At 34.9% G+C, this 60,948-nt stretch overlaps 4 protein-coding genes, 2 long non-coding RNA genes and 1 pseudogene across 8 annotated transcripts; 1 reads left to right on the top strand and 6 right to left on the bottom strand.

Moving 5' to 3' along the window:
* Nucleotides 1-3,435: 3,435 nt before the first annotated feature.
* Nucleotides 3,436-4,325, bottom strand: LOC147491925 (uncharacterized). The gene is made up of 2 exons (XR_015198497.1): nucleotides 3,746-4,325; nucleotides 3,436-3,674 (listed from the first exon to the last, which is right to left on the bottom strand). It is a non-coding gene; the product is annotated as an uncharacterized LOC147491925 (long non-coding RNA).
* A 4,579-nt stretch (nucleotides 4,326-8,904) lies between these two features.
* LOC147491924 (uncharacterized) lies at nucleotides 8,905-17,195 on the bottom strand. Of its 2 annotated transcripts, none has more exons than XM_086566240.1 (11): nucleotides 16,183-17,195; nucleotides 15,827-16,079; nucleotides 15,241-15,387; nucleotides 14,989-15,104; nucleotides 12,907-13,076; nucleotides 12,570-12,640; nucleotides 12,242-12,464; nucleotides 10,988-11,297; nucleotides 10,525-10,804; nucleotides 9,586-9,745; nucleotides 8,905-9,229 (listed from the first exon to the last, which is right to left on the bottom strand). In XM_086566240.1, the coding sequence occupies exons 3-6, from the start codon at nucleotides 15,289-15,291 to the stop codon at nucleotides 12,591-12,593; spliced, it is 387 nt and encodes a 128-aa protein (XP_086422366.1). In that variant the 5' UTR covers nucleotides 15,292-15,387; nucleotides 15,827-16,079; nucleotides 16,183-17,195; the 3' UTR covers nucleotides 8,905-9,229; nucleotides 9,586-9,745; nucleotides 10,525-10,804; nucleotides 10,988-11,297; nucleotides 12,242-12,464; nucleotides 12,570-12,590. The 2 variants fall into 2 exon arrangements, with proteins under 2 accessions (XP_086422366.1, XP_086422367.1); XM_086566241.1 differs by having other exon boundaries at nucleotides 9,586-9,736; nucleotides 16,183-16,537.
* Nucleotides 17,196-19,760: 2,565 nt separating this feature from the next.
* On the bottom strand, nucleotides 19,761-24,377 carry LOC147491923 (cyclin-A3-4-like). 2 transcript variants are annotated; one of them, XM_086565742.1, is made up of 7 exons: nucleotides 22,040-24,377; nucleotides 21,189-21,421; nucleotides 21,005-21,095; nucleotides 20,775-20,885; nucleotides 20,523-20,679; nucleotides 20,312-20,445; nucleotides 19,761-20,206 (listed from the first exon to the last, which is right to left on the bottom strand). In XM_086565742.1, the coding sequence occupies exons 1-6, from the start codon at nucleotides 22,346-22,348 to the stop codon at nucleotides 20,414-20,416; spliced, it is 933 nt and encodes a 310-aa protein (XP_086421868.1). In that variant the 5' UTR covers nucleotides 22,349-24,377; the 3' UTR covers nucleotides 19,761-20,206; nucleotides 20,312-20,413. The 2 variants fall into 2 exon arrangements, with proteins under 2 accessions (XP_086421868.1, XP_086421869.1); XM_086565743.1 differs by having other exon boundaries at nucleotides 20,526-20,679.
* A 140-nt stretch (nucleotides 24,378-24,517) lies between these two features.
* LOC147491922 (early-responsive to dehydration stress protein (ERD4)) lies at nucleotides 24,518-27,298 on the bottom strand. The gene has a single exon (XM_086565741.1). It carries the CDS (start codon nucleotides 27,164-27,166, stop codon nucleotides 24,731-24,733), a length of 2,436 nt encoding a protein of 811 aa, XP_086421867.1. The 5' UTR covers nucleotides 27,167-27,298; the 3' UTR covers nucleotides 24,518-24,730.
* A 23,432-nt stretch (nucleotides 27,299-50,730) lies between these two features.
* On the bottom strand, nucleotides 50,731-52,216 carry LOC147491921 (F-box protein PP2-B13-like; annotated as a pseudogene).
* A 2,068-nt stretch (nucleotides 52,217-54,284) lies between these two features.
* On the bottom strand, nucleotides 54,285-56,389 carry LOC147491920 (uncharacterized). Its single transcript, XR_015198027.1, has 2 exons — nucleotides 56,214-56,389; nucleotides 54,285-54,516 (listed from the first exon to the last, which is right to left on the bottom strand). It is a non-coding gene; the product is annotated as an uncharacterized LOC147491920 (long non-coding RNA).
* Nucleotides 56,390-58,751: 2,362 nt separating this feature from the next.
* On the top strand, nucleotides 58,752-60,655 carry LOC147491919 (uncharacterized). The gene is made up of 2 exons (XM_086567360.1): nucleotides 58,752-58,799; nucleotides 59,615-60,655. The coding sequence occupies exons 1-2, from the start codon at nucleotides 58,752-58,754 to the stop codon at nucleotides 60,653-60,655; spliced, it is 1,089 nt and encodes a 362-aa protein (XP_086423486.1).
* The last annotated feature ends 293 nt before the right edge of the window (nucleotides 60,656-60,948 follow it).

The following is a 60,948-nucleotide window of genomic DNA, read 5'->3' as shown; positions in this document are numbered from 1 at the left end:
GGTTAATTCAATGTATTTGCATCCAGGTTCCAATTTCCCCACAATTATTTTTTGATGTTAGTTCGATGTATTTGCATCCAAGTTTTGATTTCATGTTAGTTTTGATAACCAAACGTTAATTATTCTTTGAGGGTAGTTTAATGCAGTTCTATCTATATTCTGACTGTCCATTAATTACTTTTTAAGATTAGTTTAATGCTTGCATGTGCATCCAATTTTCGATTTCCCGTTAAATACTATTTGAGGTTAGTTCGATGTATTTGCATATAGTTTTATGTTTCTAGTTAATTGTTTTTTGACGTTAGTTTCATGTAGTATTATATATATTTTAAAATATTTGTCATTATTGGTTTGCCGTTATTTATTTATTTATTTTTTATTATATATTTTGTGATGTTATTTTTTGTATAATTTAATTTTCCACATTTATAGTAATTTGTTTTGGTTTGGTATATAATTTATTTAAGCCCAACTTCCACTTTAACTAAATCCATAGTTATATAATTTATTTAAGCCAACGTCCGCTTTAACTAAATCTCGTTATTCCGCTAAAATTGGAAATTATAAAATTCATAAATTTAATTAGAATATGTCGCAATTATTGTGGCCGAAATTGTGGTTTTTGAAATTCTTAACTACGACTAAATGTCTAAATCCCACAATGGATGACACATTAAATTGATCCAACTTTATTTTTTAGGGCAATATATATAGTGCATACAATATAATTTTATTTGTTTTGGGTGTACACTATTACTTATTTTATGATTGGTTGACTTTTTTCTTTTTTTCTAGTCACATGTGTGGTAAATGTTCAAGCAACTTAATTCATTTTTCCTTTTGTTCTTTCATAGATTCATTATCATTTTCTAGAAAGAAACTTTGTTATGTTAAACTTCATATGAGATTAGTGTGGAAGCTATTCTTTGTAGCGTAACGGTTTTAGAAAAATCGTTTTTTGTTGAAACTACTGTTTTTAGCAATTTAGTTTTCTGTCTCAATTTTTTTTTCCGTAATTAGCTATATTATTTAGGAAAAGTTGGAAACTCTGTGAAACTTTAGATGAGATTGTTTTTTTTTTTATTTATTTATATCATACTTTTTCGTAATTAATAATAGAGTTTAGAAAAAACTGGAGTCTCGATCTGTGAGTGCTCCAAAAAATAGATTGGTGACGGTATAACTATCTATATCTTAATATTAAAGCTCCCACAAGGGGTATTTTTCAAGCTCTATTAAAATTCCACGTCATCTCTTATTAAAACGAGAATTTCTCTTCTATTAAAACAAATTATATCACTTCTAATTAAAGCGGGAATCATTCCCCTATTAAAATGGGAATTCCTCCCCTATTGAAAAGGAAAAATCTAGCATATTTAATTAAAGCGGGAATTATTCTCCTATTAAAACATGATCTCTCTCTCAATTGAAAAAAAAAACGTGTTTTTAAAACTTAATTAAAACAATTTGTTAGAAAATTAAATCAGGTTAGCGACTAAAACGGTAATTCTAATTTTCTAAAAAAAAATCTAAATATTTTCAAAATAGCTAGTACGTATGCACGGGCCTACAAACTAGTAATATATATATAAAGATTTGGAATTCTTTTTTTTTTGGTAATTAGTGTTAGAATTTATAAAAAATTGGAGACTCTGTGAAGCTTTGAAAAATATAGCCAAAAGGGTATAACTATAATATATATCTAAGAGCATCTCTAGGTGGACGCATTCGTGGTCGCATTCTTCAAATTTGAAGAAATGCGTCGGAATTTCCCGGAATTCCAACTCTAGGTGGACGCATTCGTGGTCGCATCACCTGCTTGTTCGCATTCTTGTTCGCAAATTTGGCAATTTGGATGCGGATGCGGATGCGGCGCGACATTGGTAATGTCGCGCGCCATTGCAAATGTCGCCCCACAACTTTTTTGACTTTGACCAGCACCACACGCGCCAGTTGCATTGTCGCGCGCCACTCCTAATGTCGCGTAGGGGTTTTTTTTTTTTTGCGCGCCACTCCTAATGTCGCATGGGTTGTTTTCAAATTATACATGGGCGACATTACAACTGTCGCGCGACAGTGCTAATGTCGCGTGGGTTATTTTTTGGTAATCGAATTTGCGACCACCTAGAGTTGGTCGAAATTTGCGACCAACTTCTTCATTCGCATTCTTCAAATATGAAGAGTATGCTACCACCACCTAGAGATGCTGTAAGGATATAGATAGATAGGCTATTAGTGACACTCTTATTTTGCCACTCTTATCTTACACCCCTCCTGGTCCTCAGATCTCATAATGAGATCATGAGATCTAATTCTCATAAAAATTGCGAAATTTAAAAAAATTCATAAACCAAAAAACGCGAATTCCATCATTAAAACCCAATTTCATCACTCGAGAGAGAGCTTGCTTGAGGCCATTAACGACCACCTAAGCTATAGTGACAGCACTCAACCAACGACCAAACCCCACCGAAACCGCTCGGTTTTAGCCCCCAACAAAAACCCAACATTATGTTATATCCAAAACTCGATTTCCCCACTCCTCACAAATTGCGATTTGACTCCATTACTGCCTTTCAAAGCTTCGACGTACCCAATCAAATACCAATCAAACACAGGAAATGTACGTGCTCCTGCTATCTTATCAATTAATCTAGGTAGAAAAACACGTATATTGGGTTGGGAGCACGAATGGCCGATCACTGAAGAATTTAGTGGAAATTGTGACTTTGATGTGGATGATGCAGTCCAAAAGTTAGAGAAGATGGGTGTTGTTGCTCGGGTAAGCTTTTCATATATATTATTTTCATATCACTTTTCAGAGGACGACTCCAAGGAATGCAGGTCTGCCCAACTAGAGGTAGGCATCCTTCATCCCAACTGGCTCGACGGTGCAAACTATCTTGGACAGAAATATGTTAATGGCTTCCTCTGCAATGTCTGGGAGAAGATTGACTTCATTTGGTATTATGAAGACGTTGTTACTAAGAGGCTTGTTCACTGGCTCTTCTATACATGTATTTTATAATATTCTATATAGAGTTGCATGTAATGAATTTGTCCAAGTTTATTACACCTGATCCTACATTTTAATCTTTGTAGGGAGAGCTGCAGATGTGATGACATTTGAGGTGGGAGCGGTGCTTGAAGATGAAAAGTGGCAAGCCCCTGTGTACTGTTTTGAGAAGAAAGACAGATTTCAGAGGAGTACACTGAAAGGAGTTTTGGGAGGTTCTTTCTTAAAGAATTCAATGTAATTCATTATCACTGAAAGTCTAAAAGGATGTTTCCGAGGTTCACTCCTTTCTTAAAGAGTTCAATGTAACTTCATCTCTGTTTGGACTGATGATGAGAAATAAACTAGGGTTTACTTAATCAATTTGTTCTCAGTGACAATGCTGCTTACTTGCATTGCTTTCTGTTTGAAAGAAAATAAAACAGTCAATTTTAACATCTTTTATTTCGTCTTTCTAGCAATACGTTCAATAACATTTGTAGTGCATGTAACACCAATACAAATCATTTCTGCCACAAGGTCTCGTTCCAAGGTTATACACACGCGATAGCTTCTTGATGCTTCAGAGACTAAAAATTCATTCCAAAAATTATATAACTCTGCATGATGGAAAGCCTATTATCTCTCTGCTTGACGAGCTGGAAGATGCAGCGTACGACTTGTAGCTACCCTTAACAGTTAAATTACTCCAAAATGCTCGAGTACAGACATAGAAAACAAGTTTGTTACCTTTTAGGATGGCATCAAGTACTCATAGTACCCTGTGCTGCCTTCAGCACTAGTTCATCAGTGGTGGTGCCAATGGTCTCATTAGCACGCTTCAAACTCTGGCAGGTAGTATCTCCCAATAGAATCCTAAGTGAAAGATTAGTGAATCAGAAATATGGAAATCAAGCAGCCAAATGTTCAACTAACACTCTTAACAGACAAACTAGAGATATGGATATAAAATTTGAAACTGCGTAAAGTTTCTCACTTCACAGGTTTTCTTTTGACTATGTTTTGAGTATACATGCTGAAATGCATCTATCTTTCACTTAATAATGTCTATTCTTCTATGTACAACTATCAGAGCCATCTTTTCTGTTTTGCCTTGTGCTAGATATATCTCGGATTGGCTGAATTTTCTTCCCCCAATTGTGTCCACTACCATAGTTTCATAATTAAAGTTTGCCGAAAGCTGCCTAACCAACCAAAATCCTTGTTATCTCTGATCTACTTCTGGCTCTATCTTTCTTTTGATCAATAAACATGGTAATCTTATGAAGCTGAACTTGTAAACTTCTTTTATTTGGGGTAATTGGTTGTCTATGCTGTACATGGCCAACTCATCTCAATTTGAGGTCACCTATTGCCTATTGGGACAAGAACAGTGCATTTGATTCATACAACTACTATGCTAAATTAAGACAAATAATACTGAGTGTTTTATTATAACATTGTAAGTCAAGTACATTTTGAAAATCAACTCAATGAAGTACATATAACAAGAAAAGGTAGGAGAGAGATGGATTTAAATAGTTTGGGAGGAGTTCTAGGGACATATTTTAACTTAACACGTAAACAAACTCAAAATCGTTAGGACATTTATAAGTTTTGGATTAGGCTAATTTTTTGTAGATATGATCTCCTAACTATTCTAAACATTGTCACAAATAATAAAAAAAATCAAAAAATTTCAAACGTGCCAAATGTAGTTAACAATTTACAAAATTTGGCTAATTGTAGACCGTCATTTTCACCATTTTTTGATACTATATTTGGCAAGTTTATTTTTTTTTTGATTTTTATTATTATTTGTGACAATGTTTAGAATAGTTAGGAAATCATATTTACAGAAAATTAGCCTAATCCAAAATTTATAAATGTCCTAATGATTTTGAGTTTGTTTATGTGTTAAGATAAGATATGTCCCTAGAACCACTCCCTTAAATTATTTAGTATTCCTAATATGTGATGTAAATTAGATGCTATTATTAACTGAATTAACTAGATCATAATTCTACCTTGTTGTGTTGTATTATATATACTAGCAAGATGCACGTGCTATGCACGCGATACCAAAAAAAACTTACCGAAGAGTGTAAACATAATTTGGGTGAGCACACTTACAAAGACACACTGTCAACCATTTAAAATTTGAATTGAATGGAACTCCATTCCTATTTGATTTACAGACATATGTAAGCAATAAACTTTTAAGTATAGTTCCAAATCACATGTACTTTAAGCTTCTCATTCTAGCAAGTGCACGTTGCAAACGACAAAGATAAAAAGTTAGTGCATCAAAAACATCTATGTAACTTTATTCACTGAGATCAGTATCCAAACCTTAGGTAAATAGGTAATATGTAACCGTGTGTATTGAATTGGAAGAATGGGACATACCCTCCATAGCTGAGTCATTTGGTTTGCTAATCAATCATCCAAAATGGAATTAGAATGGCATGTACAACACAACGGCATACTCAGTCTACCTAGGATATTACATTAATATAATAATTAAAGTACACCGATAACAAAAAGAAGTAGGTCGCTCTGACTTGTCCTCCACTATAATAGCTGATATGTTGTAACCATCTACTCACAAGCAGCTACTCGCAAGTAGAGTGAGACGGGTGGGGAATCTATAGAAGTACGTTCTTCTTATGAGTGTTCATGCATTGGGCGTTGGCTTGAAACTGGGTCCCATATACGACCATAAACTTAGCAATTGTCAAAGGGAATGATTCTCATATAGTAAATGCATTATGAAATGGAATGCATCATACTCACATATATGCAAGAAATCATCAAGAATTCAACCCGTTGAATCCATTGATACTCCAATATTAACCGAGTATCTTTGGGATGAACTTAATTCAGTTAGAAAATATTTCTTTACTTATTTAAAGAAATAAAATTTCAGATTGTTATAGTTATCTAGAATTATAATTGGATGGTCTTTTTATAATCTATTGAATTAGATATTTCCTATTCTAACATGGATATTTTAGGCGTTGGATTTATCGCCAACTTTCTCCAATAAGCACCACCAAATATAGTAATATACCATAATTGTTTTTTTTTATTGTACATTATTCATGAACATTATAGATGAAGATCAGTTAAGGGAGGTGAAAAACGATATATACAAAAGAGTTAATTAAACAATATATATATACATATATATATATATATATATATATATATATATATATATATATATATATATATATATATATAACAAAACAGTGTGCAAAGAACACATAAATTTACTCCAAAAATTTATAAGTTTATTTGAGAAATATTCTTGACATAATCATATTGCTATACAAACATCATTTCTGACCTCTTCCCCAAGACATATTTTACCAGCTACCAACTTGGTTTATAACTGATTTAATCTTAATTCTCATTCCAAACGAACTAAAGAAGAAAAATATCAGAAAATTGGAACTGCCAAAGTAGTTCCAAAATGACCCCTATAATTGCATAAAGGATGGACTCTCACAGGGTTAAACCCTTTACTTGCTTTACCAAAAAAAAAAACCCCCTTTGCTTGTCATTAAGTCTCTTAGCTTGGATCCACTTTTTTTCACGTATATTGCAAACCTTTATTTCAGTAGGAAGGTTAATAACAACCCTTGCCCTGAGGATAAACAAATTTTGGGCTAAACTTGGGGCTTAATAAAAACACCTTTACAAAATTCGCACCTAATTAGTGGAAGTCGTCATTCATTGATCTTGGTTCGAATAAACTCAATGGTCCCCTTCCTGATAGTCTCTCCTCTTGTCTAGCACTGAGAGCTATTAATTTTGCAGTCCCTCTCTTATCTCTTGCTTTCTAACACCAGCATTCACAATATTTTAGCTGCTCTTGCTGGTTTGCAGCAATGCGAGAACCTAAAAACCCTTGTGCTCACCCAGAACTTCCAATCTGAAGTGATGCCAGCGGTTGACGATCTAAAGTTTGAGAACCTTACAGCTCTTGTAATTGCATATTGTGGCCTAACCAGATCTATTCCACAATGTGTGGCTGAGAAATTCCACCAAATTGCAGTTGTTGGATATATCGTTGAATCACTTGAGTGGAACCATTCCAAATTGGTTAGGCGGGATGCAATCCCTATTTTACTTAGATTTGTCGAACAATTCTCTTTCTGGAGAAATCCCAAGTAGCTTGACCAAATTGGAAACCCAGATTCTTGAAAGTCCTTAATGACTTCCATAAAATCATGTCTCAAGAAGTTCCAGCATTTTCTATACACAATCATGGGAAAGCGTCAATCCCTGGGGCCTTTTCTCCATCGAGATCCTTGATAGCAGCCATAACTTCATCTTCTTCAACCATGCATGTCTTCCAACTTCACTTTATGTTCACTAATAACATTTCAAATTCCATCCCATACATAATTGGTTTGGTGAGTCCATCGTATGAGTACAAAGAGGAGTAGTATTCTAATGTGTGGTCTCTAATTCTTCCTTTATTTCCCGTCATTCTGCCATCTATGATCATCTTATTCCTCCGGCTGAATCCATTTCGGATGCAAGCCATCCAATGGAAATACTTTGTGTTTTTGTCCCCCTTCTCTCTATGTATACCCCTAGATATTTGCCTCCATTTGATCTCCTCCAACCTGTCAGATTTACGGTTCACTCGTTCCTTTAGTTCGTCTTCCAGCAATTCTGTAGTTTCCTCTTTTTTTATCCAGATTATCGATCGCATTCACCTTTTTTTCGATTTGCTTGTCCACCCTACTCAAAATATTGCTTACCTTCTCTTCTATCTTTCTGCCGTATATCCTCTAGAATACTATAAGAATCTATTGTCGAATAACCAATTGCTCACTTGGTCCAACGAATTTTTCCAATCTTGATCAGTGACACTAAACTCGACTATTGAATGTAGATTGTAAGTTGTAGCTATTTAAACTTGATATTTTCTTCACAGTTTCTTTCTTTTCACTGTTCCTTCTTCAAATTCTAACTTGACATCTTTGGATTTAAGAAATGCCAAGTCTGGGTTAGATTCTGCTTCCCACATAGATGGATCGGATCACTACACACTCCAATTCGGGATAAAGCATGCAACAAAACTTATACACCAAATACCAATAATACTCTTGGCAAACATTACCATTACCTTCTTAAATTAGTAAGATCCTATCATTGAAAATTTACAGTAATAAGCCCTTGTAATTTTATGGAAAATACACATACCTTCGCCTGGTCCCTCTTTGATCCAAACCTACCCGTAAGCACAACTCTCTTTTTGTGATCCTTCTCTGCAGGAGAAAGGTCTTCTTCCTTTGACTCCTTGGGAAATGTCTTTTCATCTAATGTTAAACCTTTAACTCTTGGTTCCAATCCCAGGATATGCAATCATAAACATCCTGTTACTAAGATCACAAGATAGTTGAGAGTCGCAATTCCAGTAGCTGAACTCCAAAGCCTAAAATGGCAATGCAATTTAAAACCTACCATAGCATGTAATTTTGATACCTTTAACTATAAAATTAGTAAAATATCCGTTAAGCATATATATAATGATCAATTTCATTAAAGCACCACAGGATGAATGTGAAGTGTGAACCACGACTTTTTATTATTATTACTTCAGTCTAGAAACAATACCTATGCAATTCACATTCTAGTGAACTTAGATTTATTTTTTCTTTCCATATAACTTGTACATATATGATCAGTCATCCGCGACAAACTCAAGATTCATTTATACAGTGTGCGACTTGTAGTAACATGTTTAACTTAAAACGCATTAGCACTCCTATACAAAATCTGTGTTTCTTATATTCAGTATGAAATAAAATTATTACATACTACTTCTAATTACACAATAAAGTACAAATTTCTAAAAAATGCATAAGAAATAAAAGTACACCTTGTTAGAAGCAATAGAAACAATTTTAAGAGTGTATGAGTATCTCTATCAAGAACACCAAGAGCATAAGTACAAATGAAAGTACCACTGATCCGTCGTCCGAACAACTTTGTACAAATAAACCTTGAAACTAATCAGATTCATACATCTTCCATCGTTAATTTAATCTATAAAAGCACAAATTTCAAACATGGCGTAGCATGGAAAATTAAAACCAACAAACCAAAAATGTAAAGAAGTCCTGATAAGCCTGAAATCGTTCATAAAGCGTGAGGTAGCCAACCTTCACCAACCAAAGTGACTCACCTACTCAAGACACAGATTTCTCAAACCTGATCAATGGCCAAAGGACATCACCTATTAGAAATCTGTTGAAAATGAAAAGAATGCATTCCAGCAAGCAACAGAAAGTGAAACACATCCTCCAAGTTGAAGATTCCATTAAAAGAAAAACAAATAGGAAACACCAAAAAAAAAAAAAAACATAGTTTAATTTCAAATTTAACCCAATTGAGAATTGAATCCCGAAAACTTATGTAATTTTGTCATTAATTTTTTATTCAAGTACACTACACTCGAAGAACATAGATCCAAATATAGTGTTATTCGCTTCAAAAATTCATACAAACTTTAACAACCTTGCAATCGTCCAATCTCTTTAAGAAAATCCAAGGGAACAAAAGCTAACCTTTTTTCGTGCTGCGGCTATCTCGGCATTGTCACAGGGCACCTCTGCTGATTCCGCAATGATTGCCAAACTTGCACAGAAGTTTTTCATATAAGCAAGTGTTACAGGACCAAGGAGGAAGCACTTTCTGATCCAACTTTTCACCCTGGAACTGTGGCAACTGAAGACAATAAATATCGTATGCACAGGAGAAAGCACTGTAAGCATGCTATCACAGGTTAATTTTTCCTATTTGCTTATGTGATTTGTTACATTATGAATATGCATAATTAAGTATTCATCATAAACCTTGATGTGTAATAAGGGCTGAGAATTGCTACCAAAGAATCTCAAGTAACTTGAGAAACAAAAGGTTCTTATGAAAAGGCCTTCTGCAGGGAGCTATGAAAAGGATCAAGCGATCCATTCTCTGGAAACAGCTGACTCTATAGAACAACTGAATGCCTCCATTAAAACCCCATACCCCACCCTCTCTAGCTCAAGATGCATTGCACATGCTCTCTTCTAAGCTGAGAATGTTTGACTTGAGGAGGATTCTTTTTTGTGTGTACATTTCATAAGGTGGTTTTATATAGTTTAATGTATTACGCCCTTTTATGGGTGCACTTAATGTACTCTTCATAAGTATAATGAATCTACAACCCTAACGTGCAATGGTGGTAGATTATTTTCCACTTTTTATCCCTTCTCCTTCTCTCCTGTTAGAAACCCTAAACCTAAAACTTGGATTCAATGCATATCAGGTCAACCATAAGATTTTGCTGAATGAGATGTTCCAATTGACCTAGTCCACGCCTGAGACTTCGCTTGTAAATGTAATCCCATACAATGTATTTTACTATCCAGATAATATAAGGATGGTAGAATTTTACAAAATGCAAAGATGTAGCTACACTCTAATAATTAATATCATCAAAGGAACGAATTAAGCAATCATACCGGCAACAAAGAACATCCTTGGCCTCGAAGAGAACACCCGATATTGCTTTGGGAACTCCTAAAAATGGTCCACCAATGTTCATCACCGCCTTTATATGTTTTGCACACGGTCCGATCCACCACCACCGCCCATTGGAGCTGGTGCCTCGACCCACTTCATAAAATGCAAGAAGTATAAGACTCCCATCGAATGTGGAAGGACAACCACTTTATTCCCGTTGTTTGTTGCCACCATGAGTTCTATATTACTTTTAATTATGCTTAGAGTCTGGTCCCGCACCTGTGTCAATTGGGTTTTGGCAATAACGTATGAGCTGATATAATAATATTTATTTACAAAGCGTGATAGTTACATGTTACAACACGAAATCTTCCATGCATGTTTACATACTTTTAACAACTAATTATTTATATTTCAGTATTTCACATACCACAAATGACGTTGAATCCTCAATATGATTACCTCAGTGTGCTGAAATGATACTCTCCAGTCATAGGCAACCATGTACATGGTTTTCTCCTCATATCCAATGCGCGCCAAATTAGCAATCGAAACAGCCCACACAAAGTAGCGGTGCAAAATAATCACGCTGCCACAAGTCCAATTGGATGGCCTAACTCTTATACCAAGAGGATCAAGTCCATATTAAGTTATCGAGGGACATGTGTTCAACCCAACATCATTCTTTGGTACAGATGATGTTGCCCGCCTATGTGAGAATCTAGCGCTGGCGCCCTAGGGCAACGCGTCTCCTAGCCTAGCAAAGCATCAACTGGAGATCCTCCAGAGATGTATATTCCAGGCTTTGTTATTCATATTGTAACACAAAAGGCGAGCTTTCTTCCTTAATGGAAAAGCTGGAGTACTAATGAAAGGGAGCATAATTATAGATCCTATATAGCAAAACAGAGAACTTCAAGAATATCATTGTTTCGCCATGTATGTTCCTTGATCATCTCCCTTGGAGCTAATGATGAAATAGTATTATATTCCTATAGTTTCAGTTTCATCATTTCATCCGCCTATGTAAAATGCCAACTGGTGAGGAACTTGGAGAGAACTAATCTCAACTACTAACATAATTTTTATTTGCACGTTGATATTTGCATATGCCACTATGCCATGCCATGCCATGCAGAAAGCACTGGAAACCAGAAGAGCTCAAGTTGAAGCCAGTGAGCCTGATAAAGTCTGAATTATCTTTACTTCTTCAGTGAAGCCAATTGCTATTGCTGTTTGCAGACAGTTTCTATTACTCCTCTCCCTTGTATGGTCAGTCACCTATGTCATGTAAATGTTACGACCTACTGAGGCCATGAATATGGGGACTCTAAGAGAGGGGATATAGAGAGACGGAGTTGGGGAGCAAAATTTGTGCGATCATTTTTCATGGCTAATCTTTGCTACTTCATTCAATATCATTTAAAACAAAGATAATCAATATTCACTCTTGTAACTATTTTCAAACAGAATCAATCGTTAGGTGAACCAATGAATCACACAAAGTTCTAATCATACTAATAGACATTTGCAAATTTGAAATAGCAAATTGAACTGATCTATACAGAGATAATTTCAAACATTTCCACAATGAAAACAACAAAACTCAAAACCCCATTCTAAATAAACCAAAAATAAACAACATTTACCTCAAGAGCAAGAAAATAATAAACTCAAAGATTAACAAAAAAAAAAGTTATATGAGAAATTACATACCTCTTTCTAAACTCTCTTTCTCCAATAATCATGTCTGAAGAAAACGATATCTTCAATAGCAAGTGCACACCGCTTTTAACGAAGTCAGGAAAAGAGGGTCATATGTTTGTGTAATACGGAACCACTTCAAATTCAGTGCTTCTCAATAACAATTCTCTCTTGTAAAAGAACCTCTGCTAGGTTCAAGTACTGCACAAAACAAAATTTGATACGGACAGCAGACCTACAGAAGGAAAGAGGTGTGTATAATTAGCAATAGCAATAAGGTTTACATGTCAGTATTAAGGAAAAAAATGGGCTGAAAAAAATGCATGAACATGAATTGTACCTTCAAATTCAAAAGGTTATATCAGCAGATCAACTTTGTAGCACTGTAGATGATATGCGAGCGGCAAACTTCTGGACCATGTGGATGTTTTAGTTTGTCAAGGGAAAACCAAGTTCACACCTTACAAAAAATGACAAAAAAACAACAAAAACAAAAACAAATACTGTATATAACTATATACTACATGTGAAGCTTTAAATGGTCAAAGCGGGACAATACTGTATATCTCAACATCCCATTCCGAGTTAAGTGCACCAGTTTCATGATCCACTAAGAGGATAGCCAATCGTAGCCACAACTTACAATTTATAAATGTCAGAAGAAAATAGCAGCTAACCTTTAATCTTCTTCTTCTTTACAGTGAGAACCCCCGATGTGGATTGCTGAGTTTGGGAGTCTGGCTGCCCAACCTGTTCCTCGGGCAACCGTTTGAAGTCTTTCATATGCTTGCTGGCTATATTTAGTGATTTCTGCTTGTTCACCAAGAGCTGCTTGTAACCTCCACACCTGAGATGGAAATTCTTATTAAAACAATATTATCAGCTATAGTACCATGAAACTCTAAAAATCTCATCGAGATGATCATTCGTTACATGGAACACGATTAACAGTAAAAAAACAATCGTCAGATCATATGAATGAGAGCCCAACATTTATCCCAAACAATTCAAGAAATGGTAGAAAAGAATGACATGCACCTCTTCAAATGGTATCCTTTTTGGCATCTTCTTCACAATCTCGGTGGATAACCACGAAAAAGTATTATACCCGTGTTAACATCCAAATAACAAAACCAGAAAACGAGAAATAGGCATGTGTATATCGGACAATACAAAAGACCACCACGATGTGATCCGAGTACTTAATTCAAAATTTCAAACCATAAGTTTCACACGACTACAAAACCATGTAGCACACAAGACCAAAGGCAAGATGTTCTAATAATAATATAACCTAACAGCGGTAGCATTACACACACCACCACCACTACCACCCACACACACACCACCACCACGGTCACACACCACCACCACCACACAGCGGTCACCACCGGTTGACACACACACCACCACCGACCACCCGGTCCACCCACACACACCACCACCACACACACGCAGTCACCACCAGTTGACACACACACCACACACACGCCAGTCGTCACCACACACACACACCATCACCACCACACACGACACCACCACCACCACCACCACACAACACACACCAAGACACCACACACACACACCACCACCACCAGTCCACATACACACACACACACACCAGTCACTACACGTCTACACACACGCACACCATTCACCACATACACACACCAGTCCACACAACACCCACAAGAGTCCACAGTCCACACAACACCCACAAGAGTCCACAGTCCACACTCCCATAATCATGCAAAATGCAGAACCACATGCACGCATACAACCATACACAATCACACTACCATAAACAAACCTATGATAAGAAAGAAAAAGGATCCCGGTGGATTTGAACCACCATCACCTGGGATGCATGAAGATGGCACTCCAACTCCCAAGAGCTCTCCCATTTTAGCTAAAGATCCATTATGTATTTTCTAAGTTAAGTACAAAAACACACAGACTAACCCAACAATTGTTATTAGATAAATCCATAACTGCATCTCACAACACGGTATGTCTACCTCCTCCCACCATTATGTTCACAAATCACACCCCTTTCTTCTTTAAACCACGAGGCGACCATTTAAGTTATTTACACCAGAGTAGTACCAAACCATACAATTTCTATGATCAAATTTAGCGACAAATAAACTCAACGAATGTGAATCAAATAAAATTGAAGAAAAACATAATAAAAGAAAGGTCCGGGAAGTCAAAGCAATATAATCGAGAACAATTACCGGATATGTTTTGATACATCCCATATATGTCTCTACAATTTTTTACACAATTGATCGAGGAAAGCCCCGTCGAGATATGATGACCATTGTAACTTGAATTTTGTGGACTTAAGTGGGCGGTGGGTGTTCTTTTTGGTTCTTGAGCAAAAGTAGAAGAGAGGAATAAGCTTCAAAACAGATCAATTAGGTGGGAAGACAAAGGTGAATGCTTGGTTGCATATCTAACATATCATAACGTGATAGTTTACGACAGGAAAGTCAGCATCACCAAATACCATAATGGTACGTTTGATTATCTTTTAATTAGAAAGATGAACATAACATAACCATCCTTATCATCAGAATATATATATATCCTTTGTAGAAAATATTCAGCTAAAAAAACATGAATCAATCGTATCACTATTAAAAACTTCATATAACATCTTCACCACCTTAAATTTCCCATAGAAATATAAAACAGAGTATATTATACCGCTGAGTTAGCAAACTATCTATTTTCACACACATAAATGTACTTACAACTCCAATAACTGAAGGAAGCCAGCCTTTATAAAGTGCCCTCGGGCCTTCTTCCCGGAGAACAGTTGATAGAGCATGGAACATGCCCCTATACTGGTAAGGGGATTTCTCTCAATCTGCGTACAAAAGAGGGAAATGAATGTAAACATTAAAGTTTATGATGAAATCTGAAAAAAGAAAAAATAGTTAAAATTTTCATACACAAAGGGACATAGAAATTCCAATAGATGCATGAAAGTCATAATTCATTACCTGTACAGTGAGTCTACCCCGCACCATGTCCATTGGGTAAATAGCTGACATGGCAATGATTCCAGCACATTGCTCCAGCTCCAAGACGTAACAGAGGAGTTAAGGATGCATCTTCTGCAAAATTCAATTACATGATGCTCTTGCTATCTGCACAACAATAAACAGTTACCCATTTAAACTGCAGAGTGACTGTATAGCAGAAGAATATAGGAAAACTATGATAACACATTAAGGAACTGGTTACGTGGACTAATCAAGCAACTATTAAGCCGGTATCTGATTTCAGGGCAAAAATCAAATTAAGTTTCTACATATAACTGTTCAAGATTAAAATGACATATTCATATATAGTTACTTTCGGTTTGGGTAAAGATTAGCGGAAACCCCGATCGTAAGCCCTCATCCGACCGGAAAAAATGAGGATAATCTATTGGCTAAAATCATTAATCATTAAACAACATCTCGAATATATTGGGTAGAACGACATCCGTGGGAACTAGTAACACTAATAGCACATTAATGGTCTTATTAAACAGGTCCAACCAAGTGTTAACCATGAATTAACATGAAACTTTGTAAATTGTACCTCGGTGTTGATTTTCAACCTATGCGGTCTTTGACCATCTTCCAAAATTAAACAAAGAAAGTGCATCCCGAACCCGATTCTATTGATCTTGTATCAATTTCACCCATAACCGATATTTGAAGTTCAAGATGAACCTTGCTATGCACGCCGATGTAATAATAGACAAATCTTTCATTCTTTGCATCTAAACCTTAAGAATTAAATGCGGCTTCTCCAATCCCACGTTCACTACAATTTTCTCCACTTTAGGAACCTATATATACACAAAATTCAACAAAACAATCTTCAAATCGACCAATGCCACAAAAACAACTAAAGTGTGAAAATTTACAAAAAGAAGGAAAAGGGTGTCTTACCTCGAGCATATTAGTGTAAGCATAATATGATAGAAGGAAAAGGGTGTCTTTAAGCAAGGGGACAATTTTTTCCAAGTAAGTAGTCTTGAGACGTTGAACCTTTTCTGCTTCAGATTTTTCCAAACGGTCAATCACCTATTCTTTCATCTCCAATTTCAACACGATTTCCAACACCAAGTTCAAGAAACCAATGTGGGTTTTCAAGAAAAGCTTCAAATATTGTTCTAGAGAGCCAAACAATATGCAATAGTCTATGTCCGTTGCTTACCTTTTCTTTGATTCCCCGGTTTCATTTCTCTGAGTCAAGCTTCCACTCATTGCTCTAACAGGCCTTAACTCATTCTCAGAGGACATCGAAGATCATAAGTCGCTTTTTGCCGGTTTAAACTTCAAGCTCCTTTGTGCGGTCAATATCACGCATAAGTTCCTTTATTTTTTCTTTCTGGTTTTCTCCATGGTGGATGTGAACTTGGTTTCTTTGGCTTCCCTTTCCGCTTCAATGGCTTCAAACTCTTTAACAGCCCTCCATCCTAGCTAATTTGACTAGTACTTGCTCTTCATTGGCTTCCTCGATCTCTGCTTTAGACCCTCAATGGAATTTGAATGAGACCTCGGTCTCGAAGTTGAAGCTTCGGTTTCTTTCTCAACCCGCGATTTATTTTCTAAAAGACACGCCATATCAAGCTTAAGCTTACTCAAATCTGTTTCACGATTCCAATTCTCTCATAACTTGAGCATACCGATAATTTTCCCTTCCTTTCTGACCAATGCTCGTCCACCTTCAATTCTTTTTCTCGGTCTTTTAAGTGTTTCAAGCTCCTTTTTTTAGTGTTCTAGCTCAAATTTTGATTCTTCTATTCTACGATTCAGATCTTTCATCGCCTTATTTGCACTAAAGAGCTCGACTCTGCACTGGAATCTCATGTCTTCTACGCAACTTTAATGTCCTCACTTTATCTTGTCGATGTCTTTCTTAGCCATATGGAGTTCTCTTGCCCTTGAAGATGGCTTCTACAAGTTCAACTTAGTGCAGAAATAATTAGCTTGCAATAGCAAAATAAATTTGGAAAATAAAACAAACAATAATAGTATGTCGATTTGGATTTGAAATATGCTTATATATTGAACTTGTTAACTTCTCAATAATAAGATTACATTGGACTTGGATTTGAGGAATATGTTTTGCTACGTGACTCAATTTACATAAGATGTCACCTGAATTAGCACTTTAAAAAATAAAATTAACAATGTTAAGCCTCAATGAGCCAAAATTAGTTAGTTGGGATTTTGAACCAAATAATACAAAATGTATATATACCATCACCCTTTTATTTACCTTGCTTTAATTATAAATATAAATTTAATAGAAAAAATATTCTTGAATTACACATGCAATAGTTCTATGATTTAGTTAAATTATATTTAAGCGTTCTCAGATATATGCTACATGAACTTTTCGCATTCAAGAAAACATACCCAACATCTCTATATAGCACAATCAAATGCCGGATCAATTGCATAAAAAAGGACTGTTTTAGAACTTAGATATAGGCCTAAATTGATGTTAGGCCTAAAGTATTTGTATCTCAAGACGCCACACTTAATATGATAGAAAAAATCGATTGTTCAAAGAATTAAAAGAATTCTAAATGGCCAAAGAACAGACCATAGGATCGACTCGAAGCGATTCGCATAGATGATCGACATTGTCAAAATACATAAAACCAAAATGAAATAGGAAAAATTACCTTGAGCTAGCCCGCAGATCGTTAATGGAAAAAATTTGTCAAAGAAAAGATAAGAAGTTCGATGGGATAAACACGGATTAATATTAATCATAATTGAGAGATGAGGAGTTGCATCTAACCAAGATCTTGGAAAGAGTTAATGAAGAAAGGAGGGAAGTTGAAAGAACTTCAATTATTAATTGGAAGTTAAGTGGGTATTAATGGTATTTAAGTGGGTATGAATGGGAAGACAACACCGCGTACATGTCAATATAGGCGTGGATTTGGGTTTTTGCCCTAAATTGACATAAAACTCCTTTGTCTGTGTGTTGTAATTGAAGGGTATAAATAGAAACAAAATATTAAATGACGAAATAGTCCTTTTTAAAGACATTGAATAATATTTTTTATATTTAATCAGGGGTATTAGGTGGTAGAAAAAAGGCTGGTCTAATTTAAAAGGCCAGGTTAATTATGGTGTATTTTACTAATAGAGATGGGTGATTTTCAACTTACAGCCTCATGATTGCAACTTAGTAAACATCATAACGTTATTAGTGTGAAAAATTAATACTTAATAGTCATAGAAGCATTGTTTGTGTATATCATTCATGACTTTTTTTAATAAAATATTGTGTAAATCATTCATGAATCATGACTTAGTAACTCATTATCAGTCCGTTCACTCCGTTGTAAGCATTCAGTCCCTTCTGTTAAATATTTGGTTCAATGGTTTCCACATATAATAAGGTAACAATGTCAACCAGTCTGTAAAGTAGATGCATATAGCGAAATGGCTGCTGCTCCAATTCCTTTTCCTCTTTTTAGTTACTTTTTTTATGTGTAAGAGATGTTGGGATCCAACGTATTATCTTTCCATTTTCTAAGCTAAGTATAAGTGTATAACGATATCAACTGACAATTTCGGAAAATTTAGGTAAAAGTGATAGAAAATAATATATATGAAAAGCTTACCCGAGCAACAACACACATCTTCTCTAACTTTTGGACTGCATCATCCACATCAAAGTAACAGTTTCCACCAAATTCTTTAGTGATCTAGGTAGAAAAATACGTATATTGAGTTGGGAGCATGTACATTTCCTGTGTTTGATTATTGGTATTTGATTGGGTACTGCAAAGATTAAGGCAGTAATGGAGTCAAATCGCGATTTGTGGGGCATCTCCAATAGGGGTATAAACCGTATAAAGTGAAATTTTTACCTCCCAAATGTTAAAAAAAACTCTTTCCAATGGAGGTGTTATACCGTAGGTAATAGAGTATTAGTTGATAGACAGTGTGAAAAATTTTCCTCTCGCTATCAGCTAATAAAAAGCCCGGGCGACACTCGAACAGACGTCTGAATAAAAAAAAAATTCAGACGTCACTTTAAGTAACGTCCCTTTCTAATTCTAAAGTAATTTTTTAACTCGGACGTCACTTTAAATAACGTCCAGTTTAAATTAAAAAGGGACGTTAAGTGATGTCCGAGTTTAAAATCTAATTTTTTTTACACTTCTCCATTAGAGAGTATAGAGTGTGGATATTTATAGGTTATACAATACTATACAATTAGAGATATAAAATCCTAATGGCACCTACGTGGAGGTGTAATTTTACACCCCCCATTGGAGATGCCCGAGTGAGGAAATCAAATTTTGGCTATACCATAATGTTGGGTAATGGCGTCAAGCGAGCTCTCTCTCTCGTGATAGAATTGGGTTTTAGTGATGAAATTTCAAAATTTTGCGATTTTTATCAAAATTAGATCTGATGATCTCAGGATGAGATCTGAGAGACTAGGAGGGCCGGAGGGGTGTGAGATAAGAGTAGCAAAATAAAGGTGTCACTATAGCCTAACCGATATATATAGATTGGAAATATTTTAATGTCTAGGTTACAGACTTCTTTGATCCAATCCTTTTCGAGGATGTCCATTAGCCAAGGCGGAGGAATTTCTAACCATTCCATATCCCTAGCTATAGATTTTCCAAAACTTGCAATCTGGTGTGCTGCTGCTACATAACCACTTCTATGCACCCAGTTGCATGACACTATCCCAACAGTGGATAATAAACTTTTTACATCATCTAATATTAACATTGAGTTCCAAGATAAACTGGTTTTATGTTGCTTTAGATAGTCAACAGCAGTTTTACAATCCACTTCTACTTCTAGTTCTCGGCATTCGAACTTCTTGCTCCATTCCAAAATCATAGCTCAGTCATCTTTTAATATCTTCAAAGTACTCCTTAGGGATTTCTGAAGGAGATGTCATTGTTGCCACACATTTGAACTGTTTTCAGAAAGCACTCAGTTAGAATTGGATTGAGTTCTTATTGCAACAAAAAGAATCAGCAAGTAAAACAGCAAAAAAAAACACGCATCCAGAAATTCACACCTTATGCTGCTTGTATTTATCTCTTATTGATGCCCGTGTGCTCCTTTTCTATTCAACTGCAAGTCATGAATCGCAAGGACACAGTCCTTCAGATCAGACGGTCTATAACCCAATTGGAGCTGCAGGATCGCTTTCTGTAAAGTGTTGAATAACATTACTCAGTACTCTTTTTAAACATAAACACTATTTTAAGTATCAAAGTAAAATTAACTACTTATCCAAGGGTGCATCTTTGGTAGAAGTGTAAAGTTGGTAAGAAAAATCACTGAGCAAGCAACCAGTAAGGGTAGGAACCGTAGGCAACCATAGTCCAATAAACTTAGCTCTGCAAGGTAACAGCCTAGGAACTCTAATCGCAAATTGGGGGACTGCAAAAGCCACATAACTCACTTATTAGTTCAAATATCTACAAGGACTACAAGGGAGCATAACAAGTAGAAATTCAAAAGGGTGGGCTACTCACTTCACAATCCCCTTGTGCAGTTCTCGTAAACCTCCGCAGGAAAGTCTTTATCGTGGGGTTTCCCATCTCAAAGTTCAGGAACTTAAGTATGTCCATCTCCATCTTCATTACCTGTAAACGGAACACAAGACATTTGCACATTCTGATGACATTGTAACAAGAATAACAAGTGACCATAGGAGGCTGATCTCTTTAAAGAGGTTGAAATTGCCAAGTGCAAATAGATTTACCTCTTGCTTGGTGTAGGTATTTTCTGTTATAGAGACAAAACGCTCAACACAAGGGGGGCTGGTCTCTTTGTATTTGGTCTCTTCGTATTTTCTGTATCAACAATAACAAAAATCATATATGACTATACAAGTCAATCATTAGTACAATCAAGAGAGCACTAAGGTAGTGAATTATCATTCTTACGAAGCAATAAGCATGCAAGAAACACCAAGAAGCTGAAGTTTCTGCCGGTTAAGAGCATTCGAAGAGAGATATCTATCCAGGTAGGAGATGGTGAGATAAAGGGTATCAGACACGAGTTTGTATTCCTCGGCAACTTCAACTAGCCAATCAACCAGAATACTCCGCATGTGAGAATTAATGTCCTTCTGAACCTTCTCAACGTAATCAGGCTTTGGCCTCCTTTTTTCCTCAGCCTATTCATCAATTAACATCAAAGTCAGGACTCAAGTACCTAACTTACACAAATAACACCAAAACCAAGCTAGACCTCAAAATCAAACGGATCAGAACTAAACCAGAATGGAGAGAATAAACATAGCCCTTAAAACCAACACGGCAACACCAACAACAACCAACAGTTGCATAACCCTCAACCAAAACCAAGTTGACAGAACCCAAAACTAAATAACCCCTCCCTCCCTTTAACAAAGTATATACGAAAATGAAGCTACAAAAATCCCCACTACGACAAATTACTTCCAGATCCCATACTAAAGAATAAATGAATCTAAATACGTATGAAAAAGCTTGAAATCCACCACATAAGCACAAACACAGAACCCCCAAAGCCAATTACGAGTAAAAGGAAGCAAAAATCACAAACCCAAATTTCCCTAAATTACACCAGAATCAAACCAATCCCCAGATCTAAGCCTAATCTGAAAATCAACATAGAATGAACAATTAAGCAGCTAAATATCAACGAAACAAAATCCCTAACCCAATTACACAACCATTCAAACACCCAAATCTCAATTTACAAAAAGGTTTACAACATATAAAAGTTAACAAATAAAAGTTGGAAATTATACCTCCATAGAGTGTAAATAGTCATAAATATCAGAAGCATAAGCAACACACATCTGTGGATCATCAGAAAGAACCTCCTCCTTCTTCTCTTCCTCTTCATCTTCATCAATCACAATAACAACACTACTAGCCTTTTCCTCTTTTTTCTTCTTACCAATTTCTTCACTACTACTACTACATACTCCCCCAACATTAGTAGAACAGTTCTTTAAGTTTGTTATTTCACCTAACACAACTCTCTTCTTATTCAGTGGCAGTTGCTGTTGTAAGGAAGTTTCAGATGCAGCTCTTTTCTTTGCTGCTCTTGTCATTCTTACACTGTTGGGCTTTTGGGGATTTAGAGTGAAGGAATGAGGAAATGTGAAGAGAGAAAAGAAGCGGGGTTTTTTTTGTTGGCTTTAATTCAAAATGCTCAGGGAATCTTTTGACTATGGGCATGAATGCCATGATTATTTTCTGTTCATCGAGTTGCTGGCATAATCCTCAATATTAATTAACAAGTAATCATCAACCAATAACCAAGTTTAACTTCTGATAAAATCCTGATTACTGTAACTGACAGAATGCAGGAGTGAGACCCAACTACTTTAAAAAGAATACCAAAAGTAGACGTCAAATTGGTCCTAAATTGGTTAAAGGAGGCAATGATACATAATTTGAAAGTTGAAAGCTCTTCATCATTAACTTTAGAGCTCTCGACGAATTTGATATGTATACCAGTCACGCAACTCAAACACCTCACAGGTTCATCCAGAATCATCAATGGTTTGCATGGCTTCCAGGAGAGTAGTGCAGGACTACATTGACTATCCCATCCTGAGCTCCAGAGAGCAATGATTGAAGCAAAGGAAGAACTACAGTCTAGAGAGTAACAACATCAAAAGAAGCGTATTATGGGACACAATATGCACTTTCAACCAAACCTTATAAACACAAATGAAAACAGTATTCCCAAAATGAAGCTCCATAACATAGAACATACCAAATGGCATCTTCTTCCTAGCATGAAATATCAAGCCGACTATATAGATTTACATCATATACATCCCAGAAACCAAAAAGATGCAATACCAGCAGCCTGTGCTCTGCCTTCTTTATGACCAGCCACTTAGTCTCCCCTTTGAAGAAACGTATTCCCCACAACCAAACTTACTTCCATTATCTAACAACGTGTGACTTGATTCACGCAACAAACCAAGAAAACCATGCCTCAACTACACTAATCCATTTGCACAGACCACATAAACAAACCTTTCAGAATATTTATGTCGACAATTATGCCCCTATAACGAGGCATCTTATTTATTCAAATCAATCACTCCAAACTCAAGACCCCTGACACTTTGAGGAGGCTACAAGGGAGTTTGGAATAATCCACATGGGTGGTGAATATCAGATGTAGAAATACCACCATAATGAGGTTGAATAGTCTTGCTATCCAAATCAAACACCCCCATATCACGACCCCCAAAAGTCTCATTTCCCCGGTAGCCATAGGTGTAATTGTCCGAAAAGTATATGCAATTCTTTCTTACTAATCAATCAGTCCAATACAGAGACTGAACTACTAAAACCCAAAAACAGAGAATATTCGCCTAGGTTATCGTCGTAACAACATTTCCAATTGCGTCATAATCATCACCATATTCATAATCAACCAAATTTTTTAAAACCATTAACAACTCCCCCATCCATTCTACCAAATAGAACTGATCAACCTCAGTAAAGGATCAATAACAACACGAGCTTTCGGCAACTCATCACCAACAACCGTCCCAAAGTGATTGACAGCGTAGAATCGTTCCTTATAAAACACAACATCCTGAAACGCGGGTATCTCAAATTCCACCTTATTCCAAGTAGAACCACCTATTCCAGTATATGCCAACTTTCTATGACAGTAGCAAATAGCCATAGCAATACAAGTAGACAGTAAAGGACTAGAAGACAAGACTACTTTCTGGACACAACAATTGCGAAAAAGATGGGCATCCGTGTCATCGTGGAAGTTCAACTTGGGCTCTAGACAATGGATTGAATAAACAAACTACTCTATTCAAATAGACACGGCCGATTGGTCTGGTCTTCCACATGATATTGTTTTGTACATTGGCAACAAACTTGATCTTCCAGCAGATCGATTAAAGAACGACTATTCACTATCAATTCTAAGGCTATCAAACTATACGATCAGCAAAGACGACAGAATTTGGCTGCTTTTCAAATGTAATAGTAAATCAGTAGCAAGCTAATGCCAATACAGATTTGCAAATTGATGATTGATATATATTCTACTTGCAGTGAAAATAAAAGAGGCACCGGAAGTAGGAATAACCCACCAGCTTCCCACATCATTTTTTTAGTTTGTTTTGCAAAAACAGCACAAAACTGCAGAAACCAAGTATGCAGCGGAACTACAAGAAGAAAGTATGTTGCAGAGCAACTGTAGTAAAGCAAAGCCTTCTAAACTAGTAGACATGTAAGTAAAAATGGTCCTAATAAGTTTTGGGAAATGATGGTTCACAACAAAGTCATAGAAAAAGGCACACTTCCATTGCATATACCCATCTACTGTACAAGTATCTTAAAAGAAGTAAAACCAAAATTTATAAACAACGAAACTGAACAAATTAAAGAGGTAGTGCTACATTACAATTTCATACTGGTAAACTATTGAATAGTGTTTTGAGCTCTCATCGTATCTGATATGTATCCCAGTCAAATGTTGGCTGTGCGAACAACTCGTAATCAGTGGTGGGGCCATCCACAAAACCATCAACAGTTTGTATGCCTTCCAGCAATGAGGGTTGAAATCGATCACTTTTCGAAGGTAATAGTTTATACAACAATAACAAGCCAAATGTGAATATAGCCTGCAACTTAGTAGAGTCACCTTGAACTGCAAAGAAAAGGAGCATTGAAAGGAGGAACAAGTCAACACAGAATCGCATGATGCCCAATACACTATCCATCAACTTCCCATCATTACCTGCAGGGAACCCACGGACTCTGTACACGAATAAAAAGTTGTACTTGTCAACGACATATCTATACCCAAAATATAAGGTACCAACTGGGACCACAAGTGGAGCGAACGAAGCATAGATCATTGTCAAGGCAAATATAGTCAGATTGAACGCATAATACTGTGCAAAATCAAATGTCTGCTTTGGGACAGGGGAGCTTCTGTTGATTGGATATACAAGAAGATCTTGTCCCTGTAAATCAATTCCGTGCAGCCCCGGAACACTAGAAGTATTGTTATTCCTCATCCCCGACTCAAAATCTCTCTCGGAAATAAGAGGGCTCTGGAGGCTATCTATTTCACGGTTTTCAATAGGGTAGTCTTCACTCTGTTCTGGTACCAGTTGAAGCATGTCGTTCTTCCGAAATCTCTGAAGCTTCTTTTTTATCCAAGGAACTGGAGCCAACAGATCGTACGATATGCCCAAAAAAGTACTTGTGATTAGAAAGGCAAGGGAAGAAAGGCATGATCTCGACAAGAATGATGCACTCATGTACTGCTCAATCCTTTTGCAATCTTCTCCATCCAAATAACATCGGCCCATTTGCAGGATTGCGCCCTCCAAGGTTGACTCAACCAAGGCACGCAGGAGAATCAGATTCACCAAGAAGAAGCAAACCATCTTCAACAATGCAGCTCGCTGCTCTCCAGATACAGTGAGATGCCGCTCAAACTTGGAGAGATAGGAAAGTGTTGATGGGATAATTATATACATGCTGACAAATATAAGAACATTGGGCAGGAACTGGAGGATTACAGTAGCAAACCAGCTCGAGCTCTGTACCCAAGCCAACCAAGACTGAGCATTGTCCATTGCTTCTGCATTGATTATCCGTCCAGCACTCTTGAGAGCAGTGATCACAGCAAGTGGAGAACTACAGAACAGCAACATCAACAAAAGAAGAGTATTAACAAACACTCTACGCACTTTCAAAGATAATCTCGTCGAACCCAAATGATTCCAATATATATCTGTTGCTGGTGGGGCTCGTTCAACTTTCCACCTGCTTCTCCCTAACTGAAGTTCCATAACAGAGAAGAACTTCCCAATGGGCCTCTTCTTCTCTGCTTGAAAATCCTGCACAGCCTTATTCGCAGTATACACATCCTTAAAAATCACAAAAGCAATCCCAGCACCCTGTGCTCTACCTTCTTTATAAGCTGCCATTTCCGTTTCCAGACGAGCCCTCAAATCTTGCATTTTCCTCAATCTTTCTTCCTCGGTAAGACCCATCATCGTCATAACCTGAACCCAAATTTCCTTAACCCTTCTCCACAACTCACGAACCTGACCCCAAAACCCCTCAGCCGAAACCTCCTCTTCTTCACCATAACCATAACCATCACCCTCATCCACAAACTGAGAATCAATCCTCGCAACCAACCACGAAATATCATTCCTAACCTTAACTAAATCACTAACCAAATCATCCAAAGCACACAAATCCATCGGCACAACAACTCTATAAACTTTCCCAGGATACTTATGCTGAAAATACTCTTCTAACGGAACCTTATTCCCCACCAACGTCTTCGGTAATCCTTGTACCATGATAGTAAAAATGGCGACATCATTCCCACTAGTACTACTAACATTCCCATTCCCATCTCTAAATCTAGTAATCCTCAATCTCTCCTCAATCATACCAATCCCAAAATGTACTAAACAAACAACAATAACAACAAAAACAAAATGCACCCATAACAAACCCGACCCTTTTTGGATATGATTAATAGTAGTCATAGAAAACTGATCATCCATAGTAGCATTACCAGCATATAAATTTAGAGGCAAAAGTAAACATATAGCGAAAAATGCAATGGATAGTAAAATTACACAACTACCACCTTCAATTAATAAGAATTGTGCTGCGTCAGCACCACAGTGGCTGGCGATTTCACGACCCGTGGCGTGCCAGACTGCTAAGAGTTTGGAAAGTAATGCGGTGGGGCCCGGCATACGGTGGTCACTTTTAAGTTTGAGGAATAGGAATATTAAGAGGCAGGTTAATGAGCCGATGGCGGAGATGTTTAGTAAGTATTGTATGTTTCCGTACCATGTTGGGTCATCTTCGTTTGATGGGGGAGGTGAAGAGTAGTCCATGGAAATTTTTAGTTTGTACTAGAATTTGGTTTCGGGGTTTTGAGGAATGGGAAAAATCATTGAAACGTGGTTTGATGCCTTTCTGCTGGTTTCGTTTTTGTTGTGGTTGACTACTGAGTTTAGGAAATCGTTGGGTTTGTGTTGGAATTTAAGCGAGTTGGGTAACTGGGTTCGAGTTTTGGATTTGGGTAGATGGATTCTATTAAGCCCAATATAAAAAATAAAAGGCCCAAAGTTGTGGGTCCAACTGAAGTTATCAAGTTGGTATAACCGACTAACCGTAACTAATTTACCAAACTTCGATATCTCTGCATGGTGCATGCCATATATATATATACTAGCAAACATGCACGCTTGATGAGCGTGGTATGCAAATTGGTGCTGCAGCCTGTTCTTTGATGTAAAATCTGAATTGAACTGCTGCTTAGTGCCTACAACATCCACTTGCTGACCCACACTAAGTACCAGCCAAGATGATATATTATAAAATATTTTTCAAATGATATTGCATTACGAAAACCAGATTAGTCTTTGTTAAACTCGACCAAAACAGTTCCAGAACAACCACTACAGCAAAACTGTACCAATAACACCTCATAAAGTATCCAATTAAATTACTATCAACAGCAAGCTTACTCCTACATTTTCACACAACACATTCTCCCAAGGACATGCAAGTACACAATTCAAAGTACTATCGGGCATGTGGTCTAATCCATACTATATCGACATCATCGCACTTGTATGCAACTCAAGAACAAAAAGTTTATGATTCGGGTGTGTTTCATGCAACACTCAAAAGCGAATTGAGTATGAGAACTATATCTTGGCTTATGACAGGAAGTAGATGCAAGTCCTTGAAGCATCTTCACAACTTCAGTGGTATCATTTAAATAGTATATGGCCTTGCTCGGCTCCTGCCCAACTGTACATGCAAATATTTCTGGAATTGCTAGATTAAAAGTTGCACTTAATGTAGCTTCAAATATGACCTCGTCAGATCTATCATCTCCAATACACATAACAAAATCAAGTGCCTTCCCACTGCTAATTAATGTAAAAAGAAATTTCTTTTCAACTAAAGCTATACTGATTCCCTGCAAACCAACAAACAATTTTTACAACAAACACTTAACAACTAAATAAGGATAAAGAATAACACTTTAATGTAAGAAGACATGCCTGTCATACCTGTGGCTTAACTTCAACAATATGCTGCCCCTTTCTTATTAGCAACAGGTTGATTAGCAAGTACACTTTCCAAATAGTCCAATAGCTCCATGGCTTGATAGGACCTAGATTCTGGATCTACATCCTGACGGTGCCAAACTAATGCACTCTCCTTGGATTCTATGAAAGATCCATTAGTTGTCTCTATATACAATCTCATCATAGGCTCAAGCTCTGCAATTCTTTTCCTATTGAATCTAAGAAGAGAGTAGGAGACACATTTTCACGCTTAATTTAACTTGATTTGGGGATGTGCAACAGTGGACAACAACTTTTTGTCTTCGTTCAAAATGTTCTTACTCGAATCGACGTTCTCTACAACAACAACAACAACAACAAATAAATTAATTAATTAAAATAATAAATTAAAAAAAAAAAGCAAACCTAAATAAGCTATTGGTAACCAAACAAATGTGAGAAGCTCCCTCATTCCTTTAAGTTGTTGAGCATGAATATTGGTCCTGCAGTTTCTCGCAACGTAACATAAGATTTCCACCCACACTATCCAATCCAAGTAGTTGTACACTAAAGTATATAATTCCGTCAAAAAGTGTTGACTTGCTTCTCTTTCGTTTAACATCGCAGATCTTATATCTGTAGATAGTTTAAATTGCATGTCAATTGATTGTTCTAACAGGCTCGGAAACTTTACGCCAATGATTTCTTTTAAGATCTCTGACGCAATGGATGATAGCCTGTGTAACTTCTTTTTTAGTTTCTGTAAACCATTGAATGTGTTAGAGATGAAATTATCTATTGATTAATTTAGGGGTCAAGCAGTAGCAAGAACTAATACGAATTTGGCAACTGCATCATAATATTAATTGCTAGTATCTATGCATTGTTTTGGCGATTTGAACATATTAGGCGTTTTCAATATATAATCATATTAGAACCTTTCAACATAGATTATTGGATTTATAGGGGCTAACTATACTTTCCCAAGTCAAAAAACACCATATATAATGTGAAAATGTATAGTTTACAGAATACCAATTAACCTACCCAGAAAAGTGAAATCCCAGAAAGTAAGATGTACAGGATTAGTCCAGCACTCCATACATCAACCTCAGGACCATAATTATGTTCCAGGACTTCTGCAGCCATATAGTAAGGACTTCCAACTATATAATTATGTGTTATAATTATGTGTTAGGACCTCTGCAATCGTATAGTAAGGACTTTCAACTCCAAAGAGAGCTAAAATGCCTAGGCATGCATTGGGCTAGGGCTTATATGTTTTTGTTCTAATATCTAAATGCAATTACCGCATCGCGAAAAATTAAGATTGACATGAGTATATCACTTGCTTGAATATTTTTCCATAGGTTAGGAATGAAACATAGACTAATCAATGTAATTAATGAAACTTGGAACTATCTTTGTCAAACACAAAACTTTGGTTTCTCTGTCTCTGATGCTGCCGCTCTCGACGATCATGAATTGCATTGTCATTAAGTACTAATGAGCTCTCTTGAGTGCAACTAAATTATATGGTGGCCAAAAGAACACACACAAATCGCCTCATTAAATACAAACACCACTAAAATTATAACCAAACTAGCTACCAAAAAAATAAGTAAATATAAACAAAACTAAACTCGTAAATCATACCGTTTCCTTAAATATATAACAGAAAGCTGAGAGTTAGTCTATATATAGAAAGTGGTCTATAGAAAATGAAAGATTCTTAAGATATGCTAGAAACTCGTGTATAATGGAATAGTAGTGCTCTATTCGTTGGGATAACAATCACATAGAAGACACACACAGAGAGAACGCGGCGAGAAATCGTGAACCATAGAGATTGCAAATCTTTTATTTGCTCTAAAAGACAAATGCAATTGCTAATGCTCTCTTGCCTCTTGGTGAGTTTTTAATTGAGATTAGTATATGAGGATGTGTAGTTTGATGGTGGCTGCTATTAATTGATTCATTTAGTTCTATACTCCTTATCACATGAGAGGTAAAGTGGGGTACAAAGGAAGCTAGATTAAAAGTTTGAGTTTTAGATAATTAGTTAGGGTGTTCATCCATAAGATATCTGGTGCGTTACATTCTCTTGAAGATAGAAGACTGTTTTTATTGTTTCACATATTATTGGAATGGATTAAATACTATCAGAGATTATTGTCATGTCCCAGGACATTGACAAAGGATATGGGTGTCATTTCTTTTAAGCTAGAGGGTTGTTTGGTTTTTTGTAGTTTATTTAGATGTTGCCAAGTGTAAGGCTAGTATCATCTTTTGTTAGGTGAGAAAGCTTATATATGGACAGAAAAAGAAAAGAGAGAAAAGCTAAGAAGAAAATAGAAGAAACCAGGCTCTTGTTTCGGTGAAACAGAGATTAGGCTCTACATTCTTTGAAACAGATAATTATTTCAAATGTTTTGTTTCTGTTTACTGTTCACAAACTTAGTTTCTGTTAATGTGAACTAGGTTGTGAACGCAGTTACTGTTTGTTTATAGAACTAGCTTTAAAAGTCAAGCTAGTTCATAACAATTATACACTGCCTCATACTTTAAAAAAGAGATAAAAGAGATGCCTCACCTCACCTGAAACGGATTCCACCTAATAAGCTTAAGGATAGCTACTGACATGAAATCAAGACCTCCCGCTTGCATCCAAAAAAGGTTATTGGTTCTCTAGCTTTTAATTCTTATTTTCTTGAATGGAAAAATAGAGAGAAAGAGGGGACTTGTGGATTTCCTTTTCAGACTAAGTTAGGGTGTGGATATATCAAACGGTCCTATCTCATCTAGTTCAATGATATGTGACAATAACGGTATAGTTGTATTCAAATTCCACTCAACAAACAAATCCCACAGAACCAGTTCCTTTTTAGCCCATCCTCCAACAATTCAAAATTTCTTCAAGTCCAATTCTCACCGAAATTGCATACACCGATAGAAGGAGACCAAAGAAGAAGATCGAACTTGCGCACACCGAAGAGGAAATAAACAAGATCTTTATCCTTAGTCGAAGAGCTTGAGAAGAGAGAATGGGGGAGACGAAGTGAGAGAATATTCGAGAGTTTTAGGGATAATACCATCAAAAGACTAAAATGCCCTCAAATAGAGCGCGAAAAGACAAAAATGTCCCTGTGACCTACGTGAAAACACTGTTCATTGACCACCATATTTTTCTATATAGTAACATATATGTGTAATACGTACATTAACACCAACTTCCTATAAAAAAAAACCACTTGAACTTCAATTCTCTCGATCTTAGCATTCTCTTTCTTAGCTAAGGTATGTAACTCTCTTTTCTTGATTCTTGATTTTCTATTGTGTAAATGGGTTTCTTGATTAATGATTCTTGTTATTCAGTAGAACAAAAGTCATTCAGTTTTGATGAAAAGTAGATATTATTTGTTAGATAAAAAAAAAAAAAAAAAAAAAAAGCTTTTCTCATCCCTACATAGTTTCTTATTACAGTTTATTGTTCTGCAAACAGGAATCAGAGGACATTTTGTCCAAAGAAGAGTGCACCCTCAGGGAGTAAGGTGCCTTCTTTATCTCTTTCTTGCTTGTTTGAAAATCACGTTTATTGCTGTTTTATTTACTTATGTTACATTACATCATTCAAACCATTTCACATCATTTCTTGGAAATAGGGTTTCTTGAAGTGCAAGAAATAAGAGATGAGTTTCTAATTCTGTGTGTTTTGTGTTAACGGTAATGAAGGATGAGAGAAAGAAAGAGAAGTGACCGAAATAGGAATGTGTGGTTAGATTTAATTAATTTATTTTAATTACTTGAAGTTGAAGCAGAAATAAGAAACCAGTGTGACTATCTTGTATGTGTGAGTTGTTCTTTTGTGCTGTCCAGGTAGGACGAGAAGCAAAACCTTATCATTAGCAAAACATGAGTTTCTCACCGCCTTGTTCTTCTTGTTTTTTTTGGACATTGAATTAGTTTTTAAATTCTTTGTTAAATTGAGAGCTAAATTGAACAATTTGCTTCTGTTTTAATGAATTCAACTCACGAGCTACTACATCTTTTTGCCTATGGACTGAGGGATTGAGGGCATTGTGAGAGTACTAAAGAAAGCTAAAGTGTAAAAGGTCACGTGAGATTAGTAAAAAAACAAGTCGAATTCCAATATATTTGCTCAGTGACAGTGATTGGACTAATTCCAATATATTTGCATTGGACTAATTGGTATTCATTTTTTTGTTTGGGGCAAAGGTATGTAATAGCAATGATCCGTAACATTGGTGGTCTAATCATTATATTTTCATGTTTTTGTTGTGATATTGCTAGCTACCTAATCTATATTGCCTGTATGTATGTCTTCGTTGTCATATATAAAATTATAATTCTTCACTAAGATTAATTGTTGCCTGTACCTAATCTGATATTTTGGTGGCCTAAAGCAAGACAATATAATGTGGCCCTATATGCGTTAATGTTATCATTTTTTTTTAACTTGTGTTATTCAATATAATTCAAGAGCGAGTGAAGTGATTTTGTTAATTGACAGAAGAGTTTTATTTGTTTTTTTAGATATAAATAAAAGTTTGAGTTTTTTTAATTGTGAGTTGGTTTAATATTTTTTGTTTTTTTAATTGTTTGTAACGAGTGAGGTAAGTATTGTCAAAGAGTTTAATAAGGATTTGTGTTCTCGGGAATTGTGAGTGATTTTGTTATTTAGCAGAAGAGTTTTATTTGTTTTTTTAGATATAGGTAAAAGTTTGGATTTTTTAATTGTGAGTTGGTTTAGTGTTTTTTGTTTTTTTTAATTGTTTGTAACTAGTGAAGTAAGTATTGCCAAAGAATTTAATAAGGAGTTGGGTTCTCAGGGATTGTGAGTGATTTTGTTATTTGGTAGAGGAGTTTTATTTGTTTTTTTAGATATACATAAAAGTTTTGATTTTTTATTGTGAGTTGGTTTAGTGATTTTTGTTTGTTTTTTAATTGTTTGTAACAAGTGGGAGTGGGGTAAGTATTGACAAAGAGTTTAATAAGGAGTTGCGTTCTCGGGGATTGTGAGTGATTTTGTTATTTGGCAGATGGGGTTTATTTGTTTTTTTAGATATAGATAACAGTTCGGGTTTTTTAATTGTTAGTTGGTTTAGTGTTATTTGTTTTTTTTTATTGTTTGTAACGAGTGGGGTAAGTATTGTCAAAGAGTTTAATAAGGAGTTAGGTTCTCGGGAATTGTGAGTGATTTTGTTATTTGACAGAAGAGTTTTATTTGTTTTTTTATATATAGATAAAAGTTTGGGTTTTTTAATTGTGAGTTGGTTTAGTGTTATTTTTTTTTAATTGTTTGTAACGAGTAGGGTAAGTATTAACAAAGAATTTAATATAAAGAATTGGGTTCTCAGGTATTGAAATTGTGTGTTTATTTTTTTTTCCTAAATATGGTTGACTTATTTTTTTGTCCTAATTTAAATAAGTGGCAACTAATTGAACTATTTATTAGAAAGTTTATTGTTTTGTGACCCATAATAGTGTGACTCCTATTTTTTTGTTTTGATTTGGTGGTCGAAAGCAATTGCTTGAGTCGCTTTGCCTCAGGGCCGGCACTGGTGCTCGCTCACACGAGGACATATGGATAACCGGCCGTGCTATGCATGATGCCCTCCTTCAGATTCTCTCCCCACTTTTGAGAAACTGCATAAGCATAATTTGAATGAGCATTAGTTCTTAAAGTCAAATGTACCGAATGCTCTAACTGTTTATGAATAAGACATGCATTGGAACGGCACACTGAACAAAAACATGTAGGTAATGTTTATAGGGAGTTACTAGATTTTAGATTTTGGACCCGGGCATACGCCCGGGATCTATTAAATATTTTGTGTGCTGAAAAGGCTTTACAAAATGTCTCACACAAAAATGAATAGCCTATCTCAATTTGATCCCTTAGTTTCCAAGTACTTATGCACCATAATCGCTGGTTATTAACATATTTGGGTTTATTTTCAATAAAAATATATTATGATTCAAAAATTTGCCGCCGTAATTTTCAAATAAAATTATCTTCAACTCGATCTAGCTTGTACAATAGTTTTATTAGATTTATGGTGATTTAGTAGCAAATTTTCGAATTAGAATATATTTTTATTGAAAATAAACCAAAACACGTTAATGAGCAGCGATTATGGTGCATAAGTACTTGGAAACTAAGGGATCAAATTGAGATAGTCTTTTCACTTTGTGGTTTAGAATATTAATCCATAATTTTCAAATGAAATTATCTTAAACTCAATCTAGCTTGTATAATAGTTTTATTAGATTTATGGTGATTTAGCCATAAATCATCACCGTTCGGCTTACATACTAATGTGTACAAATCACTAAAACATATTGATTATTTCCATATCCTCAAAGAATACACTAGTCCCACTTAAAAAGATTTATCACATGAACGTGTCCTACGAATGGGTGTTGTTATATTAAATTATTCTAAAAAATATTAGCAACTATGCATAGCTATGAGATATGAAAATTATATTAATTACTCATTTAAATTTCTTGCACCACTCTCTATAAAAATGAAGCATCAAACCTTGATAAAACTCATTGACTTCTTTTTATTGTTAGGTTTAATAATAGAAGTTTGATTGAAGTTTTGTGAGAATGCCCAATGTGGCGAAGATAATATTGAAGCTACTTGAATAGCAAGGCATTCCCAATCACAATAAAAGAATTATAATAAACACTACTTGAAATGCAAAACTATATTTGTCGAAATATTTATTCCCCCTATATATAATACAAATATGTTTTAGGTTTATTAGTTCAATGCATTTGCATCAAGTTTCTGATTTTTCATTAATTATTCTTTGAGGTTAGTTTAATGTATTATGTTGCATCCAGTTTCCAATTTCTCATTAATTATTCTTTGAGGTTAGTTCAATGTAGTTTCATCAAGTTTCCGATTTTCTGTTAATTATCATTTGAGATTAGTTCATTGCATTTGCATCCAGGTTCCAATCTCCCGTTAATTATTCTTTGAGGTTAGTTCAATGTAGTTTCATCAAGTTTCCGATTTTCTGTTAATTATCATTTGAGGTTAGTTCAGTGCAATTGCATCTACTTTATGATTTCCCGTTAGTTATTCATTAAAAGGTTAATTCATTATAGTTGCATCTAGTTTTCGATGTTTCGTTAATTAGTGTTTGAGATTAGTTCATTGCATTTGCATCCAGGTTCCAATCTCCCGTTAATTACTCTTTGAGGTTAGTTCAATACATCTGCATCCAGTTTCTGATTTCCGTTAATTGTTTTTCTAGGTTAGTTCGATAGTTTACAATTTCTATACAGTTTGCATATATGTAAGAGTCTGTTTTTATAAACTCACTCTTGTTTTGGGTTCCTAATTACTTGTAATTACTCATGTGAGGAGGCTAAAAAAGTGCCATTTATGCTTTGAGGTCAGTCGCGATCTGCGATTACATCCGACTTTCGATTTCTAGTTAACTATTTTTTGAGGTTATTTCAATGCATTTGCATCCAATTTTGGATTTCCCGTTAGTTAATCTCTTATTTTAGTTTAATGCAGTTGCATCCAATTTTTAGTTTTCCGTTAATTATTCTTTGAGGTTAGTTCAATGCAGTTGCATCCAATTTTCGATTTTATGTTAATTGTTCTTTGAGGTTAGTTCAATGCATTTGCATCAAGTTTTCGATTTTCCGTTAATTATTTTTTGAGGTTAGTTCAATGCAGTTACATCAAATTTATAATTTTCCGTTAATTATTCATTTAGGTTAGTTCAGTATAGTTTCATCCATTTTTTAATGTTTCGTTAATTAGTCTATGAGATTAGTTTATTGCATTTAGATCCAGTTTCTAATTTTCCATTAATAACTCTTTAAGGTTAGTTCAATACATCTGCATCTAGTTTTTGATTATTTATACTTTTAGGTTAGTTCGATACAATTATATCCGGTTTCTGATTTCCCGTTAACTATTCTTTGAGGTTATTTCAATGCATTTGCATTTAGTTTCCGATTTCCCACCAATTATTCTATGAGGTTAGTTCAATGCAGTTGCATTCAATTTTTGATTTTCTGTTAATTATTTTTTGAGTTAAGTTCAATGCATTTGCATCCAGTTTCGGTATCCCATTAATTATTATTTAAGGTTTCTTTGATATATTTGCATATCGTTTCCGATTTTCCATTAGATATTTTTAAAGGATTTGCATCCAATTTCTAATTTCCCGTTAGTTACTCTCTATCGTTAGTTTAATGCAATTTGCATAAAGTTTCTAATTTCTCATTAATTACTCTTTGAGCTTAGTTATGTATTTGAATCCAGTTTCCGATTTTCTTATAATTATCTAATGTGGTGTATAATACCAACTTCTACTGATTCATATGTAGTGTCCTTGCAAACATGACATAAAAAATAAATTATGCTTAATTTACTATGTGCATGGGATCATCGAAGATTATGCATTTCCCGATTTCTCGTTAATTATTATTTAAATTATGCATGACTCACTACGTGGAATCTTCAAAGATTATCTACGAACGGGTGTTGTTATATTAATTATTCTGAAAAATATTTGCAAATATGCATAACTATTATATATTAATTACTCAACCAAATTTCTTATAACGTGAAAATTCCACTCTCCATTAAAAAAAAAAAACTCACCTTTGATAAAATCCTTCAACTTCATTTTGTTGTTTAATAATAGAAGTTTGATTGAAGTTTTGTGAGATTGCCTAATAAGGCGAAGTTCATATATATTGAAGCTACTTGAATAGCAAGGAGTTCACAATCATACGGAAAGAGATAAAATAAATACCATTTTAAATGCAAAACTATACTTATCGAGACATTCCCACAACATATAACCCAACTATATTTTGAGGTTAGTTCAATGCATTTGCATTTAGTTTCTGATTTTCTGTTATTTATATTTTGAGGTTAGTTCAATGCAGTTGCATCCAATTTCCAATTCTCGTTATTTATTTTTTGAGATCAGTTCAATGCAGTTGCATCTAGTTTCTGAGTTCTCGTTAATTATTCTTTTCGGTTAGTTCAATACATTTGCATCCAATTTCCAATTTTTTGTTGTTAATTGTTATATTATTTGAGGTCAGTTCAATGCATTTGCAACTAGTTTCTGATTTCCCGTTAATTATTTTGTAAGATTAGTTTAATGCATTTGCATCCATTTTTCGATTTCTCATTTATTATTTAATAAAGTTGCATTTTCATCTAGTTTCCGATTTCCCGTTAATTATTGTTTGAGGTTAGTTCAATGAGTTTGCATTAAGTTTCCGATTTTCCGTTAATTATTTATGCAGGTTTTGCATCCAGTTTATTTTTTTAGATTAGTTAAGTGCAGTTGCATCCGGTTTTCGATTTCCCGTTAATTATTTTTTAAGATTAGTTCTATGCATTTGCATTATGTTTCCAATTTATAATTAATTTTTTTTTTAAGTTAGTTCAATGCAGCTGCATCTAGTTTCTGATTCTCTATTAATTTAATCTTTGAGGGTTAACTCAATGCATTTGCATCCAATTTCCGATTTTCCGACAATTATTTTTTTATGTTAATTTTATATATTTGCATTCAAGTTTTAATTTTTCGTTAATTATTCTTTGAGGTTAGTTTAATGCGGTTCTATCCATATTCTGATTTTCTATTATTTACTTTTTAAGATTAGTTTAATGCTTGCATTTGCATCCAGTTTCCGGTTTTCCGTTAAATATTAGTTACGTTGAGGCTAGTTTGATGCATTTGCATCCAGTTTTCAGTTCCCCATTAATTGTTTTTTTTTTTACATTAGTTTCAATCAATATTATATATATTTTAAAATATTTGTCATTATTGTTTTGCCGTTATTTTTTTTTCATTTTCTATTATATATTTTGTGATGTTATTTTTTGTATAATTGTTTTTAACTATGTTTTGAAACCATGTTAAGGATATATTTGAAATAAGTTGGTGTTTTATCATAGATACTAAAATTGTATGATTTGTAATAGGGAATTAGTTTTTATAAATCACCTATTTTTTTGCAATTTTTTTTATTTAATCAAATATATAATAATTGGAACACTAAAAGTGTTTGATTCGTAATATGAAATTACTTTCTACACATCACCTATTTTTTTTTAACAATTTTGTTTTATTTGATCAAATATATAAGAATTGAAAATACACTCAAACTTTATAAATACAAGAATTAGAAATACACTTAAACTGTCTAAAAAGGTTCAATATACGTGGGATTATAGGCTATTAGAAATATTATCTTTCATACTAAAGTGCCACATAGAATAGAGAAAAAACTAACTCTCATATTAAAGTACCACATAGGAGAGAGAAAATCCTTATTTAAAAGTCTTTGCTTTAGTATATAGATAGTAGATTAGAGATGATTAAAGTTATTTTTTTGAAAAAACAAAATTTTTCTAACATTTTCTTTAAGGAAAAGTCTTTAGCAACACACAAAATGAACCGAAAATTGTGAACACAATGACGTGGCACTCATCAGGCAGGGGGTGCGTGTGTATTTCTCAAAGAAGTACTGCAAATCAAGGTCTCTCTGTTTGCCACGTCATTGTGTTCACAAATTTGGTTCAAAAGTGTGAGTTGCTGTAGAAACACTCTTTCTTTAATTTAGACGGTTTGTACGAGGTGCCAGAAATCATAGCATTTCTGAACTGCCCGAAGACCTTTGACTTTCTTAATGGTTTGGAGTCGCATAACAAAGCAGTACATGGTGACCTCCCCCACGTATGTCCGTTCTGCAAAAACGTTTCACTCAAAAATGGGAAATGAAGCAGCACAAAATCATATGCGAGTGGCGTTAAATTGATTGGTTGATTTTATGGTTAAATTTCTGGGACGATCTCATGATCACTATTCATTTAAACGGAGAATTGGTTTGTAAAACACTAAAAACTTATCTTGGTTATGTTTTTGGGACCACGTACGGACTACGGTCTACGGATGTATGTTTCTGACTTTCATTATGTTTCTGAGACTACGCATAGAGTGTTTTGACTTTTGACCAATTGGATTTAATTGCACTTAATGGTGACTACTGTAGTTTGTGACTACTGTAGTTTATATTTAATTGCTTGATTTCCTACACTATTAATTTGTTTGTTTTTTCAATTCAAAGATTGATTTAATTGTTTTAAAGCTTATTGTTTGTTTTTTAGTTTTAAGCATTCAATTGGTACTTTTATACTTAATGGTGAAACTACTGTAGTTTGTTTATGACTACTGTAGTTTATATTTAATTATATATATATATATATATATATATATATATTACGAAAATAAACAAAATATTTCCATATTTTAAATAAATTTATTTATTATTTATTTTTTTTCACCATATTAATATATATTTTGTTTAACTTAAAAATAGGCTAAAAATTGTGCTAGAGTACGCAGGACTGTAGAAGACCTCCTTAATTCTTTGTTCCATATATATTTATTCTATCGGTGGTTCAGCAGTGACCAATTAGTATTAGATGTTCGTGTTCCTGATAGACTTTTATTATATTACATATTCTTCGTTGTTTTGGATTTTCCAAGCAGAAAAAACTCAACGTAGCACAATTGCATGCTGTCGACATTAATGCCCACAAGTGCATGGCATGTGCTCCACACGTTTTTTTGTTAAGAGTGGGAATGCAAAGGCTAAGATATGCGTTTCATTGGTGCGTATTTAATGCGTTACATTGTTACATCACCAAAATGCCCCAGCCTAATTGCCTAAACATGGAAAATGCTAGTTTGGATAAAGGGTAAATGTGGGGGTCGAGGAATAGCGACTAGCGAGTCTGCATATGCAGTCACAAAAATCTATGGTTTTTAAAAAAATACGTCAAAAATCTCGGAATTGATTAGTTACCGAATTGATAAATGAATAAATAGTAAAAATGGTAAAAGTCTTCTAATTCTCAATATTTACCGATTTGATTTGATTTGATTTGATTTGATTTTTTTTTTTTTTTTAAATGATGGATAGGTTTCTATACATTTATTTTAATATTTTATTTTCTAAACCGCAAAATTTGTAGGATACATACTATAATGAATAACAATACTTTACATATACTAGCAAAAGTGCACGTGTTTGCACGTGGCCAAATCAACAATGTAATTGAAAACGTATTGATTGGAAGAATAATATATACATGCATTTATCTTATATCCAATGTGATTTAGTTAGTTCTTCCTTTAGAAGCATTTTTCGTGCCATTAAAGAGGTCAATATTTAATATAAAAAATAAACACTTCAAGTTCAAAGCATTTGGAAACTCATATATGACAATTGTATACCTAATGGATAGCACACTGACTTAGAGTTCAATTGAAAATATAGATTTGCTGCATCTCTTAAAAATAAGTACACGTTGATGTAACAAAAAAAAAAAAAAAAAAAAATGAGCACATTGATGCGTATTAGGGACATTATCTCCCATAACAAAAAAGTATTAGGGACACTATCTAAGATTGAACTTGTATTCTGCGCAACATTTTTCAAGATCCAATATATAAATCGAAATGCATGATTTATGCAACAACCTAAAATTATAAAGAGAATGTTAACAACAATCATTGGCATACATCCCACAATTAGTATGATGCCCTGAATATATTTTAGAAACATTATTACATCTTGAATAAGCTTATACATCTTCCAATATCTATGCGCGGTTACTGTACAAAGTTGGTGTACTTGAGATCCTACACAATTTTGCCTTAAGATCATCAATCCTGCATAGTAACATATGAATGAATAGCAGTGAAGTAATAATGCTAATTTTTCTTCCCTAGTAACCAATGACAGAATCAAATAAACAAAAAAAAAAAAAACATCCACTAATAAAACCAAATTACTAACCAAAGATTTATGAATTAACAAAGAAGCTCATGAATAAGGATTCCTAGAATGAATGAATTCAAACCTATATCATCATTTTTGACACATCTTTGTTAGACACTGAAAACAATATATTAATAGATGGTAGAAAATGCAGAAAAATACCGTCTATCAAACTTGATTAAGATTATCACTACACCAAAATAGGATATTAGTAACGCACACTTTTTTGGTTCTTAATGTTTTTTAAGCGTAACTTCATTTCTAACGGTTTTCTGACGTTAAAATTATATATAAAGTGTTACGTTATTTTTCCCTTATTTGAGAATTAATTTGTAACATATTTTAAAATTTTTGTTTTGATAGGAAACCATAAAGGATAAGATAATATTAGAAAATAATAAATAAAGACCAAAATTAGAATTTTGAGGGGCCAAATTAGAATTTTGGGCGAGAGGGAAAATAAAAATATCGCGCTCTTCTCTCTCTTCTCTTCTCTAAAACTAAACTCTCTTTTATTTTTGGGCCTCGCCCTCAACCTAATAAACACTTCTTTCGCAGCCACGTCTCCGCCATTCGGTAGTATTCTCTTCCTCGGGTTTATGTTGTACACATGAATCCTGACTCCGGTCCAACAATATTCTCTGTTGCAAATGGTCTTAACATAATGACTAGTGGATATGTATGGATTGCGATAGATTGGCTATCATCTATTCTAGATTCTTTAGAACCAATGGATCCTGACACGATGAATCTCTTACATTGCCCTTCGTCATCACACTGCAGATTCCAATATGAAAAACAAGTTTATGTCTCAACTTACAACGGAATTGGAATACTAGCTTGAGCTTGAATTCTTATGGGTTCTATGCTTATGATTCTGTTTGGTTAGTTGCTTGTGCTCTTAACACCCTCCTGGATGAAGCAAACAATATTTCTTTCACGAATGATGGTGCACAAAGGGACTACCCTACACTTGGCCTTTGAAGGAGGTAAGAGGTTACTTCAGATACTGAATACATCAAACTTCACAGGTTTATCCGGTCAGATTCAGTTTGATTCAAATAGGAATTTGATTCATCCAGCATACTACGTTCTTAACATTGTTGGTACTGGGAGCAGCCGCAAGATTAGTTATTGGTCTAATTATTATGGTCTCTCAATTGTTTCCCCTAAAATCTCATATAAGAAACCTCCCAACACATCCTCTAGTAGTCAGACATTGTCAAGTGTAATTTGGCCTGGTGAAACTACAGCAAAGCCACGAGGGTGGGTATTTCCCAATAATAGGAAGCCTTTGAGAATTGGGGTTCTGAACCGGACTAGTTATAAAGAATTTGTAGCCAAAGGGAGTGGTTCAGAAGGGGTGAAAGGATTCTGTATAGAAGTGTTCGAAGCTGCAGTGACTTTGTTGCAATATGCAGTTCCACATACTTACATATTATATGGGGATGGTTTGAGGAACCCCATTTATGACAACTTGGTTGGCATGGTTGCTGAAAATGTGAGTTTCTGCTTTATAATTTGAGTTCTAAATTAGTGAAAGTTTATGTGCATCTAGGACAGCTAAGGACTAAATGGATGTTTCATACTAGAAACTTAAAACACTTGCACTGGGATTAAATTGCTATTTGATACCTGAATGAATGTGTTAGCTATTTTACTTCTTCAAGGAGATTGTTGAAGCCTTATATGAGGTTGATTGGATGATTCACAACTAATAGACTAGCTATATGCATATATTTTTGCCAACTTCAAAAGATTACATGGGAATCTTATAGTTGGTTGATTACGAACTTAAGATTGAACTGTGTTATCAATTTTTGGATTTGGATAGCGGAATGAACAGAAATACAGGTGAAATCAAGCTGTTTGGATAGGGTTGTGTTATTTTTTTTGCAATGTCGTGTCGAAATGTTATTTCTTTTTTTATTTTCTTGTCTTCTCTTCAGAAATTTGATGCAGCCATTAGTGACATAACCATCGTTACAAATTTGATTTTTATTTTGATATTTTCTATACAATTGTCTCAAAGAAGGATTAGCTTTCCTGCGAGGAAATATCATCCAAAAAATGATGGTCCTAAGGTAGTGAGATTTAGTATCCTCCAAAATGTTATTATTCAGTATCCTCCAAAAACTTTTATCAGGATTTTCCATTGTTTTCCGAGAATTAGAAAATAGCGAAGGAAGCTTCCATATATTGTTTTTGCATTACCTATATTTATAGCCAAAAGCAGATGCTCATTTTATTCCAAGGGAAAATCCACGAGCACTTGTGATTCATCCAAATGAAAAATGGTTTTCAAGGGTCAGTATGGAGAATGTATGATCCTAACACATAAATGGTAAGTTATTTGTATACTTATATGCTCTTTTGCATTATATTATGGGAACAATCTTGAAGTTCTAATATTGGAATGAAATCTTATCAATTGAAATAGTGTGAAGAATTTGTGACTTTATGTTGAAACTACCATTTTTTCCGGGGAAATAGTAGAACATTTTGACAATTTCAAATTTTCATCTTTTAATATAATTAGTTTTTCGTAGTCATTTATATATATATACTTATTAAAACCTTTGGTCATCATATTCTGCATGATACTATAGGATATGTTCTTCAATGAAAAAAAATCAATTTTTTTATTTCCATATATCGCAAGTAGTGTTGGAGTTCATGATTTTAGAGGTGATATGTTTTCTTTTTTCTAGTTTGTGGATTGTTTCTCGCTTGTAGATTCTAGCTTCTTCAGTCTTCACTGCGTGTTCTCTCAACGCTTTTAGTTTAAAATTTTGAATTTTTCAGTAACTAACCTATCTCTTTATTCGTTTACTTTGCTGCTGAGTAGTAATACTTCGATTTGCAAAATTTTCAGTATCTTCTCGTCTTGGTTCAGTGTTATACTACGATTTGCTGTAAAGGTATGATTCTTTGATTCTATTTTATTTTATTTTATTATGTTTTTCAATTAAATCTAGTAATTTGGTGGTCTTTTATGCAAATGGGCATATTTCTAGCTTCTACTTGTGCTCGTTCTTTATTTTCTAATTTTACCTAATATTGTATTGCATTGTATTGTATTGTATTGTATTGTATTGTGTATATATATATATATATATATATATATATATATATATATATATATATTTTTTTTTTTTTTTTTTTTTTTTTTTTTTCAGATTATGAAATTGTGTTACTTCATTCCTAAATTTTGTGTGGTCTTGAGTTGTTTAACACAGTTATAAATTCCATCAACTGTTTGAGTATATGTAATTGTGTTTTTTCTCCGTGTGTATTCATCCCTTCTTCCATGGTAATTGACAGTGGAGTAGCCCGGAATACGCTTTACATGGGGCACTTTGTATGAGCTATTTTTTCGAACAATGTTTTTTTAGTACTGCATGTAAACAATTGAAAGATCATTTTTGGAAAAATAATATAGTAAAAACTTAAACGAATTTTGTTTTGCATTGTGTTTGGATTGCACGAGATACTTCTCTTGACGACTAACAACCTAATTTGGATTTAATTGCATTTGCGTAGGCAATTGCCATGTCGTGTTAATGAACTAGATATACCAACTGTCTTTCAATCTACTCTTGACGACTAACAACCTAATTTGGAAAGGTTGATGAAAAGCCTCACTTGGTGTACCTGTTCTTTGTTTTCAAGTTCCTTGTGATACAACTAGTAAATATATATCCATCGAGGACAAGGGCTGATAGTTTTAGGGCATGTATCTTGGTCCCAAACTTTTTCTTACATTTTGTTAGAAAATTGACTAAAGGCACATCTCGAGAGCTATGGATCTAAGTCTAGTGTCTTGTGCAGGCTTTTATAGGCTCCATTGTTGAGCATGTTCATGGCATCCAGACCATTCCATCAGGCCAACAGAGGATTTGGACTAACTGCACACATTGTTGATCACTGTAAACTGGTCCTTAAATTTCTTTGAGGGACAAACAACATTTAGGTTAGCATTTCTCTGTTCCCTAATTCCCCTTTTGGGTATTTCATCTTCAGTTCATCTCTATATTTAGATCTATGTACTTGGGTGTATTTGTAATTAGATAAAATTGACATGGGTTTCTTTGTCATTGCAGGATTTTTATCTCGGGTTATGGGGAGATTGAGAGTTTGAACATCTGTGATAACTTGGCTGACCACATGGTAAGTTATCTTTGATAGTGTAGTGCACCCCAAGTTTGTATGTTTCATAAATAATGAAAATTTGCTTCTTCTGTTGGTAGGTTGGCAATGTGTATGCTCAATTGAACATGCTACAGTTGTTGTTTAGAGTATGACTGGAAGGTTTTATGCAGGTTAGTTATCATATCTCATTTATTGTTTAACAAACAAGGCTTAGCTTGTAGTTAGAAAATATAGAATATACGTGTACAGTTAGGCAACGACTTTATTAGTTTACGACAATGTTCCAGGAGTTTCTTGATAGTGCTTACTTGGTTATGAATCTTATAATTGTTTACTTATTAGTTAAGTTGACTTGGAGATGTGATTAAATCACAGAGCGTCCCATTATCTTCAACTTTTCTCCGGATTTTGGTGAAGCCACGAGTAGGCAATATGAGAAGAATACATGCGCTATGCAATGTGTTGACTGTTGATCACACTGTAGATGAATTCTCTCGCTTTTCGGTTTGACTTTCTTTGTTGTTTGTGTCATTTACTGTATGTCGGTCGATCAAGCTTCTAAGGAACCACTATATTTGTGTACCTGTCGAATCTAAATCTATGAGGTTATGTAGTATAGGTGTGGAGAACACACACCCAGATACCAATCTTTTAACAATGAACTTTTATGTGTCATAATATTTCACCAAAATTTGCAGAAGGTGTGATACTGTTTTTATCTTTTAATTCTATACCTAGAAGCAATAGTCGTGGGCTTTTCCTGTTTTTTATTGAGTAACACGAAGAACAATTGTATCTGGTAATATTATACAATGTTTGTTTTTGCATCTTTTTCTTTTATTCAATTTGGTCCAAGAATAGATCTATTCAAGGGTCTCGTTGCATATTTGAAGTGATATATCTCTGTTTAGTGATGTATTTGAATTACGTTGCCGCAAAACAATCTACTCAAAACTAACATTGCTACTATTTCCTTTCTTATTTTTTCATTTCTTAAGGGGATTGCAAGAAGGCTATTTATTTATGGGAGCCTTTGTCTAGTGGAACATGGAAAGTAGAATCTACTCCTTTTGTTGGGCATGCCAAAAGTGTTGAGGATCTCCATGTACACTTTAACTTGATATTACAAACCTTTTTCATTTTTTTGTGTGGGTGTTTTAATGCGGTAAGCCCTCAATTTGAAGTTTATTCCATTCTAAAAGTTGTCTAAATTCCTTCATGCAGTGGAGCCCTACCGAAGCTGATGTTTTTGCGTCATGTTCTGTGGATGGTACGTTTGCCATATAGGATACCTGTTTGGGAAAAACACCTTCAGTTTCTATTAAGGCACATAAAGTAGATGTGAAACTTATAACTTGGTTAAAGGTAAAAGTAAAGTTAAATGTAGTTATTTTGTATAATCGCGTATATGTTACTTTAGTTATTTTGTTAGGGGAATAAGGAACTAAAATGCCTCCGAGTGAGGAACTAGTTTTAGCGTTCCGTGTTGGAACGTAGATGGAGAGCACCAACAGGAGACCTAGCAGTTAATGAAAGGTAAGGTTTTTGTGTGGTTTTCTTTCGTTTCATATGTGACAATTGTATGCGGATGTTGGAATATTCATGAGTTTTATTTTGGAAGATGGGTTCTTATATGTGATTAGTGTGAATGTATGGTGTATATATATTCAAAGTGTGGTATCTCTGGTTGGAACTAATAGAGGTGTATAACACTGATATAAGTGGAAGTGATGTATAAATTGTTTTTATTTTAATTTTGGTATATAATTTATATTGTCCTTTTGATTCGAGGATTGGTTATTTGACTTAACTGGCATTGGTCGAGATGGTTAAGTAGCTGGTTCTACGAATCAATATATTATTTGATTTTAAGGTTATGACAGGATTTATATATATGAAATGTTGAAAATACAGAGGAGATTCTGCCAAAATTTTTATGTCTTTCGTCAAGGTGTCTGACAAGATTATAAGGTTTTGGGGCGTTACATAAACTTTCATGTCTATATTATGCTTCTATTGCTACTAGTCTGCTACCATATTATCTTTTCTAAATTCCGTAGTTTGGGTATAAGGAGCTACTACTTAAGAATAAGATATAAGTATATATCTATATATATTTGTTTTCTACTGCCTGACAACTTTTTCTCTATTTCTATTGGTGTATAGGATGAAAGGAACTTTTCTTATGATACCATCCCAAAGTCATCCCCTAATGCTTGCAACTACTGAAGGTGCTAGTTCTATACAAATGACGTGAGTTTAAGTTTAAGGACAAGTCCCATTGATTTGGAAAACAATGTGTATTTCATTCGTGGCAAGTCCTATTTATGAAAGACGCTTTGGTGATGTTATTTTAATAAAAGATTATGTGATTGGATGTACTTGTGAGATTTCTTGTTTATGTTATGGACGATTGTAGAATGCTCAATAAGTGGGGGCATCTTTACGCAGGTTCAGTAGTCTCCCAAAAAGGGTGGTTTTGGAGATTTTTTTTTTTTTTTAACATATGAAGTAGTTTTGTAATAGTGGAAAACCATAACTAAGCTTTGCAATGAGTAACACTTACGAAGCAACAAAACCATTGCCAAAAGAAAATTAACCGTTACAAATTCTATAAATCAGTAACACAAAAAAGCGTTACTAACTTTATAAAACCGTTACTGATGTTAGAAAAGAGTAACACAAAAAAGCGTTACTAATTTTATAAAACTGTTATTAATGTTAGAAAAGAGTAACACAAAAAAGTGTTACTAATTTTATAAAACCGTTACTAAATAATAATATAATTGAGCAAAGAAAACCGTTAGAAAATATTTTTAGTTACGGAAAAAACTGTTACAATAAATAATTATGTATCAGTTCTAAACCGTTACGAATATTAATAACGAATTAGAAACGCCAAAACTGTGACACAAAAAAACCGTTATAAATATTTTTAGTAACGGTTTCTGACCGTTAGGTATGTCCTGTTTTGGTATAGTGTATATCAGCAAAAATGATAGATCACAAAGATCAAAATACAATCCAAAAACCATAAATGCCTTCTTCAGACTCTCCATAGCTTTTCAAACTTTCATCTAACTCCTTCCCCAAGCTATCCGCAGTGTCCTTACAAATTACTACAACGTAAGTTGAAATCAATGTCGCCCAAAAGTAACTGCTGAGATTACCTACAATTCTTTTCCCAAGCTATCTTCATCATCTCCAATGATGTTTTCATGCTCTACATTATCAATTGAGCACATATCCTTGCAGGTCTATACTCAAGATCCCTAGGCCTCTTTTTCAATTTCGCAAGCAACTCAAACAAAATATCATACATTCATACTAAAGGCATGCAAACAATAAAAAAAAAATCCATATATCTAACCAAGTATTAGCACAAGGCAGATTATTCACGAAGACTTAGGAAGTGTACAACTACTTGACATATTTGATATCTACCCAAGAGGCTTATTAATTCTTGAACTCTTCAGAACAAAGACTTCTCAAAGTTTTGAAAATACGGAAACCCATACAACTATATTGTGTATAAGTCCTTCAACTGTTCAAGGTGTTGAAAATCCAATTCTCAATTTAACAACAAAACATAATTGTAAACAATAGCTACTAATTACTGAATTATGGAAAGCTGGAAACAGTGCAATTAGATTATTTGCTAGCTTCCAATTTCTTTTCCAAACACAATTTTGCAGTATATATTCCTAGACCAGCAATTCGAAGTAATTGCAGTAACACTGCCCTAGTTATATAGTTTGTCTAATAAATGACTTATACAAAATAAAAACCATAAGATTGTCCTCCATCGCCAATGTTACCATTCGTTGGGGGGTCCCACTTATACATAAAAAAACCATAAGATTTCCTAGCTCCATCGCCAATGTTACCACTCGTTAGGGGGTTTCAATAAACCAATATCAGTCCAAAACATTAGTTTTTCACGGGTACCAAAAATCAACATTGTGTCCCCATAGAAAAACAAAATAACAGATAAGAGTGGAAATTGAATATATAGTACTTCTCCTTGATCAAGTTGGGTCTAGAAATGTCATCCATTTGCTCATTAATCAGGTTAAGTGCTTGTTGCTACAACCCATAGTTGATACTATTTTTGCAACTTAACGTCGAAAATAAGCACGCTTAAGCTTTATCACTTCTTACCAACTCCTTAATGTAAATTTAAGGGCTTAAACAAATAATGTTGAAGACTTGTTCTCTACTTTTCTCTATACAATGTACACTTTTATTTACAGTGATATAATACAGTCCTACTTAACAAAAAATATATATATTTAAAGGTATCATCGGAAGCAATAAATTAAGCAGGATGAAATGATGAAGTGGTCCTTCTTAAAGTAATTAGATAATTTGATTTAAGGGCATTAAGCGGTAGGAAAAAAGCCATATGAATTTAAGAGGCCAGGTTATTTACTGAGGATATAATAACAGAGATGGAAATATAGATCTTTCTTCGACTCAAAACCGTTCAAATCCAAAGGAGGAGCTGATCTAGAGATAATTTCTTTGTAATCAGATGGAAGAAATTTCTCCCACATAACATCAGACTTTGCAACATTTTTTAATGAACATGCAACTAATGACGACCTACACGTATCTCGAGGAGATGGGAAGGAGATGATGTGTGAGATGCATCCTTCTGGCACCACAAAGAAATTCGCTTCTTGCATTGTCAAATTTATGTGTCTCTTTTCCCTCTTTTTTGTTGTTTTGGCTGAGATGAGTTTCAAATGCCTCTTTATATACAGAGAATCAAGATCACCACATTAATTACCGATATCCACACGGGATTCCATAAATAGGGTGCGTATGAGCGTATCCACATTAAATGGACCAAAAACGAAAAATGATGTCCAAATACCGGCATATATCTCGTAGAGTACTCTAATACCATCAATCCGAAAGCAGATCAACACACGACATTTTCATTTTGTCAATGCTGAAATCTGAATATTGATTTTGATTTTGATTTTGATTTTTTTTTTTCGCTATCCGAACCTGAATATTGAATCGAAGATAAAACAAAGTTGTGATACACCGTGCGCCATGTTTTCATTTTTCTCCTTACAATTTATGTAACCAAAGTAGATAGTACCATAACCTTTGCGGTAGTTGCAGAAAAGGCGACTTCTTTGCCAAAAGCCTTTTTCAAGCTTCCTGCACATCTCCACTAGCCGACCAAACTTTGAGGTCTTGAGGAGTTGGATCTTTAACTTTAGAAATTACACGTTTAAAGTACGTTCTATGTAATTTTTCTTGTGGAATCTATGAGTGTTTATGGTTATGTGTTCTTTATAAAAGTTTATCATAAGGAATATGATTTGCAACAGAATGAGTTGAACAAATATTTCCCATTCAATCTTTTTCAATTATTTATCTATTTATATAACAAAATCAAGAATACATGATAACAATGCAATTGCGCTCACACAAGTATAAAATCTGCTAAATAACCGTTACAGAGCAAAAAAAACATAACTAATCGATTAGGTGTTGTTTAGGTGCTAATCCCTTTAGGCTTGACCTCAGTACCTTCAACAATAAGTCCAGCCTTCCAGTGACCAGCCTTCACCTCTTGCAGGCTCATCTCAACCACTCCATCTTCTCCTTGCTCATTATTAAAATCTCCTAATTATATCTCCATTCACCCGTCTCTCCTCTCGTTTGGAAATCGACCCTCATATCGAGCGGCTGATGACAATGCTGGCGTAAATACGTGACCAAACCTGCGGCGTATCAGCCCAAGATGTTGTGGTACATATATCATATGTGTGGCCTGCAGTTGCATTCAGGATCTAAGAAAACCGTACGTTCTCCACTCGCACTACCTCCCCCTCCAAGAAATTTGACTGAGACCTCTGTGGGTGGGTCTTCAAGTCCACATGCCTGATCAAAAAATTTGATTACAAGGTATGCCTCATAGCTAGGTAGTCGTTGGTGAAAGGATTTGAGTATCTATCTTCACTTTGATGTGAAGCCAACACACATTTATAAGTTCAGCAGCTTCCGCAAACCTGTAGTATTATCTGACCGTAAATATTTAAAGAGGTAGAAATGGAAACAGAGAAAGGTAGCAAACCTATAATACATTATTTGTTTAAGTTATCAAAACTAAATATTCAAAAAGATCGAAAGAGCCATAGAAAGAAAATAAAGAGACCTGGAGTTGGGTAAAGGTATCCATTTCTAGTATTGAGGAGTGTCGCTCTAGGTAATCTTGAGCTCTTTTGCTCCAATCATGAAACATTTATTGCCACTCATTTTGTCAAGGTTTACACTCTACTAGTATTGTCATTCATTAGGAAAGCCAAGTACTAACAAACACAATAAAGAGGCAAAAAACAAACAAAAAAAATTGAAATAAAGAATAACTTAGCACATACAATCTGAGATGTAGTATCTACGTTGGGTTGACTGACATTTTATCAAATTATCCAAACATACAAAATACAATATTTTGCCGCGGAAATCAACGGTTATAAGTCATAACTCCAAAGACAAAAAAAATCACGAAAGTGATTTAGTAAATTTCACCTTTATCATATTTTCACAATGGCATATATATATTGTCAATGGTTTCCTACATTTATGAAAATAATAATGTACAACTTTTGAATACTGCCAAGTGTCAACCACCTAAAGTCCTAAACAAAATGATAATAAATGATAAGATCAAAAGCTTTCATCTATATTGATTCTCAATCAATTAGGTGTAATTCATTCAAAACCACAATCTTATATCAAGATAGATCATCTCTGACTATATGAAACTAAACTAAGTTTTCACCAGGAATGATCAAAACCAAAGAACATAGTAGGCATACTTGTACAGTAACTTGATCTGATCGACCCTTGTTTTTAAAAAGGAAGCAGATGATCACTTGATCCCATCCAAAAACCTTCTAACCTTCAGATGTTTTTAAAAAATACAATTTAATCATCAGGAATTGAATCTTGTTATTTATAAATAGATCGGTCGACTTATCACCAAAGGTCTTTATGACTTGTGTCGAGTGGATTATTATTACCTGAATCAACCTAGGAATTTTCAAAGATGGCCATTTCTAAATTTTTTGCTCTAATAATATAAACAATGTAAAAATGAATTTAGTAAAAAAGAAGTCATAGCATGCATGGCACCGTTGTTGGATGATATATTAGATGCTTCTAGCAATGCATGCAAGCTTAGTACTATGGCTAGTAGGCATTAAGTCGCCAGAAAAAAAAATGATAATAAGCTAAATGAGTGCTGTCTTGGTAATAGTTCTACATACTAATACAGTAATACATGTCTAACTTCATACAATAATAAGTCCAGCCGCGAGTCAGGAAACTGAGCTATTTTGTTAAGTTGAGGCACTATGTGCACTATGCCAATTATTATCTTGCAATAGGGGATTTCAGTGTAGTCGCTCCTCCCTATCCTTCTAAAAACTAAGGCTATCGTGTTGATAGGGGACAATTACATAATATAAACCTATAAGAACTTCAAGAATAGAATAAAATGTTTAGGCATGTCACCATGAGATACATTATATATATTTCTGCGGCAGAAAAAATTTGTAAAGACCTCGTAATCTTCTAGACTCTAACATTGGAAATGTAATTGCACTCACAAATATAATGTTGAATTCAGTAAAGCATCTTTGACTCATCTATAACTCATCACTAAACAACATTGTTTAACTCACAACAACAGAGCTAGAAGGTTTCTAGTGTTCTACAGCTTAAGACTTGGGAGGTTAGGCCCAAGGTCTTAGGTTTGATTCCTTCTTCACGGGGGATAAAAATTAGAAGGGGATTAAGGAATAAAAGTTTTTTTTAATAATTAAAAATAAAATGAGTGAGCGTATTGACCATACCAGCAAGGTACTTGGTAATAATTCCCTTGTGTCTTATTGTATGTCATCTTAAATCTTTTCCACCAAAACCTTCATTAGATGTGTAGGACCAACTTGACCATTGTCAGGTGCATAGTTGTTATTCCTCTGGATATCCATTCTCCGAGAAAAATATTGTATAACCAACTACTACAACCTTAGAACTCATGTGCAACTTGTGTAGCATTCACGATGAAAATAGATATAAAAGTTGGCAGAAATTTTGGATGCAAAAAATATCGTGCTTCAAACCTAATATAATCCTAAAGCACCTTAAGCTCAAACAATAGTACTATATCCTAAAATGTTGCCCACTGCTCCTTATAGCAATACAACAAATCACTGCACCTTAGTGACCAAGCTTGTAGCAATACAACAAATCACTAAGGTCCTTTCACACTCGATCAGGCATAACACCAAACGTATAGTGAGGCACACCAATACATAAATTTTTAGATCCATCAAAAGAGGGAAAAAATAGATGAGTTTACATTTAGTACAAAACTGGTCTTTTAGTAAAAACTTATGTGCATTATGTTTGTACCGAAGCTAAGTTATAGATGAGTTGAAGTTGTCTAAGAATTCAAATCCAATAATAAACTAATACTTGTTAATCAATCTGGTTCAGCCTTTCTAAATGATCTTTTTATGTTTGCCCTTGTTTCCACACCTTATATGAAGTTCTCAAAGCAGTTGGGTCTTGGTTTTCCGAGGCTATATCTAATTTACAAAGAACTTGGCAGGCATGTCGGAACTGGTAAAACTTGTTGTTGGTGGTGGTTGTTGAGTGTGTGTGTGTGTGTGGTGGTGGTGGTGGGATGTCTTGACAACCCATGGAAAGAAAAATTGCACCTGCAATTGACTTTAGCATGTTAAAATTGAGCAATAAGCTAGAAGGCCATCCTGTTTTTTAGTTGCCACGTCAAGACTGCAAAACTCAAGAACTGATGGGGATTCCTTTGGCAACTTGAGTTTGGTGGTGGGAGCACAAAAAAGGAAACAAACCAAAATATTGAAACCACAACATAATTATAAGAAGAACAATTAGAGATTTCAGTTCTTGTCTTGCCAACAAAAACTAAGAAAATTAACTGTCTCATTAAACAAATTTGAAATATGTAAAACATAAATATATCTAACCGCTATGTAGTTTTGCTATTTCATTAGTTGCAACACCCCTCCAAATCCACCCTCAGTAGTCACCACCATCATTTCTAGTACTGCTGTCGAGAGTTGAGACCCCTGTAGCAAAGAGAAAGCAACATCAACAACCCCAAAAACAACACCACTCCTCTAGCAATTGACAATCCCACTATTAGAAAAGCTAATCTTCTCCCACTATTAGTTGAGAGGATAATTTTGCAAAGATATGTAAATGATTAGTGGGTAGTAGTAGAAAATTGTATCTAAAACTCAACTTTATGAATCTATTATCATCATTCACCAATGAAGATATCCTAATCAATGACAGCATCCTTCTTATGCAACAACCTTTTAAATATTTGATACCTGCAAAAGCAATATAATACACTACTCTTCTAAGCTTGATCAACATCCATCCTGTTTAAGGTGTTTGCTAGTTAATGGAACTATAACATGCAAGTGAAACAGGAATGCTAAGTGAAGAGTGCAACTTCTATGACTGCAAATATCCAAAATCCTTATATACCAATTACCAAAAGCTTTGTAGAATTGCAAAACTTTGGTATTCCTTAATTAAGGGCCAAACTGAAAATATGAGACTTACCCAACTGGTTTAATCGCTTCAGAAAAAAAGTATTCACCCTCTACATGCCACGAACTCAGAGTTGATTAAATGGTTTACAAAACTTGCAATCTAACCAAAGAACAAAGATAGGAGAAAGAACAAAAATCAAATCAGTGAGGTATTAATTAGAATACTAAAAATTAAATGATGTCCCCATTGAAATGGTGGTGTCAAGGTTCTCTAATTTGCTTACTCCATGTTTGAATTGAAATGGAATATCAAATTTCTTAGCTTCATCCGTCAACCAAATGGCTGCTTGTTCCAACACCTCTTACTGTTCAATACTTGAATATATAAGAGCTATCCATCTAACAAATGAATCAAATCAAATAAGCTCTACCGGAGGTGCTGAAGACTAAAAGTGAGGAATGAATAAATTTGAACGTTCGAGAAATTAGAAATTAGCTGGCGAAATCCATCGTTGTATGACACACAGTTTTAATGGGGGAGAAGTAAGGATTTATTTCTATATTTGAGAACTAAGAGTGGCAAACCAAGTGAAGCGTTTTTGTGAGTTTTATTTGTTTTGAATTTTCGATGAAGAAGTTCAACAGAGAGGACACCAATCGTTAAAAGTCATTTACTCTCTTAGTAATTCTAATAGTGCTAATTAACTGTTTTTAATTTTCTAATTGTGCACTGCAGTGCCTCCTGACCCTTGATTTATACCACCTTAAATTGAATCCTAGCCTTTGGCTATAAAAGCAGCCCTTTTTGGCCAAAATGCTTGGTTATTACTTATTAGCCATTTGTCCTTCACGTCAAACTTCAATTTTAACATATAGGCATAAGATAATGTAACGCTCTAATTGCCTCATTGCATTTGTATTTTGATCAAAACTTAACACACTTGGATCCTAAAAAGATAATCACAAAAGACATGAAAACACAACACAGGAGAACTAAATAGATGTTAACAACATGTGTTATTGAAATAAATATATAAACAGAATAATAAATAAAAATGTCATGGCTGGAGATCAAGTTAGGACTTTGTACAGTAAGCATTTTGAGAGTGAGGCCAACGGATATAATCAAAATTTCTGAAAAAATATGAAATGAAACAATGGGGGGTCAAGAACATGAAGCAATCGGGGCATACTTGGAAATATTGCTCAAATATTAGAGCATATAAAATCAAAAGCTTTGAGTTTCACTAATTGGGATAAACCTTTGAGTTTCTCTTTTGGGCGAAGGTTTTAATTATTGAATCCCAACCGTGTCCAAGGTCTTAAGGTCTTAATGGCGAGACCGAGAACGAAAGGTTTGAACACTTGACTCGTGTTGACATGAGGTTGCTCTAGCCAACCTAACCACACCCCAATTCTCTTGAATTCTTGACATGCCATTTCTGTTTCATCAAAGCAATCCAAACCTCAATTTCGGAATATTTCATAAAAAAATACATAAATAATAAGTGATGAACTCCAAACAAATTGAAAAGTTTCACCTTTCAGCCAAATCAGGGAGTTATAGGCTAAAATGAATTGACATAATTATGCAATGAAACAAATCAAACAATAAGTTGAAAATAAAATTTTCAGAAAGCTTGGGGGTTTCAATGAGACAAATAGATTAAAATTAGGTATTGAATTTTCAAGAAATTCAGCAAAACCCACTGACAAAAACATGAGAAAACCAAAACAATGAAACCTCACAAAACTCAAAACCTCTCAAGGATCGAATTGAGCATCAAACTAACCTTTTCTTTGATGTTGAATTAAAATCAAAACCCTTGGACAAATTAAACTTCAAGAGCAGGAGAAAATATGATTTTTTTTTTTTTTCATTTTGTTATCTTTTACTTTTGACAAAAGAAATGGGGAGACGGAAAGAGATTGAGAGGGAGACGGAATGAGAAAGGACTATGTGTATTTATGGTAATTAAAACACGTAATTAATATGAAGTGGGCATTTATTGTGTGAGCGTACAATTTAAAATGGCGTGGATTTGGTTTTTTAATTAACTACTACATGGAAGGACTGATTCCCCTACTAAACAGTGTTAAGTGACACTTTAATTGAAGGACAATATGGGTATTACTACGAATTTACATGGGTGTAAAAAGACCAAATAGTCATTCTTAATAGTATTTAAGTGCTTCATTTAATTATTCATTGGGGGGGGGGGGGTATTATGCGTAAGAAAAATACTCGGATGAATTTAAGAGTCCATATTAGTTATAGGAGATACTACTAGTAGAGATATTGTTCCGGCCCCCACAAATGTGGCCCAATAAAAGCCCAATTCAATACAAACTCACACAGTCACACTCAGAACCCACGCTCAGAACCAGCATACTTACCTACTTACAATAAATCCCATGCTCAGAGCCCAAAAAGTCCACGCTCAGAGCCCATACTCAGAGCTTATCTATAATAAAGCCCATGCTCAGAGCCCACGCTCAGAGCTTATCTACAATAAAGGCCACACTCAGAGCCCATGTTCAAAGCCTATGCTTAAAGCCTACATACTTACACGTAAAATCAATGTCAATTGCGCACATGTTTTGCGAGTCAAACAACTTCCACAACTTCTTTCACATTCAAGATTCACTTCCATCAGCTTCATATCGTGTGACAGTTCTCCCATGTTTTGCGAGTCAAACAACTTCCACAACTTCGTCCACATTCAAGATTCACTTCCATCAATTTTATCCCACGATTGGAATATTGGAGAACGAGGAAGTAACTATCACCAATCCTACCTATAAAATCCAACCTTCGTCATTCTCCAGAACTACGCAATCGAGACTTGAACCCAAAGCAATACAACATTTGGGTATGTAGGCAACTTCAAACCGAAGTCCAGTCTCAACTCTTACCAACAACCATCCCCTTCGTAATTTTTCCGAAAAGATCACTTCCGACCCAACTGGTGTGTTTTGGAAAAACTTGTTGAAACATATTTGGCGCCGTCTGTGCTCTTACCCTCAACCACAAAACAAAAGTTACAACAATGGCTTCTCGAAAAACAGACAACGGTGAAAGGCACACAAGTTCAGCACTCATCTTTTGCTGGGAATTCACTTTCCAAGTCCGATGGTCCTCACCCATCTACGACTGAGAGAGTGGGTATTCATGTATCTGATCCATCAACTCAGGTCGACCGTCGTCTCCGACAATTGGAGAGCAAGAATAAAAATCTGAAGAAATAGCTGCGTCTACTTCTCGAAGATGATTCAGGTTCCACAACAAAAAATGTTTGGGATCATTTGAACTCTAAAACATCTCTGTCAAAGACTCCAAGCACAAATTCCCGTACTAAGAGAAATCGTGCGATCGGGTCGCTTACGAAAGGCTTCGTGCAAATAGAATGTGCAACGCCGAAAGCCTACACTTTCCAGTGTAATCGTAAGCGAATCCACAAACTCCTCTGCCGACCTTGATGCCGACCACCCTGTGATAGATTGCCGACTCACAAAAGATCTCATGAAGAAAATAGGTTTAGCCGATTTGAACCATACTAAGGGAGATAGGCAAAGTATCCATATAGGTCGGCAAGATAGACTACCCAACCAACAAAAAACCAATGAAGTTCCTACCCTAAGCTCTAGGAGGGGTAGACAAGCCACTACAAGTCCTCGTCGCAACAATATGCGTTGATCTCGACAGCAGCACTATTCACCAAGGAGTTACAGTTCACAACCTAATCGCTCAAGTTGTAGTCCCAATCCAAGAGCTCATTGTCAGCCAAAGTATGTTGACAATGGTAGCCATGGAGATGGAGACTCACTTGCAACAGGTCAAGAAAATGGTTGTGACAGTCCAGCACTCCGTCCATATTCTCCCGATGTTCACCATAAGAGACGAAGGAACCGATCTCCACTACTGGCTTGGTCACCTTCACCTGCATGGATGGGTCGACGAGAACTCACTCCACCTCCTCATAAGAAAACTTGGCCAAAATGTCCACAGTTCGGTCGTGACCATCGTCGAGAGAATGTTCCATTTTCTGAACGACGTCTCCATGAGATGATATTGAAGGCTGTTAATGATAAGAAGTCACGAGAAAACAAAATTCGAAATCTCACTATAGAGAGTGGTATTGATTCTCCCTTCTCTTTCTAAATCCAAACAACCGTTCATCACAAGGACTTCAAGCAGCCAGAATTTGAAAAGTTTGATGAGATTGATGGAGATCATTTGATGCATCTTGTTAATTACAGAAACAAGATGATCTTATGGACTTTCGATGATGTTCTTCTTTGCAAGTTATTCTCGTCCACACTCATTGGAATTGAGTCAATGAGATGGTTTAACATGCTTCCAGAAAGATTCATCCATAATTTTACTGACCTTGCTTACAAGTTTGCCGAGCATTTTCATCACAACTGGAAAAAACCAAAAAATATTGATTCTCTATTCAGTATTAAACAACAAAAAGACGAAAATCTCAGTAAGTTTGTTGCGAGATTTCGGAAAGCGGCTGTTAGAATTTCATATGCATCTGATATTCTTGTCATTTATAATTTCAAGGAAGGCATTAATTATGATAGGGACGGCGTTTACAACTCTATAGTAAAAGACGTCCCAACAACTCGTTATGAACTTTTTGTTTGAACTCAACAGTTTATTCGAGTTGAAGATGATGCATCGGCACGAGTTCACAGAGATACGGATCGAATAAGCAAGTCGCAGGAACAGAGTAAAAAACTGAAGTATCAACAAACAACCGATCAAAAGTCTAAGAGTGATGGTAGACCACAACAATGGAATGACAAAGAAGAAAGGAAACTTCCCGAGTTAAAGCTTACCACCCTCAACGAGAAGTATGTTGTTATCTATGAGAAGATTAAGAGAAAGAATATCCTATCTCCTCTTTTTCCTCTCTCTGAAGATACCAAGGTTACACGTGACAAATCACTGTGGTGCAAGTTCCACGATGATTTTGGTCATGAAACTGAACAATGCCGATCTCTAAGGGGTAGAATCCAAGGTTTTGTCGAGAAGGGTATGCTCCAGGATTACGTGCTGGGTAAAACGAAACAAGCTTTAGTCGTGACCGCACACAATATAATCAAAGTCGGTCATGCCATAGTTGATTCAATGTCTAACACCCAGCGCAAGAATTTTAATCACTCCAAGATCACTGATCTCAGCCACCACTATGTTTATAATGGATATGTTTTTCTCCACGGTATGGGTACTGAGACGTATGAGGAAGGACCTCTCTGTTGGACTGACAATGAATTGATAGCAGTGCACCATCCTCATTATGATATTGTTGTAATACAAGCTTTTGTTAGAATTCATCGTGTGCAGAAAATCATGATCGATACAAGTAGTTCGGCAAGTGTGATCTACAAGCGTTGTTACAAAGGACTCAATCTTCCTGAGAATATGATAGTTCCCAATCCAAATTTTATCATTGGCTTCGATGGGACAGCAACAAAATCAATTGGTAGATGCTCTCTTCCAGTGACATTAATGAACAAGGAAGTTACAATTGATTTTCTTCTCTTGGATTGTAACTTTTCCTACAATGTCATTCTGGGAAGAGATTGGATTCACTCAATGGGAGCTGTCGTTTTTACTTTCCATCAGGCTATCAAATTTTGGTGTGATGGTATGGTATGCAAAGTTCGAAGTGATCAGATAGCAGCTTTGTAGTGCTATGAGTTTGTGCTCGAAGATTATAAAGATTTGGAAGTCAAGGGCAACACCATCCTAAATGTTGATGGGGTAAAATAGCAATAACAGAATTCCATTGGCTGGGTAAACGCTATGGAGCAGATCGACAGCAAGGAAGAAGAAACCACTTTTATTTATAGGGAAATTTCCAAGAAGGAACAGGATGAACTCATTGAGCTTTTGAAGAAAAATTGCACAGTGTTTACAAATTTATTAAAACATATATGCAAATTTATTGCACAATGTATTGAAACATATATATTTACAAATTT

This window comes from Coptis chinensis, chromosome 6, assembly GCF_015680905.1.
Source record: "Coptis chinensis isolate HL-2020 chromosome 6, ASM1568090v1, whole genome shotgun sequence".
Lineage (NCBI taxonomy): Eukaryota > Viridiplantae > Streptophyta > Magnoliopsida > Ranunculales > Ranunculaceae > Coptis > Coptis chinensis.
The sequence above is the reverse complement of the archived record's forward strand: the minus strand, read 5'-3'. Positions and strand labels throughout refer to the sequence as shown.

Coding starts and splice junctions, on each gene's coding strand:
- LOC147491924 (XM_086566240.1), bottom strand. CDS start 15,291: ATGTCAGCTATTTACCCAATGGACATGGTGCGGGGTAGACTCACTGTA. Junction 13,077..14,988: donor TTCCTTCAGTTATTGGAGTT/GTAAGTACATTT, acceptor TTTCCATCTCAG/GTGTGGAGGTTACAAGCAGC. Junction 12,641..12,906: donor AAAGAAGAAGAAGATTAAAG/GTTAGCTGCTAT, acceptor CACATGGTCCAG/AAGTTTGCCGCTCGCATATC.
- LOC147491923 (XM_086565742.1), bottom strand. CDS start 22,348: ATGACAAGAGCAGCAAAGAAAAGAGCTGCATCTGAAACTTCCTTACAA. Junction 20,886..21,004: donor ATACCTACACCAAGCAAGAG/GTAAATCTATTT, acceptor TTCCGTTTACAG/GTAATGAAGATGGAGATGGA. Junction 20,680..20,774: donor CTGCACAAGGGGATTGTGAA/GTGAGTAGCCCA, acceptor TGGCTTTTGCAG/TCCCCCAATTTGCGATTAGA.
- LOC147491922 (XM_086565741.1), bottom strand. CDS start 27,166: ATGGACTACTCTTCACCTCCCCCATCAAACGAAGATGACCCAACATGG.
- LOC147491919 (XM_086567360.1), top strand. CDS start 58,752: ATGGTAGCCATGGAGATGGAGACTCACTTGCAACAGGTCAAGAAAATG. Junction 58,800..59,614: donor TGCAACAGGTCAAGAAAATG/GTTGTGACAGTC, acceptor TGAACTCAACAG/TTTATTCGAGTTGAAGATGA.